This window comes from Hesperophylax consimilis, chromosome 20 (assembly GCF_061612785.1).
Source record: "Hesperophylax consimilis isolate HC1 chromosome 20, BYU_Hcon_1.0, whole genome shotgun sequence".
Lineage (NCBI taxonomy): Eukaryota > Metazoa > Arthropoda > Insecta > Trichoptera > Limnephilidae > Hesperophylax > Hesperophylax consimilis.
In genome coordinates this window covers 4,539,508-4,611,596 of record NC_142855.1, presented here as the reverse complement: position 1 = coordinate 4,611,596, position 72,089 = coordinate 4,539,508, and the positions used below count along the sequence as shown (strand labels likewise).

At 34.8% G+C, this 72,089-nt stretch overlaps 2 protein-coding genes across 2 annotated transcripts; both read right to left on the bottom strand.

The window, feature by feature from the left end:
• Nucleotides 1–31,157: 31,157 nt before the first annotated feature.
• On the bottom strand, nt 31,158–33,731 carry LOC149413953 (uncharacterized). The gene is made up of 3 exons (XM_089643939.1): nt 33,660–33,731; nt 33,082–33,267; nt 31,158–31,333 (listed from the first exon to the last, which is right to left on the bottom strand). The coding sequence occupies exons 2-3, from the start codon at nt 33,227–33,229 to the stop codon at nt 31,158–31,160; spliced, it is 324 nt and encodes a 107-aa protein (XP_089500065.1). The 5' UTR covers nt 33,230–33,267; nt 33,660–33,731.
• Nucleotides 33,732–40,380: 6,649 nt separating this feature from the next.
• Nucleotides 40,381–45,886, bottom strand: LOC149413952 (uncharacterized). Its single transcript, XM_089643937.1, has 4 exons — nt 45,793–45,886; nt 45,215–45,400; nt 43,424–43,576; nt 40,381–40,568 (listed from the first exon to the last, which is right to left on the bottom strand). The coding sequence occupies exons 2-4, from the start codon at nt 45,360–45,362 to the stop codon at nt 40,381–40,383; spliced, it is 489 nt and encodes a 162-aa protein (XP_089500063.1). The 5' UTR covers nt 45,363–45,400; nt 45,793–45,886.
• Nucleotides 45,887–72,089: the final 26,203 nt, after the last annotated feature.

The following is a 72,089-nucleotide window of genomic DNA, read 5'->3' as shown; positions in this document are numbered from 1 at the left end:
AGTCACCATAGAGGGTAGAGCGCATACCATCATCTCCGTATACTGCACCCATAGTAACCTAGTGAGAGAAGATCTCAATAAATTGCTCAATCTGGGACCAATTGTTGTGATGGGAGGCGATTTGAACGCCAAACACAACTACTGGAATAACTACAGAGGTAATGCGAACGGAAATACGCTCTTTACACACATGCAGACAAATACCTATTCGATAATGGCGCCCGACAGACCTACGTACTACTCGCGACTATCTAGATATCCGAGTACATTGGATATAGTACTCGAGAAAAATGTTAAGACAATATCTCCACTGCGCACATTAGACGAACTGTCTTCGGACCACCTGCCCGTGAGCTTTACTATAGGCGGCACAACTTCAAGGACCCCCAGAAAACAGCGCAATTACAAGGATGCGAACTGGGAAGGATTCAAAAAAGAAGTCAACGAACGAATTCATCTCACTTCGGGAACTCTGCGCACGCCACAAGAAATCGACGCAGCTACAAGCACTCTCACAGAGATTCTTCAAACAGCACAAGATACACACATTCCTCTCAAAGAAATACACCCATACACGATCAAGCTTCCCGAGTACGTTCTATCGCTCATCAAGGAGAAAAATCGCCTGCGACGCATGTTTCACCGCACACGCGACGAATATTTCAAGACAGCGTATAACTGCCTGCAGAGGGAAATCAAGACCGAAATCGCAGAACTCAAGCGCGAACTTTGGGACAAAAAAGTCGCATCACTCACGCCGAAGGATAATTCCCTATGGAAAATGGCAAGCGCGCTGCGACATAAAGACTTCACAATCCCCCCGCTACAGAAATTGAACGGCCCCGGGACGGCGCTTTCGCTACAAGAAAAAGCTGAAACACTCGCCGACGGATTCGAGAGAGCCTACGCCGCTACAGACGGCCTTTCCGACCCGGCTACGGACCGGATCGTAGCTGACTCTCTACGAGACTTGAGGGAAGCGGAGCAGACAAACGCTGAAGATATTCACTTTGCTACGCCAAGCGAGATTGCTGTCACAATCAGGCGATTGAGAACAAACAAGGCGCCGGGAAGCGATCAAATTCACAACATTTTACTCAAACATCTCCCTCAAAAAGCCATCATCTACACAACAAAATTGTTCAATGCCTGCCTCATGACCGGGCATTTCCCCCAGATTTAGAAATCGGCGACCGTGCTGCCTTTCGCAAAGCCGAATAAAGATAGAACGCAGCCGACAAGTTACCGGCCGATTAGCCTATTATCTACGCTGAGCAAGGTATTTGAACAAATTATACTCAACAGGCTTGTACCACACCACGACGACAACAAAACGTTGCCAGACGAGCAGTTCGGCTTCAGAAAGAGGCACTCCACGACCCATCAACTCACCAGAGTAGCGGAATACATCGCAAGAAAATTTAACGAACATCGCTTCACCGCCGCTGCGCTCATCGACCTAGAGAAGGCATTCGACACCGTATGGATAGACGGGCTCGTGCATAAACTGCACCGCACTAACACGCCCATATACCTAACGAGACTGATACAGGAATACCTAAAGAATAGATCGTTCAGAGTGTTCATAAGGAACGTGCTATCTTCAATGCGTGAGATTCCAAAAGGCGTGCCGCAAGGAAGTTTACTTGGACCATTTCTCTTCATTCTGTTTACCTTCGACATCCCCCGAGACGAGAGATGCAATCTGTCTATCTACGCAGATGACGTCAAACTATACGTTTCCTCGCTGAAAGCGAATATGGCCGCTATTTACCTACAGAGGGCGCTCGACGCGCTCGTAGAATACTACAAAAAATGGCGCCTGAAACTGAACGAGGCGAAAACTGAAGCCATCATGTTCACGAGAAAACGTGTAAACAGAACACCTGACTTTAACATCGAAATGGGAGGACACAGCATAGAATGGAAAGATGAAGTGACATATCTGGGCCTGACCATGGACTCCCGCCTCAACTGGAAATCTCACCAAGCGAAGATGCACACGCGCACGCGACAAGCGATCGGCATGATGAAGCCAATTTTCAATAGACGGAGTCCGCTACTTCCCAAAACCAAACTCCTCGTCTACTACTCGCTCATTCGTCCAGTACTCTCGTATGCGATTCCCGTATGGAGCAGCATCTCACACTCAGACCACAAGAATCTACAGACACTTCAAAATCTCTGCATTAAAATCACATACAACACGAGACTCAGAACAAACTTGAAGAGATTACACGAACGAGAACAAATTCCAACTCTATACGAATTCACACACAGACTGACTGAACGCTTTTACAAATCACTCACACTTAGTAAAAATCAACTAATACGAGACATAGGACAATACAATGCTCCGAGCGACTTGACATTCAGATACACACATAGACTACCAAAACACATCCTCATGGACCATGACCACATATGGCACATACCAGAACTAGACGCGGACGAATAGCGAGCAGTAGGTATTTCCTAAACTCCCGACCTTCTTCCCAAATATATAATGTTTATATATCTATTTATATATTTATATAATATTTTATAATTTGTATGTATATGTATGTTTATTTTCTATCTTCCCATAAGTATATATTAACATAAAAACAGACACACACACACACATCTCAAAAATGCAGGACATCATATACCGATGTTACTGAAGGCCGCAAACGTTTCAAGTTGACGTTCGGCCGCTCCTTCCTGGGTAAGGTTTTCTGCGATTTTCCTTACTCCCAACGGCAAATGCGGAAGGACTCCAACAAAAGGGCGCAGCCAAAATTTCCTCCCCATTCCCAACACAACACAAACAGACACGTATGTAGTATATGGCCGCTGTAGGTCGCCGCTGGTGCTGATGCTGGATGATGATACATGCAATTTTAGTAGGGTTTTTAGGTAACAAATTTTTTCCCTACCGAGAAAATACAAGGCCTCTAAGTCTATAAAAGCCAGGTAATATTTGAATAAACCCATATGAGGTAAAAATTGTGAGGCGCATATGACGCCGTTCTATTTGTATAAAGAACATTAACTTAAAAGCCTAGTACTAGATAAGTTGATATCCCGAATCAATCGAACCATCTCTCCCCTTCAACATGGATTCATTAAAGGTAGATCTACTCTTACCAATTTGATATTGTACACGAATGATATTGTTAATGCCCTTAATGCATCACATCAAACTGATTCCATATATACTGACTTCAGTAAGGCATTTGATAAAGTAAACCACAAAATATTATTACGTAAACTAAAATTGTTGGGAATAAGAGGGAGCATGTTGGAATGGTTTAAGAGTTATCTATTAGGAAGGTACTTAGCAGTCAAGATAGATTCGTTTACTTCTTATACATTTGCTGCCTCGAGCGGAGTACCACAGGGATCTCACTTGGGCCCAATATTATTTTGTTTGTTTATCAATGATATTGTTAATATTTTTACTAATGTTAAAGTCCTGTTATTTGCCGACGATCTGAAGATATACAGAATAATCAAAGACGATGACGATCGCGCAATTTTGCAGTTGAACCTTAATAAACTATGTGCGTGGTGTTCTGTCAATGATTTGCAACTAAATTTAGGTAAATGCCAGATTATCAGTTTTTACAAAGGCAAAAATCCACTTAATTTTTCCTATTTTATGAATGGTGCTAATCTTCTTCGTGTATCACAGATTCGTGATCTTGGTGTTATATTCCACGAGAGTCTACAGTTTAACGAACACATCGATGAAATAACAAGCGATGCGATGAGAATACTAGGTTTTATTTTGAGAATGGGAGCAAATTTTAAAAGTATGTCAACATTAAAACATCTGTATTGCTCGTTAGTACGAAGCAAATTAGAATACAATTCCACCGTATGGTCACCGTACTACAAGGTCCATTCTCAATCATTAGAAAAGGTACAAAATAAATTCCTTCGGTACATTAATTTTAAAATGAAAATTCCAATCGAATTTATAAATTACAATAACTTGCTTGCTGAAACTAAACTTCTTAAATTATCTGATAGAAGAGTGTTAATTGATTTGCTATTTTTATTCAAAATTATTAAATCTTTAATTGACAGCCCTAATTTGTTGGAACTTATTTGCATTAATGTTCCTGCTAGGCAAACTCGCAGTAAAGATACTTTTAAATTTAACAAGAACCTCAACACTAATTATTCTATTTTTTCACCAATTCCTAGAATTCACAACCTTGCGAATAAATACTGTGAACTTATAGATATGTTTGGTTTTGACAATTTTGTGAGCTTTAAAAGGCAACTTATTTCGATTTTATCGGCTAATAATTAACTTTTATAGCTTTAATAATTTTATTACATCTTCTCCCATTCGAAACCTATCAAGTAAATTATATCCATATTTGTTTGTTTTTTATTTGCTCTACTATACACTTATAATTGTATGCATATACCTACTAACTACTTTTTATACATAACACTATGTTCCATCTCAGATCTTATTATTTCTTATTCATGTCGATATTGCTAAATTCTATTAGTTTTTGCTTTTTACAGGTGCAACTCTTATTTTGTTATTTATTTTTTTTTTTTTTTTTTTTTTTTAAATCTCTGTTATAATGTTCTTTACCTCACGAGTAAGTTACACTCTAATTTATATTGGTTTATCGATTTGTTAAACTCACAATTAATACTGGGTTTAAACACACCCACTTACTTACTTTTTATGTTGAACTTTCTTTTACTTACTATTTCATGCTTGGGTATATTTTATATTGAATCCATCTTATTAGTGTTTTGCTAATTTGCACAAAATTTTATTATATGTGTTGCTTTCTTACAATTAACTCCATTTATCTTCTTATGTTCAATTATTGTAATCAATGTAAATGTATATTTTCATGTAAAAGCCCATTAGGGCGTAAATAAAATAATAAATAAATAAATAAACTTTAAATTCAGTAAATTTAAATGATTCACCACTTCATGGAATATAAGAATCTAGAAAATAAAAAAAAAAAAAAAGCGATCTAGGAAGGTACTTGAGAGATCATCATTCTATCTCTTTCACTCGAGACACTTGAAAAAAATTTACGTTTTGCGCGGTCTGTGGGACGAATGGATATGAATCTGGGGTTAATGGCCATTCTGCTATAGCAACAAGGTCAGATTGCATTTGTAAGCAATTTCACTAAGAGATTATGATGATTAGAAGTTTGAGGTCATGCGCAAATAAAAAAAACAGTTCTGCTATATTTTACACAGTCCTGAATGTCGTCTATAAGTATGAGGAACAAAAGAGTACCAACGTTTGTCCACTGATGAATACCTGACATCGCAGGGATTTAAAAAATATATTTATTTCCATTTGTTATCACTTCGGCTTCTGGAATTCAAATAGAAGGCGAAGAAGATAAGTGTTTTTTGATCGAAGTAAAGTTTGAACATTTTGAGGAGTAATATATAGTCCAGTAAACGGATTTGGCATTACTTCGGGCAAACGAGAAAATTTCTTTAGTAGTGTTTAATAATCTAACCATAAAATTAATGCTATTTGTCCATGTTTCATTTGTTTTTATTTTATTTATTACAAGATAATACATTACAAAATGATAAAAAAGTAATAATCTTTTATTCCCAGTGAGTTTATAAAACTCATTTCGGGAAAGACAACATTAGAAAGGACGAGAAAAATAAATAAAATACATTAAAATAAATAAACGCAGATGTTATTATGGAGTTCCAGAGAAAGATTGTGTTAGTCATTAATGAAACTGCTAAGGAAATAGCTTTTAAGAGCTTTTGCCAATGTTTTTTTGTTCGTTGCCGGAAGTTTTACATTATTAGGTAATGCGTTATATTGTTTATGTGCAATGTATTGTAAAGAGTTAATTCCAAATTTGGTCGTGTAAGTAGATGACGATAAATGTATTTGATTTTGTGATCGTGTTTTGCGCTGGTGTAATAGTATGTCAGAATTAAAGACTGGTTTAGTGTTGTTGTGTGAGGAGTGTCGAATGATTTGTAGAATGGCAGTTGTGATGTTATACTTTGGCAGGACTGTAAGAGGAAGTATTTGTGTCTGTTAGTATAAATCTTTGACATGTGTATCCCATGGCAGATTATATGTGAGTATTTCTCAAAAAAAGTGTACATTTTGGAAAAATAAAGTGTGCCTAGAAACAGTTCAAAAATTACACATGTTTTTAATTAATCATACAAAAAAAATATGCACCATTTTGTAGAATAAATATTACACTTTAACATATCGAAGAATAAACATTACAATCGTATTAATTCGCAAATATTTTAATTTTTTAAAAAATATCGATTTTTACCTTCCATACAAAATAAAATTGCCACCCTACCCACCTCATTTGTTTATACTTCATAAAATGCGATAATAACGTTATAATTTGTGATTTTTTGTAAGTTTTAGGGTCTTAATTAAATGTAGTTTCTGTACAAAGTAATTTTCTATGGGGTTTCATAATAAATTAATAATTTATGCACAAAAAACAAAATGAGACATAGTCATTTACTTTTTAGTAACTACTCTTTAGTTACGTTTTATTAGTACTTCCACCGTAATTTTTGAACCCATTTGTAAAATTTAACATGGGCAACACTAGCCTCTTTCTGATTAGTTGTTGGTCTGACTTCTCCGCCATAACATTAATTGTTAAAATCAGTAACAACGTGTTTCTTTAGTGGGACCACTATTTCGTAACAGGAAATATTATAGCCTTTTTTCACAAAACGGTAAGTCTTTTTCTACTCATCTTTTTGTAATATGTGCGGAACGAACATTGCTAAGCTTACATATTAACACTTTTAAATTTTATCAAACCATTGACTTTTTATAACATAAATTCTTATTACAATTTCGTAACGTTTGTTATGAATTTCGTAACGTAACGAAAAAGTTCAATGTAAAGCTGAGTGTACACAGTTACAACGTGATTAAGAAAACGTAAGTATATTGTTAGTGTGTCTAGCATTTTTATGAAAGTCTTATCTAAGTTTGGTAATAATGTAATATATTATGCACAATGCACAAATATACATATGTATTTAGATATAATAGGAAAAAAATAAAATTTATTATACCATAGAGCAGATCTGTTGATGGCGCTGGAAAGTAGGTAGGTTGTAATACATAGGATGCGCTGGAAATTCCTGATGGTCAATGGCAGAGCAGGTTTCGTCGGACTTGTATGTTTTATCATCGCGATTATATGGCATTATACATAATGACAAGTACTTGAAGATCAAGCTGAGCCGTCCAATACTGGTTTTATTTTAAATAAGCTTTAGGCACTCATACACACTATCCGTTCTACAGGCGCTCTATACAATATTTATAAGTGCCTTAAGTTTTTTATAAAAGCTTATTTAAATATAAATTTATTTTTATTTACTCTGATAAAACCATAACTACAGCATAACTTTTTTTTAGGAATGCCCCCAAAAACGAATGCCGAAAGGCAAAAAGCTTACAGAGAAAGACTGAAAAATGAAAAGCCAAATAAATATGAGGAAATCCGAATTAAGCATTTAACAAAAGTTAAAGAAAATATCAAAAAGAAAAAAGAAATTCTTACAGAAGAAGAAAAAGAAGAGCTACGAGCAAAGTGGAGACAAGCCAATGATAAAAGAGCTGAAAGAAAGAAAATGGCTAATCCTATGACACAAGACAATAATACATTTGAAGATAGAAAAAATGATAAAAAAATCCTGAAGGAAAGACTACAAAAGCTGACTGAAGAAAATACTCGATTAAAAAGTCGAAATAAGAATTTAAGACAGTGCTGTAATCGGATGAAAAGGCAAGTGAACATTCTGAAAATATTATTGCATAAACAAACTAAAACTAATAATGATGCTATTTCCATTGAAACTACTGAAACTCCACGGTGTGACGATACACCATTAACGAAATCAAATAGTTTTTTAGAAGAAACTTTACCAAATGTGTCCACGCCAGAAAAAGATAAGGTGAAAAGAAAGCTAATTTTGCTAAATACAATTACAGATTCTTTAAAGACAGAGTTCAATAAAGCAGATCCCAGAGAAAAGAAAGTACTAAAAAAAGTAGCTACAAACCAAATAGTAAATAAACACAAATTAAAAACAGCTATTTCTAATGTTCTTGGGCTGAAAGGAAGAATTAGAATGACGAAATCAAGTAACCAAATTAAAAAGAAATACCAGAAAGAAATCAAAGATTTCTTTGAAAGAGAAGATGTAAGTAGATCTAGCGCGGGAAAAAACGAGTGCATAACGAGAAACAAAGAAAAAGTACAAAAGCGATATTTAATTGAACCAATATACAAGCTCTACAGAAAATACAGGACAGAAGGTGGTAAAGCATCTATACAAACTTTTTATCGGTTCCGACCGTTCTCCGTTGTGAAACCAAGACTTCAAGATAGGAATACTTGTGCTTGCATAAAGCATTGCAATTTATCTTTCAAAGCAAAATCGTTGAAGAAGCTAGGTTTGCTTCAAACATCTGACATTGATGAACTTATGAAAAATGTCACTTGCAGCAAATGTTTCAAATGCATGTACTCCGAGTGTTCTGAATGCAAAGATAAGAAACCAGATATTGATTTGACCATAAATGAAGATAGTCCCGTGCAGTGGCTTCAATGGAAAATGGGAATACATATCTATACTAAAATTGGAATAAAGAAATCTGAAGAAAAGCAGACAAAGAAGTATTCAAAACAAGTAGTGAAAGGAACTGTGATTACATTAGTTAAAGAATTTCAAGATGATGTACAAAAATTTAAAACTCATTACTTCAATGTTTTGCATCAGTACCTAGCATGGAAAAAGTGTATTGAAAACCTTGATGAAGACGAAGCTGCATTGATTTGTGATTTTTCAGAAAACTTTTCATGCAAGCAGTCGGAAGAAATTCAGGCTGTACACTTCGGAGGATCCAGGAATCAGGTCACATTGCACACTTGCGTACTTTACAGAAAAAATGTGAATCCCAAATCCATATGCTCCATATCCCCAAATAATGAACATGGTCCTGGAGCAATCTGGGCTCATTTGGATCCAATAATGAAACTATGCAAATACTTTAACATTAAAAAGATTCATATCTTTTCTGATAGTCCTGCAACTCAGTACCGCCAAAAACATAATTTCTTTTTGTTCCAAAAAAATATAAAAGATTACGGATTTAAATATGCAACTTGGAATTTCTTTGAAGCCTCTCATGGAAAAGGCCCAGCTGATGGGGTTGGTGGAGCATTGAAACGACAACTTGACAATCATATTTCACACGGCAATGATATAACCAACGCAAAAGAAGCATATGACTATTTAATGGTTAATAGCAAAGTAAAAATGTTTTATATAAATGAAAACGACATTCAAAAGATGACCAAAATGATACCTGAAAACATTGTTCCTATAAAAGGTACAATGAAGCTGCATCAAATTTCAACGGATGGCAACACGTCAATTAAATATAAATTGCTGAGCTGCTTTGATTGCAATAAAAATATCTGTTGCAATTGTTACTACACAAAAGAACACGAACTTCTATCCAACACCCTATCAGAACCAAAAGCACAATGTAGTTACATACGTCAAGCCTTGAAAAAACAATACCCACCAGCTAAAAGATTCAAAAGAACAAATAGTTCTACTACGACCGAAAGTGATATCAGTTTAATTTTACGTAGTGATTCAAATCTAATAGATATGGAATTTGAGAATGAAGGTCATTTAAAGATAACAGATGACGGAGAGAGTTTTAAAAACATAGGAGTGAAAGTTGATTTGAGATTAGATATTAAAGAGAAAACGCATTTTAGGATCAAAGACAAGGAAACGCAGGTAAAAATCTAATAATACCCCTTAGAATTCTGAAATTTCGAATAGTATCAATGGGATTATTAATAAAATACACTTCAATGATTATTTTTTTAATTTTTAGGACTCATCAAATAAGGAAAAAGGCAAGAAACGAAAACCCACAGAAAAAGAAAAAGCAACAATGTCATCTTCATCAAAACTTATATCTGCAAACCGTACTTTCTATGATACTGAAATAAAATGCCTCAAAGAAGAAGGATTAATAACTGAAGACGAAACATATTCTACACAACACGATGAAGAAAAAATAAAAAAATAAAGGAAAAGGAAAAGGAAAAACAACAGTAAAACACCAACAAGTTATAGAAGAACAAAAATATCCCATTGATATAATACAAACAGATGACACAGAAAAACAAAGTAAAGAAATAAAAAGTCATATGATAGAAGGGTTAACCACTGATTTAAATTCAATGCCAATAATTTTTTTCGACGATTTAGTAACTGACGAAGTTATAATTACAGTTGATAAATATTTGTCGGATGCAATAACATTTAATGAAGCAGAATTTAATTTCAATAATTTTGATGACAACATCGGAGATGTTATAATAGGAAATAATAATGCCATAGAAAATAACACTGATATTGAAAATATGAATAATGAAAATGAAATTGAAGATTCTCACAAAATCAAAGATAAACCATGTGGAGTGACTATTCTTAAAAACGAAAAACTGGAAAATATCCATACAAAAAAGAAAGTGGTTCGTAAGGGCCTTATCTCTAAATCTCTATCACTAAATGACTATATTCATGCGCCAAAGCGGAGTGATAAACCAAAGACTGAAAAACTGACTGTGAAACCAAATGTGTCTTGGAAAGATTTCAATTATTATAAAGATGAGGAAGAAATTTATAAAACGCTAATGGATAGTGATTCAAACTAAATAATTGTATGTTATTAAATTTTTAATAGTTTAAACAGTGCCTGTTCTTTAACTTCTTAAGATTTGTTGAATATCGTGTTAGGTACTTAAATTTGGGAGCTGATAATTTGATTAAAAAAAAAATATTTGTACTCCCTTGTTTTTTTTAAGCCCCTTACAACGGGTATAACAAAATACAAGTATTTGGGTCGTGAGTTTATGTATGTTTGTAGTATGTACAATAAATAAAAAAGTAAAGGATAATTACTTACATTTAAAAAAGACGACAACAAATTAAATTTAATAAATAATAAAAAAAGTAAAATAAAATTTGCCATTGTGTAAACAAGCCTTATGTTTACTATTTAGTTACGTCTTATGACTATTTCGTAACACTATTTCGTAACTACATTTTCGTTACGTACATTTATTTTGAGAAATACTCATGTATTACATACGGCTCTATTTTGAATTACCTACTTGTATTTCGGAACTTTTTTTTTTGGTAATGGTGCCTCAGATACTAACTAGATAACTCAGGTGGGATTGGATCAAAGCATAATATGTTTAACGCAGTAAAGATGTGGGGAGCACACCTTAGAGTCGATAAAGTACACACGTTATCGGGGAAATTTTGGATGTTGGACACACGGAAAAAGAAAACAGATTTTTCTCTGTGAATCGTCGCTGACTCACAACAAGTTGAGACTGCCCCCGGCATATACTTTGCCGGTACTTTGCTATGAGATCCTGGCTTCAATTCCTGGATGCGATCGGAACTTTTTCTGATTGAACTTTTGTTTTGCGAGTCGCTTATATCATCTGCAATGATTAATAATTACAACAACCGCAAATAAGATTCAATTTAGTTATCTAAGAAATCCAAAAACATTTAACTGTTTAACCTAATTTATTAAGGAAATACATTACAAAGTATTCAGGCAAATAAAGAGACCTTTTCTCATCTGAAGTGTGAATTTACTACGCATTGCTTTTAATAACTGTATAATTAAAATAAATTCTGGGTTCAGATTTAAGGTATTCCTCCGTTATACATTTATGCACAAAATAAATAAATAATATTTTACATAGTTTTCGAAGTCAATTGAAAATCAGAGGTTTTTGTTAAAAATCGGGAACAAATACACCAATACAATCAACCGTTTGACACTGCTACGCGAAGAATGTGCGAGGAAATTGCACGCTATTGATGCCCCGCTTAAGTTCGATTTGCGGAAACATGAGAAATCCACACGTCTGCAGTTGTATTTTGATTGAAACCATCGATACCAACGACCGCAACGACCGCGGCCCGCACCTCAAGCAAGTCGGTCGCGGGACGTCGTTAGATATGTGCTCCTCATCGCTTTTTTCATGTTTTCAGCAATTAAATTACAATAATTACCACTTTTGACATAAAGTATAATAAACATAAGCAATTAGCTATGAATATATTCATATTTTCCGATATAAAAACGATTATTTTGAGATGTGTATTGACTACACAGCACCGGAACGCGTTGATTTTTTTAGCACAGTAAGGGAAAGGTTAACGTTACTCAACACTCTTTCCATTGAAACTTATTTTCAAAACAGACCTAATTAATTAATACACATGGAAATAACATTTTAAAATAAGGCTCCTTAACTAACATTGCTCTTACCGCCTTTTATATGTTATCTTCGATGAGTCCTTTTCTAAATCTGGTAAGAATTAGTTTTTACAAAATCATTCAACTAGTTTCACGTGTAATCTTTTTCACTTGCGCAAATTTAATTAAACTAATCAACCTTTTGTTTTAACTGCTTTTATTAAAAAAAACAATCATTATAATAGTGGAAGGATAATGGTTAATGTGGCAATACTGATAGGACAGTAGTTTGTCCTTTCTCACCAACAAGCTGTCAACCTAGAAAGACTCTATAATCTCTTTATTCATTTAAATAAATGTATTAGCATTTAAAACGAAGCGTTAATGGAGCTGCCCGATTATTTACACAAAACACTTAATTTACAATAAGTATAACCATTATTATAGTGAAAAGAATTGTTTGTCTCCAATATATGATTACCAAACCCTGAGAAACTAAGCACAGACAGTAAGCGTGCGGTGCTTTAACGACTTGTTTTAAGAAAGAGCTGTGCATTTGGTACAAAAAAGGTTTCAAGAGGAAGGAAAAGATTTTTCTCAAATGTGAGTAGGCGTGTGTGTTTAAAGATGAAATAAAATAAGAGAAAATAAACATTAGTCGGAACTTTAACAGATTTGGCTCTAATTTTGACTGTAGAGAGCTAAAAAGTGACTTACATAGTGAAGAACAAACATTTATGTTACATCTGTATTCACGATATAATAGAAAAATTTGAGTTTTATGTCCCCGACAATAACACAAGAGCGCGCTGGCACAGAAACTTTGTCGTTCCAAAATGCAGAACTAACTTACCATTAGTAATGCCGCTCAGAAAAATGATTCTGTTACTAAATTACCTGTCCGCTGATATAAATATTTTCCAATTAAATATTCAACAGTTCAAAAAAGCGATTATTACTTAATAAAATAAAAGATAATGTATATTTATTTTTGGTTATGTATAACTGTAAATGTGCATTTAAAATAAAATAAATAAATAAGAACCGATATATTTTTTGATTCTTTCGCTAAATTTGAGAAAAAAAAATTTATCACACTGAATTCGCACAAATAACAAACACAACCACAGACACACATACACACATGCACAAGTACACACACACAAAAACTCACACACATCTCTGTCCATCCCACATATGTATATACGGTACCAATTATTGTAATAACCTGTATAACTTTGTAACTATTGTCCTCTATTTAGTTATGTGCTGTTTGTTTCTGAAATAAAAATAAAAATGTGACTTAGCATCACGTGTTTTCATAATTTTTCTCTTCGAGAACGTATATAATTGTAGTCGGAAAATGAGACAGTTTTTTCTTTACCGTGAACCAGCACGTCACTTAAAATGTCTTTAATGAGAATATTAATGAAGGAGCTCAAAAGGAGAAATAGATTTTTATCAACTAGCATTATGCGTGTGTTTCTTCAAAGTCCATCTTGAGAACATGAAATGTTAAAAGTCGCTGTGAGTAAGCATGTGCCTCGTCAAACTTCCCTTTTGAGAACATGAAAAATGTTTTTCTCCAGTGTGAGTCAGCATGTGTCATGTCAAATCTCATTTTCGAGCAGATAAAAAGTTGCAGTGGGAACATGAGAAAGGTTTTATGCCAGTGTGAATCGACATGTGTTGCTTTAAATCTACCCTTTGAGAACAAGAATATGTGCATTCAGAACATGAAGAAGTTTTTTCTTTACTGTGAGTAAGCATGTGTCTATGCAAATTTCCCTTTTGAGAACATGCAAAGTTACAGTCGGAACATGAAAAAGGTTTATTTCCACTATGAGTCAGCATGTGTCGTGTCAAATCTCCCCTTTGAAAACATGAATAATTGCAGTCGGTACAAGAAAAAGGTTTTTGTCCACCGTGACACAGGACGTGTTTCTTGAAATCGCCCTTATGATAACATGAATAGCTGCACTCGGAACATGAAAAGGGTTTTTCTCCACTATGAGTCAGCATGTGTCTCGCCAAATATCGCTTTTGAGAACATGAATAGTTGCATTCGAAACAAGAAAAAAGTTTTTCTCTACTGTGAGTCACCATGTGTTGCTTCAAATATCCCATTTGAGAACACGAATAGCCGCAGTCGAGACATGAAAAAGGTTTTTCTAAGCTATGTGTCAACATGTGTTTATTCAAAGATCCCTTATGAGAAGATGAATAATTGCAGTCAGAACAAGAAAAAGGTTTTTCTCCAGTATGGGTGCGTAAGTGAAGTTCTAACTGCGACTTTCGGCAACATGAGTAGTTACACCAGGTACAAGAGAATCGTTTTTCCATTGGATGTTTTTTCAGACCTGTAAAAAAGTTTTGAAAACTTACCGATAGAAACTTGAGAAGTGTAAGCAATGTTCAAATAGATCTTGTTGAAATTAGAGACCACGAAGTCTTAATTTTAACAGACAGAATCGGTTTTACCTGTTGTACGGATGATTCTTTCAGAGCGATCTAAGCATTCCATTTTAATATCCGGCAGGTGTATCTCAATTTCCCTATAAGGAATTCCTACTGCACATTCTTTTCGGAGTCCCGGTTCCGCCTTGATGGAAACAGTGTCGAAATGAACGCTACCTGCAAAAATAAAACAACAATATGTAGGTCTGATATTGCCTTACTAGACGAATGCGATGTCAGAACACCTGAATAGTTGTAGGAACTTTTACTACATTCTATCAAATTGGATTTATAATCGGAGGTGTGAAAATTTCGACACAAGGCGTGGATCAAATTCGTAGCGATTTAAAAAAATTTGTCTTACTTCTTAACCTTGTAATTGATAACTTAATTAACATCACCATTTATGCTGAGCTTAGTACCATCGTCTCTATTAATATTATCGGGATGTCCAGATGTCGAATTTAGGACCAACAATGTCTCATTACGATTTTTTGCATCACCATTGTGTTTTCAGTGCATTATAATTCATGAAATTTTAATTATATCCAAATAAAATGAGGTTAAAACTTGAGAACTCGGGAACGTTTTGTGAGCAGTATAAGTTAAAAGATTGCTGTAGTTTGGCAGGTTTATGTAAAGATACATTTTTAGGTGAATATCAAAGTAACTAATGTAGGTACGACAAGAGAGGACGCTGAAGAAAGGCATATATCCTTTCTGAGCAATATTTGTAAACGGACATGGATTCTGAATATCAGAATTTAACATCCGGAATCTTTAACATAACGTGCAACTCAACTTACTGACTGTCTGAGTAGTCTTCGTATACTTCAAACATTCCTTCTTTACATCTGGGAGGTCGAAAAGCATATCCGTATACGGCATTTCAGCTCCAACTTCTTCCTGGGCCCCTGGTTCCGTCTTGATGGTCTCTAGATTTAGTAGATCCATGTTATGGTAGATAAATGGTTCAAGCCCAAATAATATACCTAAAACAAAACATATTTTTTGCCATAATATGAAGTCTATTTTACAAATATTTTGAAATAAGGGAATACTGGTGACCTTGAAGATACGATCATTGAAATCGTTTGAGAGAATTGTCGTCAATCGTCACTTTACAGTAATCTGACACTGACTTCCACTATATCTCCATCTAAAACGTTATTACGGTATATTTGATTGAGATCCACCTTCCCGCTTATAGTAAAATATTATAAATTCGTTAAGAATTAGTGACTTATTCAATCAATTCCTTCTTAATACAATTCTAAAAGGGAAGACGTCAAATTGACAGTTCAAACAAAACATCATGTGAATTAGGTTAGCTAGGTTGCGTTAACGGCCCTCCTCACGATTCAACTTGCAGAACCCGACATTTGGAAGCGCCTACCGAATTATTAGTATTCTGATGGCCCAACAACGCAACGGTGTGAAGGGCTTAATATTTCGCGTATTCACTTGTGAGCCGAACCTGTGTCCCTGTGGGAAAGAAACGAACCAAAAGCAAACGGCGGTTCCCACAGATTCAGGTTCTAATGAACCTAAATACTCGGGAAGAAAATATCAGCTTTAGAACTAACCAATAATTATCATAACTATCACAAGGGATTATTCATTTAACGATATTACGATTGGCAGGCTACGAGAGCATAAGTCAGCAATATGATTTTATGTTATCTCTGTCGTACTTGTCATTAATAGACAATACTGAAATCATAGACTATAATTTTACGGTTGATATGTATTTCTTTATTTTACGCCTATTAAGGCTTTTACATACAAATATAACAATATGTAAAAAATTATAATCGTAAAAAGTGCAGGAAATGACTGTTTAAAACACATATATAAAAAGAATATTTTTGCATTTGATCCACACATACTGTTAGGTACAAAATAAAAATATAAAAAATCCAAAATATTTTTTTTTTTCTGCCGACAAAATACTGTTATCGTGCAAATTACTGCAACACTGTCAATTTAAATAGCTTTATCAAAATATTCCCCTACTTGATGAAAAAAACTTCAATGTGAGAGTAAAGTGGGTACAGAATCCAAATGCATATGAAATGTGCGTGTCCGACAAGAAACAAGTCTACTCATCCTTTTTTGAAAAAGGCTTTGTAAAGCATCCACTACAAATGACATAGGTTATGAGGAAAATAACTTTTATTGGAGCCTTCTTTGTGGAGTAAACTATGTCCTGAATAATTTTTCACGTTTTACGACAATTTACTATATTTTTTTCAGTTTTTCAATCAATTTTAGTGTTTTACGACAGTAACCAAAGTTTGAGAAAAAACATAATTAATTTACAATGTTTTACGACATTTTTTTTAATAATCTTACTTGTTTAACAAGTTTTTTAAGGTTTTCCAATATTTTTTAACGTTTTCCGACTATTTATATTTAATTTTGTTTTTTATAATTTTGTCAGTTTTTAACAATTTTTATTGTTTTACGACAATAAATCATCTGGACACTTTACAATACATTTAAAACTTATTCTATATAGCATTTAGACATATTCCACGAAAAGCAGCAAGGCTTTTAGCTTCTTTAACATCTATCGGTAGACGGTAATGCATTAACAATCTTAAGTCCTTCAAAATAGAGATTATGTTGAGTTCCCGATAAATAGGCTTTTGGAAGTCTTAAATTTACACTGTATCTCGTGGGGTAGCCATGTTTTGCGAAATTATAATTAACATTCTTATTTTTCGGGAGCATCTAATTTTTTAGGTTACATATAAAAATTTAGGTATTGTAAATTATTCGCTGTCTCATACTTAACTTTCCTAGTTTTTTCTGCATAATAATAATTTATTTATTAAATAACGGACCAAATCCAATTATCACATTACACGAAGAGTAAATGTTATAATAATAGATTCTGTGACAAAAATAGGGCACAAAAACAGTAGAGATATTAACAAGTCAAGACAGTATCTAGGTTTTGATTGAGTTCACGACTTCAGTCATATCAATACAAAATATTACTTGCGAAGTAACTGACAAAGATCATTAAGGCTTTCACCAAATATTAAAGGGCCTGACTTGAGTTGACGAGTCTGGACTTTCTAGACATTGGTCAATGGTATTCATAATTTCTGGAGCGTTGATTGTGGAAAATCAAATCATTATTTCCGAGTCTACAGAAAGGGATATTGAAAAGGATGAGTTGCAACAAAGTAGGTGAGTCAATCATACTGTTTATATTTTTTTAAGTGCAGATGAGATCAAAGTCTTTCCTAGGTTTTTCAAAAGAAGAAAGATTTAATTTAACTTTAAGTTCATCGTATGAGTAATCGCCTCTTTCTGGCCCTAACCCTCTAATATCCCTTGACCATTTCATCCCCAGTGTTAATTCAAATTGGGAAAGTGGGAAAGAAACGAACCAAAAGCCAACGACGGTTCCCACAGATTAAGGTTCTAGTGTACCGACATACTCGGGAAGAAAATATCAGCTTAAGAACTAACCAATAACTATCACAACTATCACAAGGGATAATTCATTTAACGATATTACGATTGGCAGGCGACGAGAGCATAAGTCAGATTTATGATTTTATGTTATCTCTGTGGTACTAGCCATTAATAGACAATACTGAAATAGTAGACTAGAATTTTACGGTTTATATTAATTTATTTATTTTACGCCTATTAAGGCTTTTACATACAAATATAACAATATGTAGGAAATTATAATAGTAAAAAGTGCAGGAAATGACTGTTAACAACACAAATATTATAAAAAATATTGTTGAATTTGATCCACACATCCTTTTAGGTACAAAATATAAATATAAAATATCCAAAATATTTTTTTTTCATTCTGCTGACAAAATACTGTTAACGTGCTAATAACTGCAACACTGTCAATTTAAACAGCTTTATCAAAATATTCCCCTACTTGATTAAAAAAAACTTAAATGTGAGAGTAAAGTATGTACAGAATCCAAATGCATATGAAATGTGCGTGTTGGGGACGGAAGCGCACCGTCGCAACGCGGAATCATAGGAAATGGAAAGGTTCGGAATGCCGACTTACCCTTTTCTATTCTTCTACGGTATTCTTTCCTTCTTTGCGCTGGTTCACAACAATTCACAAATTTCACCACGCGCGAGCTCACGGTGGCTTTGAATTTTCGACACGGTCGATAAAGGGGGCTCCGTAATCAAACGATGTTGACAGGACGAATATTTTAACTCAACTAACGTCGGCATAGGAGAGGAGAGGAGGGGACAGTTGGGTAGATAGGCCACAATAATTTTATAAAGGATATAAAGGTAGGTAGCACGATGCTAGGTGCCAACATTTCCGCCCACCTAATTTGAACGAATTAATAATTATGATACAAAATTTAATAAAAGGTAAATTTAAATATATACATGGGTAAATTGTTCATTCAAGTTGTATCCGTAATGCCTCGCAGAAAACAATAAAAAAATAACTCTGTACTAAATTAAGTATAACTTTTCAAAGAATGGTTCCTGGACCATAACAAAAATTTTGGTTTTGAAAAAATATTTAAAATTGGTAATATTCCTTTGGTCTAGAATCTGAGTAAGAAACAAAACGAGAATTAGAGTATAGACATCTAAACAACAACAAAAAAAACATAGATCCCAATGGTAAATAAAATAAAAAATAAAACACAACAAAAATATGGAAAATGAAAACGTATTTTTATTTTAGATGTATATCTTAAGATTTATCACTAATAATAATTTTATTCTTCCGGTAACGGGCAAAGCTTTATCACTGGTCGAACCAACGAACCAGATTGAGTTTTAACAGTAGCTACCCTAACTATTCCATCCTTACCGGGATGAATGTGGATAATTCGTCCTAATACCCACTTCATCGGTGGAAGACGATCGTCCTTTATTAACACTAATTGACCTAATTTAATGTTTGGATTGATTTTGCACCACTTTGATCGTTGTTGAAGCGTATTTAAATATTCTAAATGCCAACGTTTCCAGAAATGTTGCGACATCTTTTGGAGATGTTGCCACCTACTTAAACGATCAGACGTGGTGTCAAGAAAGTCATATTCAGGCAAACCTAGTAGGAATCCACCGATTAAAAAGTGGCCCGGGGTGAGTCCATTCACATCCTCGGGGTCTGAGCTCATTGAACACAAAGGGCGGGAGTTGAGGATGGCCTCAATTCTAGTGAGAACTGTCGCAAATTCTTCATAAGTTAGAACGGTCTCACCTATCACCCGTTTTAAATGGTATTTTACAGATTTTATCCCTGCCTCAAATAAGCCTCCGAAATGAGGACTTGCTGGAGGGTTAAAAGACCAAATAATGCCGCTCTGAATTAGATGATTAGATATAACATCACGCTGTGATGCCAAGAATTTATTTATACCGAGTAGGTACCGATTTGCACCGACGAAATTGGTTCCGTTATCGCTTATGATTTCAGAACATAACCCTCGACGATCTGTAAACCGGCTAAGGGCTGCAATAAATGCTTCAGAAGATAAATCAGACACGATCTCTAAATGAACTGCTTTCGTCGCCATAATACAAATAGACATAAATTAATAACCCTTTGACGTTTTTGCTCCCCTACGTTTGTGATCTTTCAAGGTGAAAGGTCCTCCGAAATCTACACCAACTCGAGAAAAAGCACGGCTTTGTTGCACTCGAGGGGGAGGTAAATCACCCATTAGGGGAGGTAGCACCGAAGATTTCATTTTATAGCAGACAATGCATTTCGACAGTTGTGAGCGAATTTTATTCCGTGCAGCCACTATCCAAAATTTACGCTGAATAGTGAATTGAAGGCTTCGTGGCCCAACATGAAGATATAGTTTATGATAATAATCTATAATTAAATAAGCTAAATGACAGATTTTCGGAAGTAAGATCGGAAATTTACTTTCATATGACAAATTTGAATACTTGAGTCGACCGCCCACCCTGATAATACCGTGGCTATCAAGAAACGGTTTCAAGTTTTGAATTTGCGTTGAACACGGACTGCCATTTCGCATATTACGTATATCAACAGAAAAATACGTTTCCTGTTCAATGCGTACGATTTTCATAAGCGAATCATTTAATTCGCGAGAACTTAGATAAGTCGAGTTTGAATTTCCACTACCAGGACGTTTCTGACAATTATTTACGAAACGCATTATCCAAGCGACGACGCGTTGCAATTTATAAAATGAAAAATATTTACTAATAATCGAATTAGGTACTATTTGAGATGATACAAACGTTTTAAGGTTGCATGTTTTGAGTTCTGGTATTTCTCCGTCAGATTGATTGTACACAGCTGAACAAGGCCAGAGTGCTATTGGTTGGTGAAGCCATTTTGGTCCCGTAAACCACAAAGGGTGTGATATAATGTCTGCTGGGAAAAGCCCTCTTGAACCAGAATCGGCACAATTTTCCTCCGAGACAACATGCTTCCAAACAGCATTTGGTGTATTTTCCAGTATTTGTACAACCCTATTAGCGACAAATGTTTTAAATAAATATGGCGGCGTTTTTAGCCACGCTAGTACAATAGTCGAATCTGTAAATAGAAAAACGTTTTCTATTTGTTCGGCAAACTTTACAGATGACATAATATACTTTACAAGTTTCGTGAGAAGAACGGCCCCACATAATTCTAGTCGTGGAATTGACAGGGTTTTCAAAGGAGCGACCTTCGATTTTCCCATTAAGACGTGAGTGGTATTGCTATTACGCTCTAATAAATATACCACTGCAGAATAACCCAATTGTGAAGCGTCACAGAACCCTACGAGGAAAAGACGACTTGTCATCACCGTGTTGTAATATCTAGGAATATTCAATGTTCGAAGTAATGAAAGTTGACTTACAAATTTACTCCACGTATTATGAATATGTGGTGGAACCTCACGATCGTCCCAATCGACACCTAACTTCCATAGTCCTGTAATAGACATTTTGCGAAAAATGTCACTGGGGTGATGATCCCAAGTGGGTCGAATAAACGAGCTACCGTTGATAAAATTGTTCTTTTTGTGCATATCTTATTTGAAGGTAGATCGACCTTGTAGGTAAAATTATCAGTCGTTGGACTCCACTGAATGCCTAATATTTTAACAATTTGATCAGTTCCGGCGTTATCAAAAGAATGACCATCTTGCTGGTGCTCTTGCGAAACGTGATCCAAAAGTGACGGTGTATTAGATTGCCATTTACTAAGTTCTAATTTCACAAGATTTAACAATCCAATGATATCTTGTTTTAGTCTGAGGGCTGTGCTAATCGTTTCTGTCCCTGTTACCAAATCATCTACATAAAAATCATCGCATAGAACCTTGGCAGCGTCAGGATACTTTGATCCTTCGTCTTGTGCTAGCTGGCGAAGGGTACGAATGGCCAAGAATGGTGAACTAGACAACCCGTACGTTACAGTTTGTAACTCGAAATCAATAACCGGTTCATTCTGAGATTCTCTCCACAAAATATTTTGGAATTTACGCTGAGATGGAATAATTAATATTTGCCTATACATCTTACAAATATCAGCTGTAAATACATACTTATGAAAACGAAAATTTAAAATCATACGTGGAATTTCAGTTTGCAATTTTGGACCATTCAATAATAAGTCATTTAGAGATAAGTTATTTGGTTGGGTTTTTGCCGACCCATCAAAAACCACACGTAGTTTTGTAGTTTTACTGTCAGGATTCAAAACACAATGATGAGGTAAATAGAATGCATCTAAATTCCGAGGTACCCGTGTCATGTGTCCCAGACCCTCATATTCTTGTATAAAATTTCCATAATTAATTGCTAACATGGGATCCCTTTTAAAACGAATTTCTAGTTTGTTCAATCGCGATTCCGCAAGTTTTAAGGAATTTTGAGAAGGCATAATTTCAGATTTTGTTAATAATGGTACAACATATCTACCATCACATTCTCGATAGTGATTCGAAGCGTACATTGTTTCGGCTAATTCGTCGTCCGGATTACTCGTCACAATTGAAGGTGTTTCTTCAATTTCCCAAAATTTTCTAAGAGTATTGCTTAACGAATTTGTTTCAACAAATAAAGACGAAGGCGTTTGAAATGACGAATTTTCCATCTTCCCCATTATAATGTAACCGAATACACTGTTTACAGCACATGGAGAGCCGTGAATTATTTCATGGCCACTATTAAATATATCCAAGTATACGTCAGCTCCTAACAAAAGGTCTATTTTGCCCGACTTGTAATATGATTCATCAGCTAATTTTAAATTTTTAAATTGTGACGTTCCACTCGATGGTAAATCATATGACGGATGATTAGAAGTGATTTCTGTAATCACGACAGTTTGACATTGAAGAATAGGCCCTTTTTTATTTCGAGGTTTTATAAAACATTTTGTTTTTCCATGACAAGAATTTATACTAGAATTTCCTAAACCGTTCAGTGAAATACGATGTTTTTTAATTGACAAACCCAAAAGCTGAGCACATCTTTCCGTAATCAGAGAGACTTGACTCCCACAATCTACGACGGCGCGGATAGGTATATAATCATTATATTGATTTCGGACCTCAATTTGTACAGTTCCTAACAAAACGGTAGAAACGCTCGGAATCGTTGTTGCGGCGAGGGTTGCACTTGAATTATTAAATTCATTTTCGCCCGATGGTTCGGCGGCAATGTGCAACATTGAATGGTGTTTTTTATTACAAACCTGGCATGTAAATTTTGATACACAATCTTTTACATGGTGTTGTTTCAAACAATTGAAACAGCGGTTTAAAGTTTTAATTTTGTCCCTCCTTTGATGGGGACTTAAAGATGTAAAAGATGCACATTTGTAAAGAAAATGTGCACCTTTACATAATGGACAATGAAGGTTATTATCATTCTTATTGGCAGATAACAACGTTTTAAACGAACCTTTTTTCTCTTTTGTAGTAGGTGGAGATAACATTTCTAAAATTCGCGTTTGATTTCTCAGAAACTCGAAAATTGAATCCAATTCTGGAATCTCTTCACCGGGCAATTTGGATTCAAATTGACGTTTAGTTGTCAGATCCATCGATCGTATCATAATATGACCAACAAATTTATCAAAGATATTTTCTATCTTCATCGCCTTTATAGCGGCGCAATTCTCTTGAAACGTACTGAGTAACCGCGCTATACCTGACCCAGACTCGTTTTGTAATATTTTGAAATTAAGAATTTCATCAACATAATGCGTGAAAAGAATTCTAGAATTTTGGTATTGATTTACCAGAATATTCCAGGCAATGTCATAATTCTCTTCGATAAGAGGCAATGATTGTATAAGTGCCAGTGCCGGCCCTGTAATAACTGATAAAAGATAATGGTATTTTTCTACCTTAGTATATGCATTGCTGTCATGTATAAGACTTTTAAATAATGAATGAAATGAGCACCAACTTTTAATGTTACTATCAAAAGTGGGCAGCTTTATCACTGGTGCACGAATCACCGAATTACTTGCCGTTTTTGGAATTGAATTTTCATTATTCCTAGTGATAACGCTTTTCATTTGCATGATCTCGAAAAACATTGAATCAACATTATTCGCAATGTTTCCTAGTTCTGACATTTCTGTAATCTTGTCTAATGACAGTAATTGTTCCTCAATCTCGTTTTGAACTGATTCAAATTCTTGTAACCAATCTTTTAACTTTTCACATCTAGCAAGAAACGTATCTTTTTTCTTACTATCATCATAAGTGCTCGCTATGAGCTCTTGCGTAATACGAATACGAGATACTATTCGCTCACGTCGGGATTGCAACAAAAGTACTTTTTTCTCAGCCATTGTATTGAGAAATTAATCCGCACAAAAATGCCGAGTGAATACAACAATTTATTTGAAATATTAACAAATTTGTCACCAGTTAAGTATTTTTTCTACCTACAGGCAATTTTCGCTAACAGCACGGCTGACGCGAATTTTACACATAGATCAACTTTTATGAACAATTTAACCTTGAAATAATTAAATTAACCACAATTTTCTCAATTAATATAAATTATCCGGCTCGAAAGACCAATGTTGGGGACGGAAGCGCACCGTCGCAACGCGGAATCATAGGAAATGGAAAGGTTCGGAATGCCGACTTACCCTTTTCTATTCTTCCACGGTATTCTTTCCTTCTTTGCGCTGGTTCACAACAATTCACAAATTTCACCACGCGCGAGCCGGACACACCGTGAGGTGGCTTTGAATTTTCGACACGGTCGATAAAGGGGGCTCCGTAATCAAACGATGTTGACGGGACAAATATTTTAACTCAACTAACGTCGGCATAGGAGAGGAGAGGAGGGGACAGTTGGGTAGATAGGCCACAATAATTTTATAAAGGATATAAAGGTAGGTAGCACGATGCTAGGTGCCAACAGTGCGTGTCCGACAAGAAACAAGTCCACTCATCCTTTTTTGAAAAAGGCTTTGTAAAGCATCCACAACAAATGACATAGGTTATGAGGAAAATAACTTTTATTGGAGCCTTCTTTGTGGAGTAAACTATGTCCTGAATAATTTTTCACGTTTTATGACAATTTACCATATTTTTTTCAGTTTTTCAATCAATTTTCTTTATTTGTTTTACTTTTAAATAGTTTTAATTAGTTGGGTACTTTGATCTTCAGTAATAGTTTATAAGAATCTGATTAAAAAAAATAACTTCTGACTCGATTTACTCGAAAACGAAAGATCAAATCAAAAAAAAATATACTACAAAATCGACTCCAAATGTGATGTAGATTCACCAGTTTCCCTCTTGTACTACGAGTTTCCGGACACCGTGTATATTAAAATATAAACATATTAATTTTTATGATTATTTCATTAAAATGGTTCAGTTTTATGCAGTAATAACTTTATTCTTCTTCTTACAAATGAACACATTAACAGGTCTCGTCTTAGTAATAGACAATAGGACAAGGTTAAAACAGTATTGCCAACAAAACAATGTTTACAGATATCTTATAGCCAACCTTAGACAATTTAATTTATATTGCCATATTCTAAAGCGGCCGCTACACTACTCGCTTCGACGCTTCGACGAAGTCCTCGACGAAGTTAGCCGAAGTTCGAAGTGCGTGCCCACACACTCGTGCAACTTCGCGAGTAACTCAGTCCAACCAGTCAGTGATTGGTTTATTTATGCCGTGACGCTTCGAGTCCTTTGACTCGGGCGCATTTACCAACAACAATCGGAAGTCGGGCGAAGCGAAGCGAAGATGCCCGAAGCGAAGCGAAGTTCGTGCCCACACTATCGTATTCGGTCAACTTCGATCAACTTCGCGAGTAGTGTAGCTGGGCTATAACAATTTTGAATACTGTAGACTCCCTTGGATTAAGTCAAATCTGAGACCGAGAATAGTCTCAGCTTGTTTCCGAGCTAGTTTCTAGAAAGCGTTTTCTGCGAAATGTCCGCACGTGTCTTAGATAGAACAAAACTTTTGTAAATATAAATAGCGACACACGGAAAAAAAAACAGATTTTTCTATGTAAATCGTCGCTGACTCCCAACAAGTTGAGACTGACCCCGGCATATACCTTGCCGGTACGACCGTGGCCCGCACCTGCAGCCAGTCGGTCACGGGCCGTCGTTAGATATGTGCTCCTCGCACGTTTCTTTAGCATCTGCCGGTTGTTTTTTCATGTTTTCAGCAATTAAATTACAATTATTTCCACTTTTGATATAAAATATAATCAACATAAGCAATTAACTATGAATATTCATATTTTTCCGATATTAAATCGCTTATTTTGAGATGTGTATTGACTACACAGCACCGGACCCCTGGATTTTTTTAGCACAGTAAGGGAAAGGTTGACGTTACTCAACCCTCTTTCCATTGAAAATAATTTTCGAAACACGCCTACTTAATTAATACACATGGAAATAGCATTTAATAGTAAGGCTCCTTAACTAACATTGCTCTTAGCGCCTTTTATATGTTATTTTCGACAACTCCTTTTGTACATCTGGTAAGCATTAGTTTTTGAAAAATCATTCAACTAGTTTCAAGTGTAATCTTTTTCACTTGCGCACATTTAATCAAATTAATCAACCTTTAGTTTTAACGGATTTTATTAAAAAAACAATCATTATAATAGTGGAAGGATAACGGTAAATGTGGCAATACTGATACGACAGTAGTTCGTCCTTTCTCACCAACAAACTGTCAACCTATAAAGACTTGGTAAGATATGGTACCAACTGTAATCGAACCAGTTTATGAATTGGCTAGCTCAGTAAAAGGGTAAGCAGATGAAACTCGTGTACTATCAGGGGTGAGCAGCTCCTTTAATCATCAGCTCGTCCATCGTTTAGGAGGTTGGAAAGGCTGACACAAAATAATAACACATGGGTAAAAAGGCACAAGGTATATTAATCATCTCGAGAAATACAGGGTTGACATAGATCTCTACTCTCTCTCTAACTTGACGACCGGATGAAACGAGGATTTTACATGAAGTTAATGGAATTGAACACAAGAAAGGGTATGCCGAGAAAGCTTACGGGTATCCAGGGTTCTGATGAGGGGTTGGCCTGACGTGTCGAGCCGGAGATGCCCGCGCTTCCGGGAGAAGCAACGGTAGTTTTGGCATCGTCACACACGAGGAATTTACCGGAAGCGAGACTCCATTGAGTACAGTTTGAGTTGAGATATGAAACATGTTTTCGATTTGGTGGCGCAATGCTTTTAGTTTAAAAACTGGAACAAGATCGCGTCTAATATCGCGTAATTGTGCACGCCATGTTGGCGAGTAGTTTTGCTCCGCGAGAGACACAGTTGCTACGACCAAGGTCGATTCTAGACTTGTTTAAGAACGATACGGCAAACTATTGATTACAATAATTGAGTTGGTTGAAATACGCGAGATCTACGCAAGGTTCGGGCGTATTAATATTTGCCAGACTGGGACGTAGAGCGCGTGACTGTCCGAGGCCCGAGTAGGATTGTGACTGGTGGAGCAGGGCGGGAGTGTGAAGTGTGAGCCCGCTAGCGGTTGTCACGTGATTTGACCATCTGGTTGCGTGGTCTGCCAGGGTGGGGTGACCAAGCGCTCTTTAATGTAGGGTGATCATCCTTTTAATTGTAGGGGGACTATATTACGTAACAGACTCTATAATCTCTTTATTCATTTAAATAAATGTATTAGCATTTAAAATGAAGCGTTAATGGAGCTGCCCGATTATTTACACAAACACTTAATTTACAATAAGTATAACCATTATTATAGTGAAAAGTATTGTTTGTCAAAAAAGCTTTATCAAACTAATGTTTAAGGCTAGTAGTCACGTTCTGAGGCTCTTAGGGTTTATCAACTCGTTGGAATTTTCTAAGAACGTTTTAAAAAAAAAATGGTTAGGTACTATAGCTTTAAAAGGAAATAAATCATTCAAATAATAACTTTAAAATAATTTCATATTTTACACTGGAGATTCCCAGGTCAAATTTAATACCGAGAATCAATTTGTTCCGTGTTTCAGGGAATGAGTACGCAAATTTCTCTGTAAGGCAAACATTAATGAACGTGGATATTTGCAATAGGAACAAGAAACAGGATTTTCACCTCTGTCGGACAGGATGTGTCCTGTCAAATTTTCCTTTTGAGAACATAAATTGCTACAGTCAATAGGTTTTTCTCAGCGGTGGGTAAGCATGCGGTACTTTAAAGACGCGTTTTAAGAAAGAGCTGTGAATTTGGTACAAAAAAATATTTCAAGAGCAAGGAATTTTTTTTTCTCAACTTATAGCAATATATTTACCAATATTATTACTTCCCTAAGAGGTAACTCGATGTTACATGTGGGTAGAATATTGTGTGCACCAGTAATAAAACTCTATTAACAACTTTATCATTTATTATATAATTCTGTTACCAAACATATTGCTCTAGGAAGTTAGTATTAAACAAGAGACTCATTATAATAGCTTTAACACTCAAGGCGTGTCGAGGTAAATATTACCTCGATAGATGACAAGAATGCAAGTCATGACAGTTGAGTTTACGAACGGATAAAATGATGCTATAATGAATTTACTGGGCGCCAGCTCAGAATCACATAATTCTGAACACATTTAAATAATTATGAGAGTAATCCCTAAGATACTAAAGAATAAAAGTCAATCTCAATTTGGAAGGCATCTTACGTATAATCCTAAGTCCGCCAAGGGCGGCAAGCTTCCACAAACGTCACTTGTCCCCGAGTATCTCGCCACAACTCACGGAACAAATTCTAACGATCCACAGCGCTCTTCAGACCCGTAGCTCGCAAATCAAAACGGCAACTTAAGAATGCTGTCAGCCGCTTACAGTAGGAACTAAAAAACAAGACGGCTACAAACTGTGAGTAGGCGTGTGTGTTTAAAGATGAAATAAAATAAGAGAAAATAAACATTAACTGGAACATAAGCAGATTTGGCTCTAATTTTGACTGTAGAGAGCAACAAAGTGACTTACATAGTGAAGAACAAACATCTATGTAACATCTGTATTCCCGATATAATTGAAAAAATTGAGTTTTATGTCCCCGACAATTACACAAGAGCGCGCTGGCACAGAAACTTTGTCGTTCCAAAATGCAGAACTAACTTACCATTAGTAATGCCGCTCAGAAAAATAATTCTGTTACTAAATTACGTGTCCCCTAATATAGATATTTTCAAATTAAATATTCTACACTTCAAAAAAGCGATTATTACTTAATAAAATAAAATAAAATGAAAATTTATTATTAGTTATGTATTACTGTAAATGTGCATTTAAAAAAAAAAAAAAAAAATAAGCACCGATATATTTTTTGATTCTCTCCCTCTATTTGAGAAAAGCTTTTTTAGCACACTGAATTCGCACACATAACAAACACAACCACAGACACACATGCACACGTGCACACACACAAATACTCACACACACCTCTCTCCGTCCATAATACACTAACTAAATTAACTTAAGTAAAATGTATAATATACCACATATGTATATACGGTACCGGATATTGTAATAACCTGTATGAATTTGTAACTATTGTCCTCTATGTAATTATGTGCTGTTTGTTTCTGCAATAAAAAATAAAAATGTGACTTAGAATAACGTGTTTTCTTAATTTTTCTCTTCGACAACGTGAAAAATAGTCGGAAAATGAGACAGGTTTTTCTTTACCGTGAACCAGCACGTCACTTAAAATGTCTCTAATGAGAATATTAATAAAGGAGCTCAAAAGGTGAAATAGATTTTTCTCAACTAGCATTATGCGTGTGTTTCTTCAAAGTCCATCTTGAGAACATAAAATGTTAAAAGTCGCTGTGAGTAAGCATGTGCCTCGTCAAACTTCCCTTTTGAGAACATAAAAAACTGCAGACGGAACATGAAAACGGTTTTTCTCCAGTGTGAGTCAGCATGTGTCTCGTCAAATCACCTTTTCGAAAAGTTAAAAAGTTGCAGTGGGAACATGAGAAAGGTTTTTTTCCAGTGTGAATCGACATGTGTCTCGTCAAATCTCCTTTTTGAGCAGATAAAAAGTTGCAGTGGGAACATGAGAAAGGTTTTTTTCCAGTGTGAATCGACATGTGTTGCTTTAAACCTACCCTTTGAGAACTAGAATAGGTGCATTCAGAACATGAAAAAGTTTTTTCGCCACTGTGAGAAAGCATGTGTCTATGCAAATTTCCCTTTTGAGAACATGAAAAGTTACAGTCAGAACATGAAAAAGGTTTATTTCCACTATGAGTCAGCATGTGTAGTGTCAAAGCTCCCCTATGAAAACATGAATAATTGCAGTCGGTACAAGAAAAAGGTTTTTCTCCACCGTGACGAAGGATGTGTTTCTTGACATCGCCCTTATTATAACATGAATAGCTGCACTCGGAACATGAAAATGGTTTTTCTCCACTATGAGTCAGCATGTGACTCGCCAAATATCGCTTTTGAGAACATGAATAGTTGCATTCGAAACAAGAAAAAGGTTTTTCTCTACTGTGAGTCACCATGTGTTGTTTCAAATAACCCATTTGAGAACACGAATAGCCGCATTCGAGACATGAAAAAGGTTTTTCTACGCTGTGAGTCAACATGTGTTTATTCAAATTGCCCTTATGAGAAGATGAAAAATTGCAATCAGAACAAGAAAAACGTTTTTCTCCAGTATGGGTGCGTAAGTGAAGTTCTAACTGCGACTTTCGGCTACATGAGTAGTTACAGCAGGTACAAGAGAATCGTTTTTCCATTAGATGTTTTTTCAGACCTGTAAAAAAGTTTTTTTAACTTACCAATGAGACTTGAGAAGACTTGAGAAGTGTAAGCAAAGTTCTTTTAGATATTGTTGAAATTAGAGACCACGAAGTCTTAATTTTAACAGACAGAATCGGTTTTACCTGTTGTATGGATGATTCTTTCAGAGCGATTTAAGCATTCCATTTTAATATCCGGCAGGTGTATCTCAATTTCCCTATAAGGAATTCCTACTGCACATTCTTCTTGGAGTCCCGGTTCCGCCTTGATGGAAACAGTGTCGACATGAACGCTACCTGCAAAAATAAAACAACAATATGTAGGTATGATATTGCCTTACTAGACGAATGCGACGTCAGAGCACTTGCATAGCTGTAGGAACTTTAACTACATTCAATCAAATTGGATTTATAATCGGAGGTGTGAAAATTTCGACGCAAGGCGTGGATCAAATTTAAAAAAAACTTGTCTAACTACTTAACCTTGTAATTGAAAACTTTATTAACACCACCATTTAAACTGAGCTTAGTACCATCGTTTACATTAATATTATCGGGATTTTTATGACTTTCGAAAAATCCATAAAGTATTATAGATTTAATCCATAAAATTCATAAAAAATCCGTAAATATTAAAAGAGATGATGGAGCTAAGCTCAGTAGTTCCTGGTATCCGGTAATTGACGGCTACGCCAAAACTAAACCCAAAAACCGTTTTAAATTATATGTTTATATCAGCTCTTAGAAGGTTGAAGCTGGCGACACGGTATCACATATTCATGTATAGGAACACACTTCACCACAACCTTAGATTACACAGCTGCCCTGATGATGGACACTGCAATGCTGTCCGAAATGTAGGCTCAAAAAGGAGGTAGCTCAATACGGCATAATATCACCAAAACAAATCACTTTAATTTTACGACCAGATTTTTTTTTTAAAACGGAGATTAATCTAGTAAATCACAATTAGCTAAAATTCCAGGCTACCCGGATTTAAACTATTCTTAGAAAAATGTGTATAGATAAATATTTAGATTAATAAGGTTTTACCGTTGAATAAATGAACAAAAATGTAATAAACTAATCGAAAACAAAACAAATTTTATAATTGTTTCAATTAAACCTTCGAAAATACGTATGGGTTCTTTGATTCACCTCTTTTAATCCATTACACCGTAACAAACAAACGATCAAGTCACTTGAAACCACTTAACAGGAGTAAATATATACCATAATAATAAATGTTGAGATAGACACAGTACAAGATTAAGTAAAAAGATGTCTAAAAATTCCACGAATAGCAAAAAAAGGTATGAAGGCCGAATGTTTGAATACATGATGCAGTGGATATGATAAATTGGAGTTAAACGAGCACGACGCTAAAATTACAATGCTGTGGATAGTAAATGAACAATCCACGTATTTTTAAATATCTGTACCTATCTAAAACAAAAATTCATCCGGATGCAAGCATTTATCATTAAAAACAAATGTAAATAGAAATAGATATCTAAAGGATATTAAATATAACGGTATAATAATTGAGTTATCCTTCAGACAAGCTGTTTTCATGTGACAGCTTTGTAGGACTATCTACAGATTGTAAACACAAATCGTGTCAAATCGGGAACTTGGATAAGAGACTTTAAGTTCATTTAAGAAATATGAAGGACTCCAGATGTCGAATTCAGGAACAATAATGTCTCAAAGAGAAAAGAACCATTACGATTTTTTGCATCACTATTGTGTTTTTAGTGCATTATAATTCATGAAATTTTAATTATATCCAAATAAAATGAGGTTAAAACTTGTGAACTCGGGAAAGTTTTCTGAGCAGTATAAGTTAAAAGATTGCTGTTGTTTGGAAGCTTTATGTAAAGATACATTTTAGGTAAATATAGAAGTAACGCATTTAGGTACGACAAGATAGGACGCTGTGAACAAGCATATATCCTTTCTGAGCAATATTTGTAAACGGACATGGATTCTGAACAACAGAGTTTAACATCCTGCATTCTTACATAACGTGCAACGCAACTTACTGACTGTCCGAGTAGTCTCAGCATACTGCAAACATTCCTTCTTTACATCTCGGGGGTCGAAATGCATATCCGTATACGGCATCTCATCTCCAACTTCATCCTGGGCCCTTGGTTCCGTCTTGATGGTCTCTGGATTTGGTAGATCCATATTATGGTAGGTAAATGGTACAAGCCCAAATAATATACCTAAAACAGAACGTATTTTATAACGGAACGGAACTCTTACTTGTTGAAAAGGAAAGACGTCAAATTGAAAGTTTAAAGGTTTCTTCAACAAAACGTCATATGAATTTTAAACTCAGGTGTACCGATTGGCGTAGGTAGGTTAGCTGGGTTGCGTTCAAGGCCCTCCACACGATTCGATTCGCAGAACCCGACCTTTCGAAGTGCCTACTTATTTGTTATTATTTCGGTGGCCCGACAACATACGACATCTGACCAGACATGTCAGTTTCTGCAAGTCGAATGGTGTGAAAGGCTTAATATTTCGCGTATTCACTTGCGAACCGAACCTGTGTTAGTGTGGGAAAGAAATCAACAAAAACACTCAGAAAAAAAATATCAGCATTAAAACTAACCAATAACTATCACAACTATCACAAGATTTGATTAATTTAACGATGTTACGATTGACAGGCGACGAGAGCATAATCAGCATCTCGGTAGCACTGGTCATTCATAGACAATACTGAATTCATAGACTATAATTTTACAATTTCAGTCAAGTAGGTACAGAATCCAAATGCATATTTATTTATTATTTCTTTACATTGTATTATTTTTAACCTCACAAGGATAAGCCTGTATTGAGGTTAATTATTTGACAAAATAAAAAATAATTAACGTTAGTGTAACAATATTGTTTTACGTTTATACGAATTGGCTTTATAAATGGTACCTATTAATCTAATTCCAGCCAATTTATTACAGTATTTATGTAGTGAACATGTAGGGTGACCATAAAATACATTGATATTTAATTGCGAGAAAAATAAAAAGAATTATTATTTTAAAAAGGAGAGAAGAAAGAAAGAGAAAAAAAACATTATAAGGGGAAAAGGATGAAAAAAAAAATTTATTCAAAATATTATGCCACAATTTGAAAGGACAGAGATGAAAGAATGTATTGGAAATAATCTGACGAGACGCACGACACATAGACAGACTCCATCCTCTTCTTGAAAAATGCTTATTATAGCAATAAGCATTTTTACATAGCATCCCCAACAAATGACATAGGACATGAGGAAAATTACTTTTCTCGGAGCCGTTTAATTGTTTAATAATATTTTTTGAGTGTTTAATAATATTTTTTTATGTATTACTAACTTCATTTTACCATAGCTTTTAAATTAATTTCAATGTTTTACGACAGTACCTACACAATGTTTAATCAAATTTTTCCATTCATTTATTTTTATTTTTATAAAGTGTTTTACGACAGTTACACATTTTTTTCCTGTTTTGCGACGATTTGATACGTTTTTAAAGGTTTTTTAAAAGTTTTTAATGTTTACCTACTATTAATTAACAATTTCGAATTTTTGTCGGATTTCGGTTTTTTATTTTTATTTATATTAACTCCACACAGTAGGCCCTGAAGAAAATAATTTCCCTCAGGGCCTATGTCATCTTTGGGGATGCTGTGTGGAGGGTCTTTTTGTGGAGAGGAAGGAGTGAACATGGGTTTTGAAGAGTCCCATGTTGTAGGAGGGAGGAAACACAGAGGCCGGCAGTTCGTTCCACAGCCGTGCTGTTGAACTTAAGAACGAATCGTAGAAGCGACCCGTTCTCATGTGACAAATGTCAACCGTGTACAAATGTTGGGCGCGTGTTTGGCGTGTATCCCGACTACGCACCGGTGCCGAAGGGATCAATGACGCTAGTTCCTCAGAGCATCTTCCATTGTAATACCGATAGAACAAGGACAGCATACCTACCTGACGCCTGTGCTCTAAAGATTGCAGTCCGTTTCTTAAGATTGGGGAATCTATCAAACGGACCGCCCGTTTCTGCACAGAGTCAAGGGTTTTTTCAGGTATTTAGGGGCTCCGGACCAGAGATGGCTTCAGTAATGCATGTTTCGCTCATTATCACATGTGTGATTTGTATTTTGGTTTGAGGAATGGTAAATAGCTGTACAGGTTTCCCGCTTACAATGAATTTCAATAGCTAGTCACCAGGCAATGTTTTTATCTAAGACTTCATTTGTTGTGACTTTGTAAGAAATATTGTTTTGAAATAGTTTGATAACCCGAAGACATAGCACGACCAAGTGAATTATATACTTGAGTCGGCCCATGTCAAGTGTCAGAATAATAGAAGAGTATGTATGAGACGATGGCGATGTATGAATGTGACTGAGGCAAGGAGTGTGTGGTAGATCGAGTTGCTTGGCGGTCCGTCCTCTCTGCCTACCCATGCTGCGAAACGGCATGATAGTTAGTAAGTTTATTACTTTATGATAACTCCACCTATAGGCCTATTAAATGAGTCGAACCATTTTGTCGTTTATTAGCATTTCTTCGTCTTCTTCGTTATGTGCTACAAAACTAGCAGTGTTTTAATAAAATACCTACTGTGAGGTTTGAATTTAATTAGAAAAAATACCTTTCTGTTCTCTTGTTCAAGATTTCATCAGTATACTGGACACTCTTTGTTCCATAGAGGGTGGTTAATTTTTAAATTAAATTTCATTCAATCGTATCTTTCCTCACAGTCTTTGATGTCATGAGATTCAGTGCATAAAATTGGGAAGATAATAATAAAAAAAATCTTAAATCTATTTTAAATAGGATTTAAATCTCATTTCGCTGTTTCAGAAATATCATTCAACAGCACCATTCCTTGTGTGACAGAACAGCCGTGTGGTATTTTAAAGATGTCGTGGCGACGACTACGGCAGAAGTTTTCAGGCACATATGGAATGGGATATCAGTAGAGTTATTAATTATATTAAAACTAGTATATATGGTGCATGTACCTCAGATAAGTTCAATAAGTTCCGCACCTAGAAGAACCTGTGAACATATTTATATATTTAGTTTGGTGCGGCGTCCACACAACACTAGCATATTCCAGCATACTTCTTATAACGCCATCAATCATTGCATCTGAGCTTTTGCCAATGTTTTATTGTTAGTTGCCGGAAGTTTTAAATTACTAGGTAATGCGTTATATTGTTTATGTGCAATGTATTGTAAGGAATTAATTCCAAATTTGGTCGTGTAAGTAGATGACGATAAATGTATTTGATTTTGTGATCGTCTTTTGTGCTGGTGTATGTCAGAATTAAAGACTGGTTTAGTGTTGGTATGTGAGGAGTGTTGAATGATTTGTAGAATGGCAGTTATGATGTTATACTTTGGCAGGACGGTAAAGGGAAGTATTTGTGTATGTTAGTATATATCTTTGACATGTGTATCCCATGGCAGATTATATATATTACGTACGGCTCTATTTTGAATTACTTGTATTTCGGAACTTTTTTTTTTTGGTAATGGTGCCCCAGATAGTAACTAGATAACTCAGGTGGGAGTGGATCATAGCATAATATGTTGAACGCAGTAAAGATGTGGGGAGCACACCTTGGAGTCGACAAAGTACACGCGTTATCGGGGAAATTTTGGATTTTGGACACACGGAGAAAGAAAACAGATTTTTCTCTGTGAATCGTCGCTGACTCACAACAAGTTGAGACTGTCCCCGGCATATACCTTGCCGGTACTTTGCTATGAGGTCCTGGCTTCAATTCCTGGATGCGATCAGAACTTTTTCTGATTGAACTTTTGTTTTGCGAGTCGCTTATAATATCATCTGCAATGATTAATAATTACAACAACCGCAAATAAGATACAATTTAGTTATCTAAGAAAACCAAAAACATTTAATTGTTTTACCTAATTTATTAATGAAATACATTACATAGTATTCAGGCAAATATAGAGACCTTTCCTCATCTGTAGTGTGTATTTACTACACATTGCTTTTAATAACTGTATAATTATAATAAATTCTGGGTTCAGATTTAAGGTATTCCTCCGTTATACATTTATGCACTGAATTAAAAAATAATATTTTACATAGTTTTCAAATTCAATTGAAAATCAGAGGTTTTTGTTAAAAATCGGGAACAAATACACCAATACAATCAACCGTTTGACACTGCTACGCGAAGAGTGTACGAGGAAATTGCACGCTATTGATGTCCCGCTTAAGTGCGATATGCGAGAACATGAGAAATCCACATGTCCGCAGTTGTATTTTGATTGAAACCATCGATACTTACGACCGCAACGACCGCGGCCCGCACCTGCAGCCAGTCGGTCGCGGGCCGTCGTTAGATATGTGCTCCTCGTCGCTTTTTTCATGATTTCAGCAATTAAATTACAATTATTACCACTTTTGATATAAAATATAATAAACATAAGCAATTAGCTATGAATATTCATATTTTCCGATATTAAATCGATTATTTTGAGATGTGTATTGAACACACAGCACCGGAACGCGTGGATATTTTTAGCACAGTAAGAGAAAGGTTAACGTTACTCATCACTCTTTCCATTGAAACTTATTTTCGAAACACACCTAATTAATTAATACACATGGAAATGGCATTTTAAAGTCAGGCTCCTTAACTAACATTGCTCTTAGCGCCTTTTATATGTTATTTTCGATAAGTCCTTTTCTAAATCTGGTAAGCATTAGTTTTTACAAAATCATTCAACTAGTTTCACGTGTAATCTTTTTCACTTGCGCAAATTTAATTAAATTAATCAACCTTTTGTTTTAACTGCTTTTATTAAAAAAAAACAATCATTATAATAGTGGAAGGATAACGGTTAATGTAGCAATACTGATAAGACAGTATATAATGTAGAAGCGTAGGTAGTTCATCGTTTCTCACAAACAAGCTCTCAACCTATAAAGACTCTATAATCTCTGTATTCATTTAAATAAATGTATTAGCATTTAAAATGAAGCGTTAATGGAGCTGCCCGATTATTTATAGAAAATACTTAATTTACAATAAGTATAACCATTATTATAGTGAAAAGTTTTGTTTCTCTCCAATAAATGATTACCAAACCCTGAGAAACTATTACTGTTAAACCACCTCATATGCTCCTAAATCTAAATTTCCAATTTCCTCTCAATTTTACCTTCATAATAAAATACAAAATTCTAGCAATAAGGTTTATAAAACTAATGTTTAAGGCTAGTAGTCAGTTCTAAGAACGTTTTAAAAAAATAATTGGTTACTATAGCTTTAAAAGGAAATAAATCATTTAAATAATAACTTAAAAATAATTTTATATTTTATACTGGAGATTCTCAGGTCAAATTTAATACCTAGAATCAATTTGTTTCGTCCAAGTTTTCAGGGAATGAGTACGCAAATGTCTCTGTAAGGCAAACATTAATGAACGTGGATATTTGCAATAGGAACAAGAAAAAGGATTTTCACCACTGTCGGACAGGATGTGTCCTGTCAAATTTTCCTTTTGAGAAGATAAATTGCAACAGTCAATAGGTTTTTCTTAGCGGTGGGTAAGCGTGCGGTAGTTTAAAGATGCGTTTTAAGAAAGAGCTGTGCATTTGGTACAAAAAAGATTTCAAGAGGAAGGAAAAGGTTTTTCTCAACTGTGAGTAGGCGTATGTGTTTGCAGATGAAATAAAATAAGAAAAAATAAACATTAGTCGGAACTTTAACAGATTTGGCTCTAATTTTGACTGTAGAGAGCTACAAAGTGACTTACATGGTGAAGAACAAACATTTATGTTACATCTGTATTCGCGATATAATAGAAAAAATTGAGTTTTATGTCCCCGACAATTACACAAGAGCGCGCTGGCACAGAAACATTGTCATTCCAAAATGTAGAACTAACTTACCATTAGTAATGCCGCTCGGAAAAATGATTCTGTTACTAAATTACCTGTCCCATGATATAGATATTTTCCAAATAAATATTCAAATTTATGAAAATGTTAATTTATTATTAGTTATGTATTAATATCATTTATATATAACAGTAAATGTGCATTTGAAATAAAATAAATAAATAAGCACCGACATATTTTTTGATTCTCTCCCTCTATTTGAGAAAAACTTTTTTAGCAAACTGAATACGCACACATAACAAACACAACCAAACAACACATGCACACGTTCACACACACATACACTCACACACACCTCTCTCCATCCATAATACACTGACTAAATTAACTTTAGTAAAATGTATAATATACCACATATGTACATTAGGGTGGAACACTTTTGTATGAAATTTTTTTTTTTTTTGAAATTCGAATTGGAATACCAGGGAAAAGTTGCTTTATGTAATTCTAAATAACAGTTCTCAATTTGGAACTTCTAGCTCGACATCTTGAGGTCCCGCCAGAGACTTGAAATTTTATTTTTTAAGTTTTTATAGACGTTTTGTATTAAAAACCCTATAAATAAAATAATAAGTAAATATAATATGTTATGCATGAAATGATAAAATAAAAGTAGATTTTAATTAATAAAAACATTTATTTCAAAATTAAACACAGATTAAGAAAGTTATGTTGGTATGAATAAAATCATTTTTTATAGCAAAAAACCATTTTTAGGTTCAAACTTTGGCATGAGTTTTCGAGATGCTAATTTAGATTTTATGAATCCCTCTCGTCTTATCTTGTCGAATGCACTTAGAACTGCTTCTGTCACAACTTTTACAAATCTTTCCACAGCCTGGGTATGGCAAGTCAGTCTCATAAACTTCAACAATGTATCTTCTCCATTTTCAATAAGATCTTGTAACTGACCATCGGAAATATTCATCAGTATTGAGGGTTCGTATATATTTTGTTGCCAGTCAATCATGTCTATGTAAGAACATGCATTTAAATTCACTTTTGGCACCTCAAAAATGCGCGAAACAGATTTTTATTAACTTGACGAGCCTTTTAAATGCGTCTTGCAGCGAGTTCTCTAATGTGCTTCCATGAATCTGTTATCATACTCAACAACAAGTTTTCTGGATGAGCGAAGTAACTGTTACAAATTATAGCAGGGTCCACTATCACTAACAACTCGTTGGACAAATATCTAGTGCTGTTGATGAGCTTCCATAAATGATTTGAACCATCTTTGCAGGATGAATGTGTTTTGATAGTAAACAGACAGGAGCGTATGATTATACGAAAAACGTTGCTAAAGTCACAAGATTTTGTTGTGGATTTTCTGTAGAAATATACAAATGCAGTATGCGATTAGCTCTTGTCAACCAGCGGGCATGGGGTAGTTTACCTGGGCTTCTCTTTAATAAATCCAGGAGACCAGGATCCATTTATGACAGCAGTAGTAATTTCTTGTAAATATTTCTGGTCTGTACTGAGATCTGTGGATATTTGTGGAGGTAGTTCACCTTCAATCTTCTCAAAGTTAGCCAACGGCAGCGTCTCGCATATCTCTAATGCTTTACCAATTTGACCTGCAAATGATTTAGGTCCTGCAGTAGGGCCATCCAAATAGGTAAACAAATGCCTCAATGGTAACTCATTGGAGTGTAAGAGACAAATTATCCATTGCAATCGTCGAGATAGTCTTTTTTCCCTGTATTTGTGTTTTTTCCATCACAGCCAACAGCCATTAAACCATCTAGTGATATCTTTTCAGTCGTTAAAAATCTGTGGATAGCTCTTTCAATATTTCTTGCACTGCCCGATGTTGAAACCCCATACCCAACATAAACAGTACCTGGTTCTTTTATAATCGAAATATGTTCCTCTTGTACAATCACTCTAAGCCTCTTCGATCTTTTTAAAACAGTTTTAGCCGTCTTGTCTTTCCTTCCATCGAAATATAATGAAGGAATTTCTGTTACTCTTTCTTCGGTTAAAATTTGCTCGCGTCTCATTCTGCCTTATTGTTCTTAGTTTCATCCTATCTATTATGCCTCATTTCTTGTTTGAGAGTACGTAATCTTCAATTCAGCATTTTTTTACTATGGATAAGATCAGTTCTTCCTAAAGCCATTAGTCAGTTAGTGCGTTGGTCTTCTCAAAACATTTGTTCCTCTTTTGGAACTTTTTTTTCTCTCAAACAAGTACAGCTTACAAATTCTTGTCATTTACTTGCAGCTATGTCAAAAATCTTTCTACTCTGTACTCTGAACTCTTCTAACTTTTCTTCCTTAAGTTTCTTCAAAGACTTTTTCAAATTATAACACTTCGAGTGATAACTTTTTAGTAACTGTAAGAATATTTTGTGTGTGACAATTGGAATCGAAGATTTTATCCACAATTCTTCAATTTTCGTTCAAACTACTACGGCAATTTCCAAATACGTAGGTTCTTTTGTTGTGTTATTCCTTACTTTTAAGTCTTGTCTAACCCATTCGTAGAATTTCATCACATTTTCATACGTAGGTAGGATATTCTCTTTCAACTCTGCACTTACACCAAATATCGGACATTTTAAATTTTGTCTTCTAGAAATCAGTTTAATTCTCTTAAAAAAGGTTTATCAATAAGTACTCGTGAATATAATTGACGCGCGACCTTTCACCTGAGACAATTATCGACAGTAGTTTAAACAAAATACTGCATTTCGTAGATTGTCAGGTGCCGCTCTCCGCTTCGTCCCGCACTTTGCACCTCTGTTACAGCGCCAAAGTATATTAAAATAAAGAAATATTTGATTGCAATAGCTACTTAACTATATTTCAATGTGTTTTTAAATAAAATAAACGTATTTTAATAAATTCTGTACTATTTTCTAGGCCGCGCAAATATCCCCTAAACTGTCGATTTTGTAAATGTTCGATGTCTTGGCGGGGGCTCTTACCGTTGTCTGATATTTTTTATATTTTTAATTGAGGTAATTGATGGCAATTGGCAACTTAATACAACTATTCCAAATCAGAATTAGAAAAAAAAAATTTCGTTCCGCCCTAATGTACATACGGTACCGATTATTGTACTAACTTGTATAACTTTGTTACTATTGTCCTCTATGTAATTATGTGCTGTTTGTTTCTGCAATAAAAATAAAAATGTGACTTAGCATAACGTGTTTTCTCAATTTTTCTCTTCGAGAACGTGAATAATTGTGGTCGGAAAATGAGAAAGGTTTTTCTTTACCGTGAACCAGCACGTCAATTAAAATGACTCTAATGAGAATATTAATAAAGAAGCTCAAAAGGAGAAAAAGATTTTTCTCAACAAGCATTATGCGTGTGTTTCTTCAAAGTCCATCTTGAGAACATGAAATGTTAAAAGTCGCTGTGAGTAAGCATATGTCTCGTCAAACTTTCCTTTCGAGAACATGAAAAACTGCAGACGAAACATGAAAACGGTTTTTCTCCAGTGTGAGTCAGCATGTGTCTTGTCAAATCTCCTTTTCGAGCAAATAAAAATTTGCAGTGGGAACATGAGAAAGGTTTTTTTCCAGTGTGAATCGACATGTGTATCGTCAAATCTCCTTTTCGAGCAGATAAAAAGTTGCAGTGGGAACATGAGAAAGGTTTTTTTACAGTGTGAATCGACATGTGTTGCTTTAAACGTACCTTTTGAAAACAAGAATAGGTGCATTTAGAACATGAAAAAGTTTTTTCTCCACTGTGAGAAAGCATGTGTCTCTGCAAATTTGCCTTTTGAGAACATGAAAAGTTACAGTCGGAACATGAAAAAGGTTTATTTCCACTATGAGTCAGCATGTGTTTTGTCAAAGATCCCCTTTGAAAACATGAATAATTGCAGTCAGTACAAGAAAAAGGTTTTTCTCCACCGTGACGAAAGATGTGTGTCTTGAAATCGCCCTTATGATAACATGAATAGCTGCACTCGGAACATGAAAAGGGTTTTTCTTCACTATGGGTCAGCATGTGTCTCGCCAAATATCGCTTTTGAGAACATGCAAAGTTGCATTCGAAACAAGAAAAAGGTTTTTCTGTACTGTGAGTCACCATGTGATGTTTCAAATAACCCATTCGAGAACACGAATAGCCGCATTCGAGACATGAAAAAGGTTTTTCTACGCTGTGAGTCAACATGTGTTTAATCAAATTTCCCTTATGAGAAGATGAAAAATTGCAGTCAGAACAAGAAAAACGTTTTTCTCCAGAATGGGTGCGTAAGTGAAGTTCTAACTGCGACTTTCGGCTACATGAGTAGTTACACCAGGTACAAGAGAATCGTTTTTCCATTGGATGGTTTTTCAGACCTGTAAAAAAGTTTTGTAAACTTACCAATAGAAACTTGAGGAGTGTAATTAAAGTTAGATATTAGATATTGTTGAAATTAGAGACCACGAAGTCTTAATTTTAACAGACAGAATCGGTTTTACCTGTTGTATGGATGTTTCTTTCAGAGCGATCTAAGCATTCCATTTTAATATCCGGCAGGTGTATCTCAATTTCCCTATAAGGAATTCCTACTGCACATTCTTCTCGGAGTCCCGGTTCCGCCTCGATGGAAACAGTGTCGACATGAACGCTACCTGCAAAAATAAAACAACAATATGTAGGTATGATATTGCCTATCTAGACGAATGCGATGTCAGAGCACCTGCATAGCTGTAGGAACTTTTACTACATTCAATCAAATTGGATTTATAATCGGAGGTGTGAAAATTTATACGCAAGGCGTGGATCAAATTCGTAGCGATTTAAAAAAACTTGTCTTACTTCTTAACCTTGTAATTGATAACTTTATTAACACCACAATTTAAACTGAGCTTAGTACCATCGTTTCCATTAATATTATCGGGATTTTTATGACTTCCAAACTTTCCCTTTTAAAAAATCCATAAAGTATAATCGATTTAATCCATAAAATTCATAAAAATTCCGTAAATATTAATAGAGATGATGGAGCTAAGCTCAGTAGTTCCTGGTATCCGGTAATTCACGGCTACGCCAAAACTAAACGCAAAACACCGTTTTAAATTATATGTTAATATCAGCTCTTAGAAGGTTGAAGCTGGCAACACGGTATCACATATTCATGTATAGGAACACACTTCACCACAACCTTAGATTACACAGCTGTCCTGATGATGGACACTGCAATGCTGACGAAACGTTGGCTCAAGAAGGAGGTAGCTCAATACGGCATAATACCACCAAAACAAATAACTTTAATTGTACGACCTGTTTTTTTTTTGAAACGGAGATTAATCTAGTAAATCACAATTAGCTAAAATTCCAGACTACCCGGATTTAAACTATTTTTAGAAAAATGTTTATAGATAAATATTTAGATTAATAAGGTTTTACCGTTGAATAAATGAACAAAAATGTTTTAAACTACTCGAAAACTAAAACAAATTTTATAATTATTTCAATTAAACCTTCGAAAATACGTATGGGTTCTTTGATTCACTTCTTTTAATCCATTACACCGTAACAAACAAACGATCAAGTCACTTGAAACCACTTAACAGGAGTAAATATATACTGTAATAATAAATGTTGATAGACACAGTACAAAATTAACTAAAAAGATGTCTAAAAATTCCAGGAATAACAAAAAAAGGTATGAAGGCCGAATGTTTGAATAAATGATGCCGTGCATATGATAAATTGGAGTGAAACGAGCACGACGCTCAAATTACAAAGCTGTGGATAGTAAATGAAAAATCCACGTATTTTTAAATATCTGTACCTATCTAAAACAAACATTTATCCGGATGCAAGCATTTATCGTTAAAAACAAATGTAAATAGAAATAGATATCTATAGGATTTAAATATAACGGTATAATAATTGGGTTATCCTTCAGACAAGCTGTTGTCATGTGACAGCTTTGTAGGACTATCTACAGATTGTAAACACAAACAGTGTCAAATCGGGAACTTATATAAGAGACTTTAAGTTCATTTAAGAAATATGAAGGACTCCAGATGTCGAATTCAGGAACAATAATGTCTCAAAGAGAAAAGAACCATTACGATTGTTGGCAGTTTTGTGTAAAGAAACATTTAAGGTAAATATCAAAGTAACTCATGTAGGTACGACAAGATAGGACGCTGTGAACAAGCATATATCCTTTCTGAGCAATATTTGTAAACGGACATGGATTCTGAACAACAGAGTTTAACATCCTGCATTCTTACATAACGTGCAACGCAACTTACTGACTGTCCGAGTAGTCTCCGCATACTGCAAACATTCCTTCTTTACATCTTGGAGGTCGAAACGCATATCCGTATACGGTATTTCATCTTCAACTTCATCCTGGGCCCTTGGTTCCGTCTTGATGGTGTCTGGATTTGGTAGATCCATGTTATGGTAGGTTAATGGTTCAAGCCCAAATAATATACCTAAAACAGAACGTATTTTAAAACGGAACGGAACTCTTACGTGTTGAAAAGGAAAGACGTTAAATTGAAAGTTTAAGGGTTTCTTCAACAAAACGTCATATGAGTTTTAAACTCAGGTGTACCGATTGGCGTAGGTAGGTTATCTGGATTGCGTTAAAGTCCCTCCACACGATTCGATTCGCAGAACCCGACCTTTCGAAGTGCCTACTAATTTGTTATTATTTCGGTGGCCCGACAACATACGACATCTGACCAGAGATGTCAGTTTCTGCAAGTCGAATGGTGTGAAAGGCTTAATATTTCGCGGATTCACTTGCGAACCGAACCTGTGTTCGTGTGGGAAAGAAATCAACAAAAACACTCAGGAAAAAAATATCAGCATTAAAACTAACCAATAACTATCACAACTATCACAAGATTTGATTAATTTAAATATATTAGGATTGACAGGCGACGAGAGAATGTCAGCATCTCGGTTGCACTGGTCATTCATAGACAATACTGAATTCATAGACTATAGTTTTACAATTTCAGTCAAGTAGGTACAGAATCCAAATGCATATTTTTTTATTTTTTTTTATTATTTATTATTTATTACATTTATTATATAAGTACATTTTTGTTTATTTGTTATAATATAAGATAAAATATTTCAGGACCCCTCTTCCATAGAAGCATTAGCTTGTGGCTGGAAGAGGAGTGTACATTGTTTTATTGCAATAAGTATGTAATTAAAAATAAAATGATTTTAAACTTATTTAAATGAAGTGAGTTATTTTTCATGAAGTGAGTTATTCTTAAGATTAATTCTATTGGAAACCTTTTTATTTTTTGTGAGTTTGTCTTTAAAATATTTTTTTACAGTGTTTATTATTTTGATGTTATCATTATGGTGCAGCCACACGCAAAGCTCACATCAACAGATAATATAAAGCACAATAGCGCTCGCCATACAATCCCATACAGACCCGACACACGTAAAAAGATAACGCGCTATAAGTGTGGTTCTGAACTTCGCTAACCGAATTTATTTTACGTAACCGCTCCCGACGCGATATTTGAAAAGTTATGCGTCCCCCTCTCCGCCGTAAAAAGGAGAGGGGGTCATTTTAATTGCGGAGCTACCAACTAAGTTCCGTGTTCCCTTTGACAGCCATGACATAAGCAGCCTAATAATGCATTTCTTATTTATTATGTTAGCTCATATCGTCATGTGTGCTAGTAAATTTAGAAACATAAAAAAACTTTATTTGGCAAACATACTTAACATATATTTAAAATATAAATATAATCAATATTTGAATTTGAAGTAAACAAATTTTCGCCCTTTCAAAATTAATCATATTTTTAACTCTGTATGTTTATTTGGTAATATCATTCGGTTTTTTGATAAAGTTGGACGGCCCGATACCTACATAGAGAAGCTTCTAGTTTGTTCGTTTGTTGATTGTTTTCAATTGTTTTACTGGGTAATCTGGTTTGCTCTCGTCAGCTCTCGTGCTCTCTTCTCGTTCCCTGCCCTGGTGTTGGTCCTTGCCGCCTTTGCCTTCGACATTTTTAGAAATCGACGTGAGCTTATTTTACAATAATTTATTATATGTCGCTTTCGTCGATCGGCATGCGAACTGCGAATTTCCTGATTCGACGGAGAGGTTATGTCAGGTTATGTGAAAATGCGCTATTTACGCGCAGATTGTTTAAAATCTAAACAGTTTATAAATAGCATTTATAATTATATAGTTGGCGGCATCATCATCTGAGGATGAGCTGTCCAACAGATCCAGCAATAGGCGACAAGTATCATCCATTTCGAAAACGTGCTCAAGCTGTCAGTAAGTAAAGTTGTCACTTTGACAGATGAAATTATGTTCCTCGGCCGCTCTCGAATTCAACTGACCCCCTCTCCTACCATAGGAAGAAATATTTGATAGCGTCGTGTGTCGGTAGAAAAGATGATGCGCTGTACATTAACTTTTGATGTGAGCTTTGCGTCTGGCAGCACCATTAATGTTTCTAATTTCTTCAGGTAGTCGATTGAAAAAAATTCTTGCCCGGTAAGTGTAATAATTTTGTGCAAAGGAAGTGTTTAATTTTGGGCATGGAAAAATATATTTAAGTCTAGTACGGTTTTCAGTTAGAAATTGATACTTGTCTTTTTCTTTTATGATTTGAATTAGTGCATTTTTAATATTAAGATCTTTAAATGAAGGCACTTGAAATTCTTCGAATAATCGATCCGTTGGGTAATCGGAAGGTTTTCGTAATATTATTTTAATTATTAACCTTTGTACCACTTCTATTGGAGTAAGGTTAGTTTTGTATGTGGATCCCCAACTAATGATACCATATTGTAGCGTTGATTGGACCAAGGAATAATATATTAAATATAGGTTTTTTAAAGACAAAAAATTTCTGATTCTTAAAAATACATATATCAGTTTTCTGATTTTTTTTACAATTTGACATATTTGTTCCTTCCAATTCAAATTTTTATCGATAATTACTCCTAGATATTTGATTGTGTTTGTGTTTTTTAGTATTGTGCAGTTTTGGAGACAGTAATTTTTATTATGTATTTTGGAATTGTCATGAATGATAATGTTAAAATTTTTAGGGATGTCTTTTGTGTGTATTGCAAATGGAATTACATATGTTTTATCGCTATTTAGTGATAGCAAATTAATGTCGAAGAAATTCTTAAGAGTATTTATGTCTTCAGTGGCTTTAAGTATTACGTTTTCCCAAGTTTTTTCGCTTATTATTAGAACTGTGTCGTCGGCATACGAAGTAATTTGGCCATGTAGTGGTTGAAAGAAAATGTCGTTAACATATATGGTGAAAAGAATTGGTCCAAGCACTGTACCTTGCGGGATTCCAAAGTCAGAATGTTCTTTATCGCTATTAACATTATTTATTTTTACGACTTGTGGTCGATTTTTTAGGTAGTTTGAAATCCATTTAATCGCGTTGTCTTTTATGCCTATATTATTCATTTTTTTTAGTAGAATCTTATGCGATATGCTATCAAAGGCTTTCCTTAGATCAATAAATATACCTGCACATTTTTTACCTTTATCTAAAGATTCGTAAATGTATGAAGTTACGTTAGCAATAGCATCTTGTGTGCTGAGAGATTTTATAAATCCAAACTGGTTTTTGTGTAGTATATATATTTATTATTTCTTTACATTGTATAATTTTTAACCTCACAGGGACAAGCCTGTATTGAGGTTAATTATTTGACAAAATAAAAAATAATTAACGCTTATGTAACAATATTGTATTACGTTTCTACGAATTGGGTTTCTACATGGTACCTATTAATCTAATTCCAGGCAATTTATTACAGTATGTATGTAGTTAACATGTAGGGTGACCACGAAATACATTGATATTTAATTGCGAGAAAAGTAAAATGAACTATTATTTTAAATGGGAGAGAAGAAAGAAAGAGAAAAAAAAAACATTTTAAAAGGAAAAGGATGAAATAAAATATTTATTCAAAATATTATGCCACAATTTGAGATGAAAGAATGTATTGGAAATAATCTGACGAGACGCACGACACATAGACATACTCCATCCTCTTTTTGAAAAATGCTTACTATAGCATCCCCAACAAATGTCATAGGCCATGAGGAAAATTACTTTTCTGGGAGCCTCTGTGTTGAGGGTTTAATAATTATTTTTTTATGTATTACGACAATTTACCACAGCTTTTAAATAAATTTCAATGTTTTACGACAGTAAACAATGCTTAATCAAATTTTTCAATTAATTTTATTTATTTTTATAAAGTGTAGAAAAAAGTCTTAAATCTATTTTTCAGAGGAGTTAAATCTTTGTTCACTGTTTCGGAAATAGCATTCAACAGCACCATTCTTTGTTTGACAGAACATCTGTTTTGCCGTGTGGTATCTTGAACATGTCGTGGCGACGACTACGCCTGAAGTTTTCAGGCACATATGGAATGGGCTATCAGTAGAGTTATGAATTATATTAAAACTAGTCTATATGGTGCATGTACCTTGGATAAGTTCAATGCGTCCGAATCTAGAAGAACCTGTGAACGTGAACATATTTATATATTTAGTTTGGTGCGGAGTCCACACGCCATCAATCTTTGCATCTGGGTCATTAAACTGTTTAAATATTCTGATGGCAAACCCCAGGAGTTTCTAGCGGGCTGGAGTGAGTCGTAAATGTCGTCCGAGAACGTTAGTTTGGGATCCATGACAACACCTGCTGTACTAAAAAACAATAGGCTTCTGGGGACGGGTATACATCATTGTTACGCATATCTTAAATATTAAATTCTAACTTGTATTTTTTAACCCTAGATTCATAACCTTATCTACGAGGAACATTATTCATAAACATTCATCTCACAGCCGACTAAATTTAAGTGACGAGTTTTGGGGTACTTGTAAATAAAATAAATAAATTAAGTATAGCACTCTCTAATATGTTTAATTAGGTAACAAAAAAATAATAAACGAGTTAAAATTAAATTTCATCGGTGCATTCGACACACATGAGGCCGCGATGGTCCATGCACATATACTTTTTGCATTGCTTGCATTGGAACCTTGTCATATGCCGTTTTTTATAATCACAATAACCACAATAATCACGGCATTTCGTGTCTTTTACGTAACCATGTCGTTATCACTGTCGGAATCTGTCGGGACGATTTTATCTAATTCCACATGATCTTTGAAATCACTGATTTCTACATCCTTTTGCTGACTGGTAAAATCATCATCACCAGAATCAGATAAACGATTCAAATAGTCATCAATTTGCCGATCATCCATTCTAAAATAAAATAAAAAGATTTGATGTAAAATACACATAATAATACATTTTGAACGATAAAATAAGATGTAACTATAAATAATAACTCTTATAGAATAATATCATTTACTTACTTTTACTCTGTATAACCAGAACTCATCAAAAACAAAGTTTTCAAAATAACTTACAGTCTCGTCAAAAGTTACACTATTCATAAACATTCGTCTCTCAGACGTTCAAAGGTCTATAACTTGTCCACATGACTTCACTGCGAGGCAAGCGAACCCGCGTTACTAATGAACAAGCGATCTAGGAAGGTACTTGAGAGATCATCATTCTATCTCTTTCACTCGAGACACTTGAAAGAAATTTACGTTTTGCGCGGTCTGTGGGACGAATGGATATGAATCTAGGGTTAATGACCATTCTGCTACAGCAACAAGGTCAGATTGCATTTGTAAGCAATTTTACTAAGAGATTATGTCGATCAGAAGTTTGAGGTTATCCGCAAATAAAAAAAAACAGTTCTGCTATATTTTACACAGACCTGAATGTCGTCTTTAAGTATGAGGAACAAAAGAGTACCAACGTTTGTCCACTGATGAATACCTGCCAACGCAGGGATTTAAAAATATATATTTATTTCCATTTGTTATCACTTATTGGCTTCTGGAATTCAAATAGAAGGCGAAGAAGACAAGTGTTTGTTGATCGAAGCCAAGTTTGAACATTTTGAGGAGTAATATAATATATAGTCCACTTAACGGATTTGGCATTACTTCGGGTAAACGACAAAATTTATTTAGTAGTGTTTAATAACCTAACCATAAAATTAATGCTATTTGTCCATGTTGCATTTGTTTTTATTTTATTTATTTTTTTATTTACTACAAGATAATACATTACAAAATGATAACAAAGTAATAATGTTTTATTCACACTGAGTTTATATAACTCATTTCGGGAAAGACAACATTAGAAAGGACAAGACAAATAAATAAAATACATTAAAATAAATAAACGCAGATGTTATTATGGAGTTCCAGAGAAAGATTGTGTTAGTCATTAATGAAACTGCTAAGGAAATAGCTTTTGCCAATGTTCAAATCTACCTAAATTACTACCTACTACCTACTACCAAATCAATGCTGAATAATGATTTCTATTTAAACGTGGTGTAACTTGGCAAAAGACAAAGAAATCATATTTCTGATTACTTTTACGCCGTTTTGGTGAAAAAATACATTTGTGAAAGCTTATTGCAAATATGCAGTATACTATTTTATTTCAGTTATTTGTGAATCAACACAAATTACTTGCGCACACCGGGATTTGAATCCGCGACCTTCATCGGGCTAGTCGAAAGCCTTACCCCTCGACCACGGAGGTTTTAATGGTTCAGTAATGAGTCATATTTTTGTTTTCAAATAAATGTGAAATCGTCGCGTTTATTTCAAATTTCTCTTTGCATTTATTCGATATAATGGTATCTACCTACCTGCCTGAAAAAAGTTTGAAAAAATAATTGTTATTGAGATAGTGACGTTTCTTTGGATAAATTGCATTTTTACTTTTTTGAATTTTTTTTTACGTAAAATATATGATTTATAATTAATAGATAGGTACTGAATTAGCTATTTACAAATCTTATGATTTCAGAGAAAATTTTGGATTTAATTTATTAAATATAAGAACATTCTGAAATCTACTTTTAAATATCAGAGAACTACTTATTATTTAACAAAACTACAAGTTTAGTAGGTAGAATCTTCGTAGAAGTTTCTATTTTTACATGCCTACATAATGATAAAGAGAACACACCTTAACATAGTTAACTATGTAGGTTTGGTATTGTTAGGGTAGATTTTTACCATTAAGTTCACATCATGTAGTATTATTTTCTTTTCACTGCATTTACTACTGTTAATATGTACTTTAATTGCTAATAACATAATATACAATAACACTTCATCTAAAACTTGCCAAAACCTCAGCACAAGTTCTCGTAGTGATTTTTTTTACACGCATTTAGTGATTAGTTTACGCCCTAGTGCCGTGTTTTATATTAGGAAAATAGTACAATTTTAGTATTTTTTGCATTAATCATGTGTTTAATTGTAAACTGTATGTACTAGTATTGAAATGAATTAAACAAGTGATGAAAAACAATTTATCCCACATAAATAAATGTTTATTAGTTGTATAAAATTTGAAAAAGGTTAAATCGTTCGTCCCTCCTTTAGTCATATGTAATAACTTTATTAGTAAAATCAATATCAAACTATTTGATTTTATATGAAGTTATGTTATCATAACGCAGTCTTCAAAAACATTATTTTTTACTATTCAAGACTCGTTTAAAACATGAAACACATAGTTTTTGTTTATTACAATGCTCAGCCGATAAGCTTCAGCAAGCAGTGATACAACTGATATGAAAATAGCATTAAAATTTAACTCGTAATAGCTCGCGTGTGCCAAATGATAAAAATAACAAGATAAATAAAGCAAAGTGTATCTAGTATGCGAGCTGTTAGTTGTAGAGCTTTGTATCAAGCTGCGCTGGCTGTAAAGTGAGCATTGTTTAAAACACGGCTTTCTTGGCTACGCGCGGGCTAATAGAGGGTGCTGAATGAATCGCTGAAAGATCTTTAGGGATATGTTTTATTAAAAATAACTGTTGCCGGTTTATTTTGTTATACCTTGAAAAGGAGTAGGTACGTACGTAATGACTAAGGTGTAGTTCAATTCCTCGGCTGGTTAAGTCCTCCGTCACAACACAAGTAACATTTTCCGATTACAGTGGTGGTAGTAGGAGCTTTTCAAATATTGTCAGGTTATTCGTAACCCGGAAACGTTAGGCTTTCTTTGATTTTTTTTAAACGATTTATATTTTGGAGACAATACGTGTATCATATTATTTTGGTTAAAGTAAGAGGAATTATCAGGAAAAAAGTTCACTGAGGCCTGCGGTAAAATCACGTTTGACTGTGTTGCCAAAGTAGAGATCTGCAAAGAAAGCATAGTGATTACGTTTGCTACGTTTGGCGACTTAGAAGGGGTGCCCATGTTCATCGGGAGAGGTGTGTTCAGATCTTGGCAGCGGATGCGCCTGACCACCAGGTGCGTGGCGGGCTGGATTGGTAGAGGCCGGTTTGGAGATAGCTTTTCATCTCTACAACTGTTTCCGTCCCAGAACTTCCTCTCCTTCCTTTCCTTAAAAAGACTCCCTACACAGCATCCACAAAGATGACATCGGCCCTGAGGGACCTCCTGTGTGAGAATTTAAAAATAGTAAAAAGTGTACAAAATTAAGAAAAGAACGCTTAGATGGTTGGATATGAGGTGAAAACGAATGGAGAATAAATCCGGCGACGCCCGAAGAAGATATGGTACGACCAAGTGAATCAAAAAATTTAGTAATGTCAAGAGTTCGAATAACAGTAGAGTAAGAGTGAGAGATGCATGAATGTGAATGGAGCCGTGACAGAATCAATGTTCAAAAAATATTTTTTTTACTTAACGATTTTTTTAAGGTGTTGCTCAACCATTAGAAGTAGGTAGTATTTTAACGCATTGATTTTAAAGAAATTCACCAAAACCAATTTGTATTTTTGAGTGTCCATACAGTTATACAAGCGAAAAGTAAAGTCTCACCCCTTCCGGTGAGGAAATAAGGCTCCTGCGGGCATGGGCGCTTTTTACCGACACATAAATTCACCGGACTACTTAGTACTAAACTAAGAACACTTACAGGAGAGGCGGTGCATTCAAAATGATCTAGCGCCAGCACAAAGAACGAGATTTATTTAACCTCCTGACCTCACGTTGTATGGCGAATTATTAATACAGACTGCGCCAGGACACGAAAAGTTTTGCCAAAAGCATTAACAGATGACTCATTCAAATATTTAAAGGAAATACGTATTTTGTTGGTGGAAGATATGCGAACCACTTTAACCCTTTTGTGTCGAAAGTCGTGCACCACTAGACAATCATATTTCGATAGATTGTTTGCATATTGCATGTTCGGCACTTTGTGACTCGTAAAATACGGTTAGTGCCATAGTTAAATATCTTATTATGGAATTATTCTGAAATATAAATATATTGTAACTTATTTATATAGGTGCGTTATACCATATAAATTAGGCAAAAAACATCGTTGTTAATATAAAAAACAGTGTTAGGAGTATATTATATTCATTTATGACGTGTAAATGGATGGACGTCACAATGTGGGGCGATCAAAAGTTCATTAGTCGGGTTGTAGCTAAGATGCATTGAAGATGCCAAAATGTAGCATGTGTAATGTGTAATCAAACCCACTTCCATCATTGTCTCTACAGGTAAGAAAAATAAAATAATATGTTACGGAAGACGAACTTTATTGCGAGAGATTAAATTTAACTATGACTGTACGGGACGTGTTTGCCTGCACAAGAAAATACTGTAAATAATAAGCACCGGCACATATCAGTCCTCAACCTGGATAATGATTAAAGTAAAACACCGTTAGGTGTTCTATCCAAACCTTCATAAAAGAAAGACGATTTAAATCAAAATTCACATTTTAATAAGAAGTATTGTATTAGTATACAGAACGTACAAAGGGGTGTAGTTTATAGGTACTTCCTATTTTTTACAGACAACCCAATTCACAATAAATAGTTAAATGTATTTCAATACAACTGGGTTTTAAAACACAGATAGAAAACTGAGACAATCGGAATTCTTTCAGCGATAATTTCAAATTGGAGCACATTGTGCATCATTGCGCCATACGATACAGCAAATGGCGTAGGTGACTGTTGGAGCATTGGCCAGTTCAATTGGTAGCCAGCAGGAATCGGCCAGCCTCTAGGCTTCAGCATCAATGGCTAATTCAGTCGGTAGCCTGGAAGAATTGGCCAGCCTCTAGATTTTCAGCATCAATGCAGCAGGGATTGGCTAGCCTCTAGGTGATCAGCGGCAGTGAGCAGTTCAGTCGGTAGCCAGCAGGAATTCATGAGCCGCTGTGGTGACATGGTCATTTGATTATAAGAGCCGGCACACGGAGACGCCCCATTATTATAATGATGACAGATGCGTCTGACTCGGCTGATAGAGTGCCGGCCGTAAACAGCTCGTTGCAAATAGTTGTAAACTTTAAAGTGATTGTGCCATGATGGAAGAACAGAAGCGACTACAGATTTCAGTTGACACTCAGGAATTTATAATTTTTAATTATAATTAACAGATCGCGTTTTAACTGGAGGTGTTCCGTCCACTAGTGGTAATTTTTGAAACTTGAATGAACCAATATTGTATTTTAGTTGCTATTTATAATTTCTCTTACAAGTTCTTGTGACGTCAATATCATCACCACAACTTGTTTGCAGTTCCAGACAGTTGTTGAAATTGTCGAAATTAAATTAAATTAGGAATTGTCGAAAACATACGACATCTGACCAGACATGTCAGTTTCTGCAAGTCGAATGGTGTGAAAGGCTTAATATTTCGCGTATTCACTTGCGAACCGAACCTGTGTTCGTGTGGGAAAGAAATTAACAAAAAGGAAGCGGCGGTTCCCACAGATTCAGGTTCTAGTGTACCGAAAAACTCAGGAAAAAAATATCATCATTAAAACTAACCAATAACTATCACAACTATCACAAGATATGATTAATTTAACGATATTACGATTGACAGGCGACGAGAGCATGTCAGCATCTCGGTTGCACTCATAAATAAACCACTCTCTAGATCGATATCTTCGGGCTTTTTGTATGGCCCCATTTTATCACCCCCTTAACCACAGACGACCACAGATAAAACGGTCGCTTGGTCGAGAAAGGTAAATATATCGTCGACCATGAAGAAATCTCAAGGCCATTTAAAAAAATTGCAAACATAGACAATATAACTGCACGCAGCTAACATCGTTCATTCACTAGCCCAAAAATAATAAAAATATTGGAATGTAGGAAAAGGAAAATAAGAAAAAACCCACAGCTATGCACACATCAAAATATTTTTTATTTTCAAAAAGACAATGGACAGTAATACAAAACAGGGTCAGTACAACCGATGTATTGAGCATTGATTTATTATTGAAGTAGAAGATAATACTAATATATCTAAACAAAACATGAAACAGAACAAGACACAGAAAAATAAAAAGTAACGGTCTCAACTAGGAATCGAACCCAGTCTTACTGCAACAACTTAATAGGATTTAATTTGACATTGCACAAAAATACAAGAATAAATACACAAAATACATATTCAACGTGTTGAAAGATATTCATTATGTCAAGTAATAGAAAGGCCTTTTGACTTTTACATGGTATAATTTAAATCATAATACATAAACCATAATATAAGAAATAAAAATCGTGTACATAATAAAAGCTTGTAAAGAAATATAGCTTGTAAAACAACAAAAGATATTATGAAATAGAAGTTAAGAACATGTAATTAATATTTCTATTTTGGATACTGACAATTCGTGGTGGAATCCATTATCTATAAATAGTATAAAATAAAGTTACATTAGCGTCTGTCTGTTTGTGCGTTTAGTTCTTCTAAACTATGCGACTGATTTCGATAAGGTTTTCAAGATCATTTAAAGAATTTCTTCCGGAAGGTTTAGATAAATAACACATGCATTGACACATATTGATAAAAAGCAGAGAAAAGTCGATATAAAGATTATTTTTGGCCGCTTACATTGCTAACGCTGGCGAGACCTTATGAGAATATCAAAATAATGTACTACGGAATTTTATACCTTAAAAGGGCCTACAGAAAAGTCTGTTATATATATATGAACATGAAAAATAAATAAATAAATAATAATAAATATATATACAAATGTTATACATATCGCAGATGCCGTCTGGTCCCCAAAATCTCCTCTTGTGCGTCTTCTGTTTCCTGGGAGAAAGGGCTGCCGTCGGACCAATGCAGCTCAAAATGCCCTTCGTCTTACCTAGAAAATGACAAAATTTGAGACCAATGATTACACTATTCTAGTATTGTACACATATTTAATAAATTTCATGGATAAAATTGATTAAAAATATTTTAAGAAAAAATGAACATTAATGGTGATGTATTAATTCACTGTTGAACTTTCTTGTATGGGAAAAAATCGCGTTTTATGCAGTTTCTGCAGAATTTGTAGGGAGCGAAAACAAACTTCTTGAGCGAGTTTCGCTGCAATATAAATTAGGTGTATACCTTCAGAATATTCCTTCAAATGAGGATTCCACACTGTTGAAGCGTACTGTAGGTGACTAACATCTTATAAATATTAGTTAAAGAGTAACAAATTTAAGTGTTAATTATTATTGCCACAGCACTAGAAGTTATTCAAATTCTCCTGCAAGGGTTTCATATAATTTCCCCAGCTTTGTCGTCAGCAAACATCATGGAAAATGCTGGTTTAATCTGAATAAGGTACTTACATGATGCAATTCTGGAGAGGTTTAAATGACCTTGTTTGATGTAATCGTGGCATTGTTTAGCAATTTTAGCATCCTAATACGTAGTATCGTAGGATCGCGTCGGAATACAAATAGGTCTGAAAAAGAAAATTAATTAAATTATAAGCCAATGAAGTACATTCAGGAATTAGAAACATTGTATCAAAGAACGAGAGGTTAGTACCTGTATTTAACAACGGGATCGGGTCCTTCTTTCAATTGGTGTAGATAGACAGGATATTTTATGATGACTGGAAGATTAAGCGTTGGCAACGCATTCTTTTTTAATCCCAAAAGTATCGTATTTTTGCTTTCAATCGCGAAATGACACCCAAAAACAAACATATTTCTTGCTGCTTCTTGCTGGCACCGGATTATCGAATCCGTCTGAGCAACCTTTAACACAGTACGGCATTAATTTATCACCTTTGAGAATTCTAGCAAGCAACATTATTTTTAGATGGGTGAAAGAAAATTCAAAATATTTACGCTAAAAACTTCAACTGACTTCAACCTTCGAAATGGCGTCTTGGAAATTACTGTTAATTTTTATCGGAGCATAACCCATGCTTAGCTTCTCTTTCTGTTACACAAGTCGCTATGGTCTACCATCTCTAGAGCGAGAGATCAAACTACAATTAAGAATTGGGGTTGGGAATAACACCTCCTATCAGGGTTACAAGGTCAGACGGGAGATATACGCCCGAATGAACTCTTATCCAGAGATAAAGCGTTTCCGTTACGAGCGGATAGATAACATGGTGGTTTTTTGTGAGGAAGTATTTTTATTGGTTGCGATGGATTCTGTTTGCTTTTCTTATATTGATCTGACTGGGCAAGTTAGTTCCTCTGGGCTCAGTTCAGGGGGGTATAACCACAAATCAACTATCTATAGATTGATAACTCCGCCCTCTTTCCATACTTTTGGTTTGGTCAAGTTTTAACCTTAGATCTTGCAAATTTGTAGACACCACGCATCGCTGACGTCACACTACACCATCGACAAAAGATAGAGGAAAATTTAAAAAAGGCGCAACCATAGACAATATATATTTCTGCTTCGGAACCTACCGAAACCCAATTCATTAGCCTAAAACATAAGTAAAATGTCGCCCAAGACCACAAGGTCCCATCTGACAAAGTCCTGTCCTAAGAAAGAAATGAGCTTTAAAGTATCTTTCTTTACAGCTCATTTTCTCAGGACAGCGTTTTAACAAAAGGAAGCTGAAAAACAAACTCATAATTACATGTACAATAATTTTATTTTTTAAATATAAATATGAAATACAATAATACGAGCACAAAACACATTAAGAAGGTGAATTTAGAAGAAATGACTGTATCAATATATAACTAGCTGTTGGAAATGATAGTTATTTTTTTTCAAAATCCAACGCCATTGAAAAAAATATTGTCAATAAGGCAGTCAACAATTCAACCTTCTGTTTTAGCGTCTTATTACATTATTATTATTTTTGTTTCCCTCCTACTTATCTTATTACATAAATATTTATACCTTTCATATATAAATAGTAAGTATATACTTTTTTGATACTTTTTAGTTTTAAAAACTTTTTATGCCTCATAGATATTTTTAACCGAGGAATAGTAAACAACATACAACATACATGCCTGCTTTCCTTATACTCTTAAAAACTGGTAATCCCTATTTATAAATCCGGAGATAAAATGGAAATAACTAACTATAGACCAATCACTTTGTTAAACTCACTATCAAAGATTTTCGAAAGACTATTAAAAAACCAAATAATAAAATACCTGGAAGAAAACAAATTAATCTCGGACAAAAAATATGGATTTAGAGAAAAAAAAGCACAAAAGAAGCTTTGGAAAGTACAATAGATAATATACATAGCAACTTAGATCAAGGGTTTAAATGCATAGCGATATATCTAGATTTGGCTAAAGCCTTTGATTCAATCTGCCACAAAACACTTTTTAAAAAATTAGAAAATATGGGTATCAAAGACAAAGAACTTCAACTATTGAAAAGTTACATAAGCGACAGAATACAACAAGTCAAAATTAATAACTATACTAGCAAACCACTGCCGATTACACACGGAGTTCCACAAGGAAGCATACTAGGGCCCGTTCTTTTCACAACTTACATAAATGAACTTTGCAGCATGGAAATAGATGGAGAAATAATTAGTTACGCAGACGACACAGTTTTACTTTTTAAATCTAAGAATTGGAATAAGGTATATAACATAGCGAATCTAGGAATCACGCAAGTGAAAAAATGGTTGGACTCAAATACACTTACACTAAACATATCGAAAACAAAATTCACAACGTACATCATAACTAACACAGGACAGCCAAAAAACAATACAAATACCATAAAAATACACGAATGCATAAACACCAACATCTGCGATTGCCCCCTCTAGAAAAAACAGAACAAATAAAGTATCTAGGAATCGTTATTGACCATAATCTTAGATGGACACATCACATCGAACAAATCACAAATAGACTCCTCAGAACAATACACATTTTCCTAAATATAAGAAACATATATAAAATAAAACAATTGAAAACAATATATTATGCACTATGCCAATAAATAATAGAATATGGAATAATTGCTTGGGGTGGAGCAACAAACGCAGCTATCGCTCAAATAGAAACCGCACAGAAAACGATATTAAAGGTAATACTCAAAAAACATAAACTAACCGACACAGACCAAATATTAAAAAGCTGTGACGTACTTGATATACGCCAATTATATGTTAAAACACTACTAAATTACATTTTTGACCAAAAAACAAACCTCAACAAACACAAAAATATCACTAATGGTCAGACAAGCGTACAAAGAAAACATAAACACTCCGACGGTAAACACTACCTTTGGACAAAGACACCTTAAATACCACGCTATTAAAGCATTCAACAGTCTTCCACTTGAAACAAAAATTGAGGAAAATAAAAATAAATTCAAACACAAAATAAAAAAAAATGGATTAAAGAACAAAAAAGACAATATTACCGAAATTCTATAACATAAAAGAATAAAACATATACACGCAACACAAAAAAATATATAAAACACGCAACACGCACAAACACATAAATCATTATAAATGCCGATTTACATTCTCTTTTAATATTTTTCTTTTGGTGTGATTATTATATTTTAATTTTTAATCTTTATTTTTAGTTTAAATTTATCTTTATTTAAATGTTGTTTTTTTTTCTTTTTTTTTTAACATTATTTCTGGCTTTCACCCTTCAAGGGTGTTCTTGGCCATCATTTAAAATTATTGAGAAATGAAAGGTGAATTTAAATATTAATTTTATTTAAATGTATAAATTTTTATATTAAAAAATGGGGGCCTCAGCACGAGTAAACAACCCAGTGAGGCCAACATTACTGAATAAGAATATGAAATATTGTAAAATAATGTATCAACAATAATTTTTTTTTTTTAAATAGTGTAAACAGTAAAGGAAATTTAACAATAGGTTATTGTTAAATTTTTAATAAAAATAAATTTAAAGAAGGTGTTGAGAAAATATTCATTATGATGTCAAGTATGTGATAAAAAAGTAAAACTATTTATAAACTATACATATTAAAGTAGAACTATATTTAAACTAGACATATTAAAGTAGAACTATATATAAACTAGACATATAAAATAAACTAATTTGACTATTTTTTATTAACACTAGTCGGTAAATAAAAATGGGCTGCAGACTAATACGGCCAAACTGAATAAAGTTAACGACGCATCAGAGAATATTTGGCCATTACAAACGATAACAATATTTGACTTGTATATTTATTTTTTCGTTATTATTCTACTACTTATATAGAGATGTCAATAGAAAATGAATTGACGAGGATAGACCACAACCATACAATGGACCTGATTTGATGAGAAGCATGGCAGTACTACGATATAAAAGACGCTTGTAGGAAAAAATTGTGGTCCTAATTGGTTTTAACTTATTAAAATAAATTAGTTATGACAACCATCTCTTCCTATATTTAGCATATTTTAAATATCGCAGCACTGCCATTTTCTTCACGGAGTCAGGTCCATTGTATGGTAGTGTATCCTTGCCAATTTATTTTCTATTGACATCGGTACAACATGCATCGATTATAAATGGTTCAGTAATTTTGATAATGAATTGAATCAATTTTTTATGTTCGTTACAATTAAGCCAATCAAAACATATAAATTTGGCAATGGTTTCTATTAACGGGCACAAGATATAAATTTTTGCAATTATGATTTAGTACATACTCGACGACATAATGAATTTCAAGAGCGTTGATAGCAAATTTCTTAGTGGGATAATTTAAGCAAAACCTCTCTGTGGGACGGTACTCACTGGCTAGGATTGATGAATTTATTGAATCATATGGGTCACCTATGCAAGATATTTTACATCTATGTTTTGTCATCCCCTGTGCAGTAAGAGCAACGCTGCTGGTTGCAGAGAAGACATGACTGGGTCCTGCACTTATTTCTAGAAAAAAATATATCATAGTTCTTGAAGAACTTGAAGTAAAGATTGACATATTAGAGGAACAAAACTATTCCCTTTTAAGTAATATAAAACAGATAATATGTACGTTCATTTTCTACTAGCATCTGCTGTGCAGCAACGTGTACGCTGCTGGTTGAGATGTTACGCTCTGAAATAAATATAATTATTACATTAACCGAATTAACAAAACATATTATTATTATTATAGGCTGATGCAGTATAGAATACCTTTTAGGGTGTATTCATGATCTTGGAGGACATCACAATACGTTCTGTATGATCCTGGTGGAACACGGATACTATCTTAACACGAAAATAAATTCAATTACATGTGAAGTTAAGTTAAAAATCCCTTCGACGATGCGCACTGCTGACTTTAAATCTACCCGGCATTGGTAGTTATCCAGATTTAAGACAGTATCGGACCCGTTGTGACGAAAATACAGGTGTGAACATCCCTTTGTCTGTCTTCAGTGTTCTATGTAATGTGTAACTTAATTTCACCTAAGAATTGAATTTATTTTAAGACCCCATCCGTGTTCCACCAGGACGGTAAGATGTCATAAAAGACCATAATTACTTGCAATATGATATGTTTAGTTCATGAACTTTGGTTAACCCGATAAATGTGTTTATTTCAGAGCTTGATAACTTCTCACCGGGTACCAGCGGTGTGGTTCCTTCTGCCAAAAAGATCATGGAGGATTACAGAGGTATACATCTGTTCTATGTTACTTGAAAAGGAATAGTATGATATGTTTAGTTCACGAAATTTGGTTAACCCGATAAATATGTTTATTTCAGAGCTTGATAACATTTTACCGGGTACCAGCGATGTGGTTCCTTCTGCCAAAAAGATAATAGAAGATTACAAAGGTAAACATCTGTTCTATGTTACTTGTTATCCAATATGAAGATCTTTTCTTCCTTTCCTTTGACCGCTAAAATCATTTTGTTTTCATACATCAGAGTTCCTGTTCCTGTGGGACCCAGCGGCAGTAATTCAGTCGCTACACGGAAACACGATGATCCCCTGCGTAAGAATATTTATAGTTTTTTGTACACGTTTAAGATGTGTTTTGTGCTCATCAATTCTGTTTTCATATTATTTTTTGAATAACTTCGTGACTAAATCCTCAAATTGAAATATTTAATCATTTAAAACAATATTTGTGACTCAAATGAATATTCAAACCAGAAAAAGCTTCAGTCGCAGACTTCGAAATCATTTAAAATGTGTTTGTGCTTATAAATTTATTTGTTTCTGTTTCTGTTATCTAACTGAAATAAAATAAAAATACTTCACATGTAACAAAGTTTTTCATTTTTCTGATAAACAGAGAAATGTTAACATTCAATGCTGTCGTAGAAAAGCACAATCATTGTTTGAAAATGTTTTTCCTTTTAAAGTAAAAGAATTCAAATTTCAAGTAATTTTGAGCTATTTTTACGACGGCCTCGGGACGACAGATTTTCAAGATACAAAGCGCCGTCCTGAGTAAATGTGCCGTAAGGAAAGATAACATATAGCTCATTTTCGCAGGACCGCACTTTGTGAGTTGGAGCCTTGTCGTCCTGAGAGAATCTGTTAACATTTCTAACATTTATTTTTAAAATAATATTGTCTGTTGCCGCGCTTTTTTTTATTGTCTCCTCTACTTTGCTGAGTGGTTTGTTTATGACTCAAATCTTGTAATGACGTCATCGGTGGAAAAAATTTCCCCCAACTAAAGGCCGAAGTTATCAATCTAGTGATTGGTTTATTTATGGGCCTACCTGTCAAACAGGGGCGTACAACTCCTGTCTGACCTTGTAACCCTGATGGGAGGAGTTATTCAATAACCAAATTCTTATAGACAAAGCTGTTGTGGCTGAAAGCTCAGATCTCATTGGCTCAGAGCAAAAATTGTAGTTTGATCTCTCGCTCTCTACCATAGCGACTTGTGTAACAGAAAGAGAAGCTAAGCATGTGTTATGCTGCGATAAAAAATTAAAGGTAATTTCCAAGACGCCATTTTGAGGTTAAAGTCAGTTGAAGTTTTTAGCGTAAATATTTTGAATTTTGAAAATCGTCTATCCCATATCTAAAAATAATGTTGCGTGCTAGAATTCTTCAAGGTGATAAATAAATGCCGTGTTTTGTTAAAGGTTGCTCAGACGGATTCGATAATCCGGTGCTAACATGAAGCAGCAAGAAATACGTTTGTTTGTGGGTGTCATTTCTCAATTGAAAACAAAAATACGGTTCTTTTGCGATTAAAAAAGAATGCTTGGCAACGCTTAATCTTCCAGTCATCATATAATATCCTGTCTATATCCACCAACTGAAAGAAGGACCCGAACCCGTTTTTAAATACAGGTACTTACCTCTCGTTCTTTGATACAATGTTCCTGATTCCTGAATGTACTTCATTGGCTAATAATTTAATTAATTTTCCTTTTCAGACCTATCCGTATTCCGACGCGATACTATACCACGTATAAGGATGCTAAAACTGCTAAAAAAAGCCACGATTACATCAAACAAGATCATTTAAACCTCTCCAGAATTGCATCATGTAAGTATTCAGATTTAACCAGCATTTTCCATGATGTTTGCTGACGACAAAGCTGTGGAAATTATATGAAACCCTTGCAGGAGAATTTGAATAACTTCTAGTGCTGTGGCAATAATAATTAACACTTAAATTTGTTGAATATGTATTTTGTGTATATATTCTTGTATTTTTGTGCAAGGTCAAATTAAATCCTATTAAGTTGTTGCAGTAAGACTGGGTTCGATTCCTAGTTGAGACCGTTACTTTTATTTTTCTGTGTCTTGTTCTGTTTCATGTTTTGTTTAGATATATTAGTAATATCTTCTACTTCAATGATAAATCAATGCTCAATACATCGGTTGTACTGACCCTGTTTTGTATTACTGTCCATTGTCTTTTTGAAAATAAAAAGTATTTTTATGTGTGCATAGCTGTGGGTTTTTTTTATTTTCCTTTTCCTGCATTCCAATATTTTTATTTTTAAAATATAATTTTTGTGGGCTAATGAATGAACGATGTTAGCTGGGTGCAGTTATATTGTCTATGTTTGCACTTTTTTAAATGGCCTTGAGATTTATTTATGGTCCACGATATATTTACCTGTCTGGACCAAACGACCGTTTTATCTGTGGTCGTCTGTGGTTAAGGGGGTGACAAAATGGGGCCATACAAAAAGCCCGAAGATATCGATCTAGAGAGTGGTATATTTATGGTTATGGGCCTACCTGTCAAATGAACAAGTCGCTTTACAGCTTGATGTGTTGTAAATATCAAAAGTGCAATTCCTTGTGATCATTGAACAGCAAACTGTGAGTAAGAAGATAATGTGAGTGCCCATTAACATTGAATATTACTGGATTATTCATCGATCGTTTTCCATATTTTGTTTTCAAATTAATCGAGGTTATGTGCGTCTTCACGCATTGTGCTTACATACCATTTAGTTTGGCTAAGCGGTTGTATCAATCTGGTTGAGTTTAACCAAAAGTTGAATCATGTGGAGATGCGTTGTATGTGATATGTGGCGTGGCTATTTAGTAGAACGGTTAAAACATCCAACCACACAACCGTTCAACCAAGTTGGATTATCTGTATCGTGGTTGAATCAACCTTTCTCAGTCGGGCCAGGGAGCCGTCGTACATAATTGTTTGTAAGAGTACATTTAACTGATAAAATAAATAAAATGTCAGGCATGACTAAAGGACGTGATGTTTTGACGGATTTTTTAACATTATATGTTTAATGATTTGACTAGCTTTGGGTATACTACAAGCAAGAAGTTCTTTGATAGAGATGCTAAGAACGAAGTTCTTGTTATCTTTTTGGAACAGTTCAATGTTTTTAAAAGGATGTAGCGAATGAAAACGCAAAAATATTTTTTATTTTATTATTTGAGTAGCATCATTGTTATTTTTGTGCCGAGGTTCGTTTTTATCCTTTCATACTAATAATTAACTATACTTCAAGAGCGCACAATTTTTTTATTAATGTAGCGGGAGTCATGTTGTATATGTTCTCCAGAGTAAAACACTGACGAAATGGACTCATAAAATAAGCTATAACTACAAACTACCAGTAACATATCTTTCCAATATTTTAAGCTGAATTGGGTTGCATGGAATTGTGCAGAGTTCCAGTGGCAGAGGTTGTAGGAGTAGGTAGGGGGTTGGGAACATAGTGGTCTTTGTCAATGGGGAACAACCTAAGTATTGGGTTTCTATTTAGATGGATTTGGTTGTTGATGACTTGGCCATTAATTTTTCGCACTAAAGTTTTTAAATGTAAGATTCTTCGAATACGTTATCAGTGGGTTCAAGCTCCTTTATTTTAAGGGCCGTGGTGGATTTGTTAGTAAATATTTATTAATCAACCAATTACCATCACATAACAGCAGTGCCATGGACCTTCCCAACCCAGATAAATTTTCCATCAAGAAAGAACCAGGGTCCCAGGAAGAAGGCAAAGGTGAAATGCCGTATATGGATATAGACATCCACCTTCCGGATGTAAAGAAGGAATGTTTGCAGTATGCTGAGAGTGTTCAGCCAACTAGTAAGTTTCATTAAGTATATTATCACAAAGGTGTTTCAGACGACGCAGTCAGGACAGCTGCTTGTTTTTTCCTTCCCCTCTTGTCGTTTATCAGTACTTTTGATTTTACCTTTGTAATATTGCTTTGCAGAAAACTCCCAAACTAAGAAAATGTGAACTTATAATGCCCGCAAAGAACTCATCAAGCTGTTGCGTCGCCATATTTTACCAATAAAATAAAGTATCTCTTCTAAACGTTTTATGTTCCTAAGAAAAAAATAATAATTTGAGATAATAAGATAATTTGTAATGTGTATTTTAAAATTAAACTTGTATCGTGACGTATGACGCGAATTTCGTATTTCATTGTTAGATCGGCATAAAGAAACTACCCCTTCTCAAGAATAGAACACAATGGCTGAAGAAAGCGGCCATCTGTTGTAATGTTTACAAGTGAAAATAATTACAAATTTTCTTTTCTTATTTTCCCTTCCTTCGTAATTTCTCAATGGTATCTATAATATGATATGTTATATTACCGACATTTTATTTCGAAACGTATTTGTTTTTCTCCCGCACTTTCTCGGAAAGGGTGTTTCGAAGCTTAAAGTTCTTGTAAAAAACTAATATGTATATTGTTGTTTGAAAAAAAGTTTTCCTTACATGTAATGACTCGGTGATGGCATTATTTATTTTGTTTAAATGACAAATAATTTAGAATAAATCATTTTATATAAAATAAAGTGATAATCTTTGTCTTAATCAAATATGCTGTATTTATATAATTGCATGTTTTTAATGAAAATTTGTACCCGGAAATCGCAGGCCGACACTCAGAACGTCTTTACATATAATTGTGTTGATATTTTGCTATTCCAGGTAGCATTAATGTGGAGACTGTTCCGATCCAGGCAGGATACAGAAAAGAAGACGGAGGTGGGATTCCTTATGCAGAAATAGACATAGAACTGCAGGATGTTAACAAGGAATGCTTAGAGCATTCTGAAAGTATTAACCGGACTGCAGGTAAAATCGGTTTGATTTGTCTGAACCCGTATTAATATTATTTTGTTTTCCTTTAAAATAATACAAATTTATTGGGCTTTATCCACTATCTTTTTCAGACTTGACATCGGCCCTGAAGACGCATCCTGGAGGAAAATCACTTGCACGACACTTGCATTCTCATACTGGAGAAAAGCCTTGCAACTATTCATGTTCTCACAAGGAAACTTTAAACCGCCACATGCTTTCCCGTACTGGAGAAAAACCACATTCATGTTCCTTGTGCAGCTATTCATGTTCTGAAAAGGCAAATTTAAATCGTCACATGCTTATCCATACTGGAGAAAAACCTTATTCATGTTCCTTCTGCAACTATTCAAGTTCTGAAAAGGGAAAATTAAAACGGCACATGCTTATCCATACTGGAGAAAAACCTTATTCATGTTTCTGCTGCAACTATTCAAGTTCTGAAAAGGGAAAATTAAACCGGCACATGCTTACCCATACTAGAGATAAACCACATTCATGTTCCTTCTGCAACTATTCAAGTTCTGAAAAGGGAAAATTAAACCGGCACATGCTTACCCATACTGGAGAAAAACCACATTCATGTTCCTTGTGCAGCTATTCAAGTTCTGAAAAGGGAAAATTAAACCGGCACATGCTTATCCATACTGGAGAAAAACCTTATTCATGTTCCTTCTGCAACTATTCAAGTTCTGAAAAGGGAAAATTAAACCGGCACATGCTTACCCATACTAGAGAAAAACCACATTCATGTTCCTTGTGCAGCTATTTATGTTCTGTAAAGGGAAATTTAAATCGTCACATGCTTATCCATACTGGAGAAAAACCTTATTCGTGTTCCTTCTGCAACTATTTAAGTTCTGAAAAGGGAACATTTAACCGTCACATGCTTACCCATACAAGAGAAAAACCTTACTCTTGTTCCTTCTGCCGCTATTCATGTTCTGTTAAGCGAAATTTAAAATATCACATTCTTACCCATACTGAAAAAAAAACTTATAAATGTGCATTCTGTACCTATTCCTCCGCTCTGAAGGGACATTTAATTCGTCATTTGCGTACCCATACTGGAAATAAACCTTTTTAGCGATAAGATAAAACCCATAGCGATTTCTTTGGCAGCATAATTCTGAGAATATAAATAATATTTGACACATTAATTTCTACCATCGTAAAATTAATAATAACAATAGCATACAATAACTTGTACGTACATTCATTGTACATCTCAGAATTGTGGATGTTTATTATGCAAACCCATTTTTGTACCCAACCTTAGAATTTACCTTTAAATTCACAAAAACAAGTATTTGTGAATTGTATCGATATGCACTTTGTTATAGTAAATATATGTTGAGCAAAAGTGGTGTTAAATTTTTGTGTTTGAATTATATGTTTTTGACGAGTATGACTATCAGTTAAAAAGCTGTGATTATGTTTTCTTTTATGATCTTAATAATTAGAATTTTTTCGAAGATCATTAAATTTGAAACTTTAAACTCCTCTTTTTTTGTTGTTTGTTTTTGGGGTGTTATGCCGTGTTGCGCTAACTCCTTCTTTAGCCGAAGTTTCGGTCAGCGTTGCAGTGTCCATCATCAGGGCAGATCCGGTAGATCCGAAGATGTGTAAGTTTTGGTTGTCGAGTTTGTGCTTATTTATTTGTGGCCTGGGCCCGTCCAAGTGCGAAATTCCAACGGAAGTGGCGACATCTTGTGGCGAATTCTGAAAGCACAGTATTTATGTTAGCCTGGGGCCCATCCAAGTGTGAAATGCCAACGGAAGTGGCGCCATCTTGTGGCGAATTCTAGAATTAGAAAACCGATTGACAGCGGTTAGAGTAGATGTACCCCGTATCAAGGTATAAATGAAATGGTTTTATATTGTATTATTATATGGTATCGGAGTATACTTTGACATGTTATTTGCGTTTAGCTTTGGTGTAGCCGTCAATTACCGGATACCAAGAGCTGTTGAGCGTAGCTCCGTCGTCTCTATTGATATTAAATGGAATTTTGTAGATTTCAATTGCCTCCATAATCAGGCGTGATCTATAAGTTTTGGGTCTTCCCAGGACCTCGGGAGCAAATCCAAAGTAATGGCCGGTTTCAATTAAATGTTCGGCGATTGCCGATTTATCAGGGTGGCCAAGTTTACAAGCACGAAAATGTTCTGCTATCCTTTTGGAAATCGTCCGCTCTGTCTGGCCTATATAAACCTTGTCACAACCAGAGCAGCTCAGTTTGTACACTCCATCTGCTTCCAGAGGAAACTTAGTCTTTGCAGACCTCAGTAGGTCTTGGATTTTGGTGGTGGTTCCGAAGACAGTTTTGATGTTTTCTTTTCTCAACAGCCTGGCAATTCTGTCTGTCACATTGTGAACGAAAGGCAGGAAAGCACAGCCTTTTGAGTCTTGTTCAACTCTGTCTTCGTTTGTTGTAGATTTGGCTCTTAAAATTTGCCTTGTCTGACTTGCCGGGTAACCGTTGCGCTCCAGTGCATCGGTCAGTTTTATAAGTTCTGCTCCAAGTTTTGTTTCTTCACATATTCTGATCGCTCGGGTCACCAACGTATGGATAAGTCCTCTCATCTGCGCTGGGTGGTGGTGCGAATCAGCGTGTAAGTATCGATTCGTATGAGTTGGTTTCCTATATACGGTATATCCTAGGCTACCATCGTGTTTTCGCATCACCTCCACATCTAGAAAAGGCAGGATTTTATCTTGGTTTTCCAGCTCCATTGTGAACTTAATTTTGCTGTGGAGAGAATTAAGATGGTCCAGGAATTCGTTAAGTTTCTCCGTTCCATGAGGCCAAATGGCGAAGACATCGTCGACGTAGCGCCACCATACTTTAGGGACAGCTGAAGCTGTATCAAGTGCCGCTTCCTCAAACTTCTCCATAAAGAAGTTGGCTATTACTGGCGATAACGGACTGCCCATTGCAACTCCCTCCACTTGCTCAAAAAGTTCACCCTGAAACGCAAAGTATCCCGTTTTGAGGCAGTGTTCAAAAAGTTTGCAGATGTCTTCCTCATATATCTCACTGAGCATTGTCATTGAGTCTTCTAGAGGCACATTTGTGAAAAGAGACACGACGTCAAAGCTGACCAAAATATCTCCTTCCTCAGTCTTAACCTGCTTAAGCTTACTGATCAGATCTGTTGAATCCTTAATCCACGATTCGGTTTTTCCAGTTTGCATCTGCAGTAATCTCGAGAGGTGTTGGGACAGTTTGTATGTAGGTGCACCAATAGCGCTGACAATCGGTCTCGTTGGGATTCCCTTTTTGTGTATTTTTGGGAGACCGTACAGGGCAGGAGTTCTAGAGGCCTTAATAAAAAGCTTAGACCAATCCTCTTTTCTGATGCTAGATGCTTTGACTAGTTCCCTTGTTTTTAAGTCAATCTTGTTAGTAGGATTGTTTTTGATCTTTTTGTCAGTGCCGTAACATAAATAACTACATAAATAACATGTCTAAGTATACTCCAATACCATATAATAATACAATATAAAACCATTGCATTTATACCTTGATACGGGGTACATCTACTCTAACCGCTGTCAATCGGTTTTCTAGTTCTAGAATTCGCCACAAGATGGCGCCACTTCCGTTGGCATTTCGCACTTGGATGGGCCCCAGGCTAACATAAATACTGTGCTTTCAGAATTCGCCAAAAGATGTCGCCACTTCCGTTGGCATTTCGCACTTGGACGGGCCCAGGCCACAAACAAATAAGCACAAACTCGACAGCCAAAATTTACACATCTTCGGATCTACCGGATCTGCCCTGATGATGGACACTGCAACGCTGTCCGAAACGTCGGCCAAAGAAGGAGTTAGCGCAACAAGGCATAACACCCCAAAAACAAACAACAAAAATGCTTTTGGCCGTGAGAATCTAAAAACTTAAAACTCTTCATTCACAATTCATCAAAAATTGGGTGCATTGTTAATCTCTTGATTTTTTATAATTAAACTTTGCACAATTTCATCAGGGAGTAGATTTATTTTGTATGCAGCTTTTCAGCTGACTCTACAGCATATTGGAGATTTGATTGTACTATAGCTTGCCAGATTGTCGTTAGATGTTCCAATAAGAGATGTGTCAAACTTTCAAAAATAAATCAACTAATTTGTTATTTTTTTAATGGTAAGGTTGATTCGATCTTCCCACTTTAGGTTTTTGTCTATAATTATTCCTAAATATTTATTTTTATTGGAAGTTTTCAATGAGTAACAGTTAATTGTGCGGTTAGTTTTGTAATGTTCTTTAACCCGCCCGCGTCT

Coding starts and splice junctions, on each gene's coding strand:
- LOC149413953 (XM_089643939.1), bottom strand. CDS start 33,229: ATGGATCTACCAAATCCAGAGACCATCAAGACGGAACCAAGGGCCCAG. Junction 31,334..33,081: donor TGAGACTACTCGGACAGTCA/GTAAGTTGCGTT, acceptor TTATTTTTGCAG/GTAGCGTTCATGTCGACACT.
- LOC149413952 (XM_089643937.1), bottom strand. CDS start 45,362: ATGGATCTACCAAATCCAGACACCATCAAGACGGAACCAAGGGCCCAG. Junction 43,577..45,214: donor GGAGACTACTCGGACAGTCA/GTAAGTTGCGTT, acceptor TTATTTTTGCAG/GTAGCGTTCATGTCGACACT. Junction 40,569..43,423: donor AAGAAACATCCATACAACAG/GTAAAACCGATT, acceptor AATCATTTGCAG/GTCAAATTGGTAAAGCATTA.